General features: G+C 31.9%; 1 protein-coding gene across 1 annotated transcript; it reads right to left on the bottom strand.

The window, feature by feature from the left end:
* Nucleotides 1-13,233: 13,233 nt before the first annotated feature.
* On the bottom strand, nucleotides 13,234-71,358 carry LOC134686637 (tyrosine-protein phosphatase 10D-like). The gene is made up of 32 exons (XM_063546312.1): nucleotides 71,340-71,358; nucleotides 70,708-70,854; nucleotides 63,229-63,312; nucleotides 62,684-62,830; nucleotides 60,714-60,881; nucleotides 57,328-57,477; nucleotides 56,553-56,822; nucleotides 54,428-54,703; nucleotides 53,657-53,860; nucleotides 52,042-52,143; nucleotides 48,140-48,315; nucleotides 46,363-46,555; nucleotides 46,003-46,170; nucleotides 42,528-42,662; nucleotides 41,253-41,392; nucleotides 38,970-39,056; nucleotides 38,104-38,173; nucleotides 31,766-31,936; nucleotides 30,923-31,048; nucleotides 30,533-30,662; nucleotides 29,998-30,071; nucleotides 28,501-28,612; nucleotides 27,542-27,646; nucleotides 26,849-26,930; nucleotides 24,965-25,070; nucleotides 23,465-23,547; nucleotides 22,498-22,632; nucleotides 21,019-21,144; nucleotides 19,538-19,692; nucleotides 17,480-17,624; nucleotides 15,352-15,490; nucleotides 13,234-14,861 (listed from the first exon to the last, which is right to left on the bottom strand). The coding sequence occupies exons 1-32, from the start codon at nucleotides 71,356-71,358 to the stop codon at nucleotides 14,803-14,805; spliced, it is 4,284 nt and encodes a 1,427-aa protein (XP_063402382.1). The 3' UTR covers nucleotides 13,234-14,802.
* Between the last annotated feature and the right edge of the window lie 731 nt (nucleotides 71,359-72,089).

Here is a 72,089-nt window from a genome sequence, read left to right as displayed (position 1 = left end):
CAGATGAAAATACCAATTACTAAAATAAGGCTTAGGCATAGTTATATACTTTAATTCAGTCACGGACCCGCGATATCACGGGTGTGTACTTGTATATATATATTTATCCACAGAAAAACTTTTTCACAGCTATGAATATTGATGTAGGCGCGAATCAATTACATACAGCCATACACAAGCGTAAATTATACATTTATTTTAGTAAAAAATTTACTACTTTTTAGCACATTTTTACACTGACAGTGGCGTAGCTAGGTCATATTAACGTGTACGTCCATACCTCGGCGAGGGGTCTTAGGAACCCCTAAGTGGGTCCAGGTAAAAACAACGGCTAGTAGTGGGTTCGAGGGGGCGAAACCCCCAAAAACTAACGAGTTATCCAGAATGAGATACCATTCCGGTCTTTAAAAACTCAACAATAGTAACATACTTTAGAATGTAATTTTTATGCCCAACCTAGGGGCATTAGGTTTTTTCCGGTCTGTGCGTCCGTTCGTCCATCCGTCCGCCTGTCACACTTCAGGTTAAAGATTTTGGTCAGGGTAGTTTTTGCTAAAGTAGTGGTAGTGGGACATCTGTGTACTATCATGGACATATTCTTGTAAACAGAGCAATAAATTTAAAATGTTTCTCGGTGACATGAATTAAATAACAATGGTCTTTGACATTTGATTTCGCAATTTGATTAAGGCCTTTCCGATTGAATTTTCCTCGGAGTTCAGTATTTTTGTGATTTTACTTTTTGCTCTTTAGTTTTATAAACGTTCGTCCTTTAAGTGTAGATATCAAGATACATTAAGATTGCATCGTCATTCAATTTACGCAGCTGTATCTTGAAAAACGCTGTATTAATTCGCATTGTGTACTTTGAATACGACGGCCTTTATAAGGGAATATTGCTTCTTAATATTACACAACATGTCAAAACACGAAAATTATGAATGAAATCTCGATTTGAAAGAACAAAAACGTTAAAAACTAAATGTTACCTTTCAGACAGCAAAAGCAAACTAGGTGATATGGACGCACTGAGGACTGACATATAAAGAAGAAGCCGGTATATTAATGCTTATCAGCATTGAACTATATACCTATGCTGACACAGCACAGAATAAAGACACTCATTTTGAAAAAGTTTCTCAGCAAAAATTAAAAAAAACATAGCAAAACGCACAAATAGTTATCAAAGGTACCAGGATTACAATTAAGTACGCCAGACGCGCGTTTCGTCTTCATAATTCTCATCATTGACGCTCATATCAAAATATTTATAAAGCCAAACAAGTACAAAATTAAAGAGCATTGAGGATCCAAAATTCCAAAAAGTTGTGCCAAATACGGACAAGGTAATCTATGCATGGGATAAAAAAATTCTTAGTTTTTCGAAAAATCCAACAGAGTACATTGCGCGATCTATAAATGCTCTTCCTATTTCTTAACTTTTAAATTACAAATAAAAAAAAAATATTTCGTGTTGAACAATTTATGGCTTTCTGGGTTTCATAACTTATACACGTGAAGCAGGATCTGCTTACCCTTCCGGAGCACCTGATATCACGCCTAGTTTTTGGGTGGGATTCGTGTTGCTTATTCTTTAGTTTTCTATCTAGTGTCGTGTGTACTATTGTTTTTCTGTTTGTCTTTTTCATTTTTAGCCATGGCGTTGTCAGTTTATTTTCGATTTATGAGTTTGACTGTCCCTCTGGTATAGTTCGTCCCTCTTTTATATTGATATACAAGTATGTTCAGTCGTACTTGGACTTCTTAGGTAGACAACGCATTGGGATAAAACACGTTTTAAAAGCATCTCCATCATACTTCAATTTAAATGGAGTGACTTTCTGGCAAAGTATGACTAATAACGTCCAATTAAGGACAGTTTAGTTTAAACATATTTATTTATAGTGGATTGGGAAACAAGTTTTGCAACTTATATTAATCCCTTTCCACTTTGCGGGTGCGAGTGCTGCCTTGAAGCGGCATTAGCCTACTTTTTTTCGAAATCTACAAGGGTGTCTTTAACGTATAAGAGATATGGCTCTCTCTTAACACAGGTCAGCCATTTATCGTCCCCTTCCGACGGACTATCATCGTTTCCTCAAGATCATACTCGCAGATGGTGTCAAGGGAGAGCCGAAAATTGAGTTCCTGAAATTTTCATCCCAAACGGGAATCGAACCAGGAACCTTTGTGTTAGTAGTCCGATGCACTAAACACTACACCACGGCTCTCTTTCTTGTAAAAAAGCATGAATGATTTATAAAAAATCCAAATCAATTCATTTGACTTAATGTAGACTCGTACGGATATTATTGTGGATAAATTCACTTTATTCACAAATCGGAAGAAAAAAATACGCGTATGGTCCGAGTACACAGTTATCGTACCTTGATTACGAATATTGTCCCTAGTGTGGACAGTGTGTTACTTGCCAATTTGTTTTACCCCTTCCAAATTTATTTCTGCATTTTAATGCCTCAAATAGCAAGAAGGGGCAAAAAATTACAGTGTGAAAAAAATTGATTCATGAATTTTAAAGTTAAGTTGTGATTTTGGTACAGCTGAAGAAGGTTAAAAATTAGCATTCGGAAAGCTGTCAAAAGATTTCAAGACCCCCTTAAAATTGTCCATATTTTGAGTAACAGCCGATGAAGCTTTCTATAATTTTGATATAATTTGTTCCAGAAGTAGTACAACATCCTGTAACCAGATGCTCCAAAGGGCGCAGCTTTATACGACCGCAGTGGTTGAACCCTGAACGGTTGAGGCAAGTATAGACACAACATTCAAGCTGGATTCAGCTCTAAATTTGGATTGTGATTAAATAGTTGACACAGCATAGGTTTTTGACACAGAATGAATGTGGTCTAATGAACTTAAAATATTTTTTTTGCCTTTGAGCAATTTACTATGCTGTTGAATATTAATCCTCTCAAAAAAATGTTTGAAGAAATTTTCTTTTTATTTATGAAATCTGAAATGAGAAAAATTTAACCTCCCCCCTTTTGCCTTTTTCCAAAACTGATCTCAATTCAAATATTTCTAATGGAGTTTGCAACAATAACTACTCATTTAAATACATCATAAAATATTAAAATGTAACAAAAGGTGCTTGTTATCACTGAATGGTAAAGATTGTTTTAATTTATCAGTTGGTAGTAAAAGTGAATATACATTGTATATTGTATAAAACAATGATTTAAGTTGATTCAGCTACTATTTTGGACAAAGAAAGATAACTCCAATCAATTGAAAATTTCTTGCTATTGCACAATATTGTGCAATTAGATATTACTTGCTATTGCGCAATACTGTGCAATTGAAAATATTTGCTATTGCACAATACTGTGCAATTGAAAATTTCTTGCTATTGCACAATACTGTGCAATTGAAGATTTCTTGCTATTGCTGAATACTGTGCAATTGAAAATTTCTTTTTTTGCCCCTAATTCTTAAACTGTTTAGACCTTAACACACACAATCTATCTTATCCTTCATTTTGTGGTCGTAAACATTGTGTTTAAATTTCATTGATGTCTATTTACTTATACTAAAGTTATTGTGCGAAAACCAAGAATAATGCTTATTTGGGCCCTTTTTTGGCCCCTAATTCCTATACTGTTTATACTAAAACTCCCAAAATCAATCCCAACCTTACTTTTATGGTCATTAACCTTGTGTCAAAATTTCATAAATTTCTATTCACTTTTACTAAAGTTAAAGTGCCAAAACTAAAAGTATTCGGACGACGACGACGACGACGCCAACGTGCTACCAATATACGACCAAATTTTTTTTAATTTTTTCAGTCGTATAAAAATATTATTGAGAAAGCGCAGGTGAGATTTTTTATTTCTATTAATTGTCTAAAAGAAATGTACTTCGAAAAAACTGTGTACTCCGACCTTAGGTCTTTTTGTGTCTCTCCTTTAAATTCTGGAACTGAGTTAAAAACTTTTCGTGATAATAAGGTAAACAAAACGGTCATGTATCATATTTTATAAAACTGTTTTTTTCTCGGTCATTTGAATTAGATAATAATGTTGTGTACTTAAAGTTGACCCTGTATCCAGAGAGCGTCCTTCAAGTATACGTTTCAAGATATTTAAATAAATGAAATATTTATCAGATTCTATTCACCCCTACTTTTGAAAAAACAACATTAAACAATACTTTATAAATAAAGAACAATAAATTTTAAATGTTTCTCGGTGAGATGAATTAAATAACAAACATTGAATGTGTTTTGTCATTTGATTTTGCAATGTGATAAGGGACTTTCCGATTAAATTTTCTTCGGAGTTCAGTATTTTTGTGATATTACTTTTTGTTCTTTAGTTTTATAAACTGTTGTCCTTCAAGTGTTAATATTGCATTGTCATTCAATTAAACGCAGCTGTTTATCGAAAAACACTGTATTAATCCGCATTATTTACTTTGAATACGAAGATCTTTAAGGGAACATTGTTTCTTAATTGTAAGCACCATGTTAAAAAGGGGAAAATTATGAATGAAAGTAAGATGTGGAAGCACGAGAACTAAATGTTAAGAACTAAATGTTACCTTTCAGACAGCAAAAGCAAATTAGGTGAGCTCGAGCAACGCAACTTAACTACAGGCCTCTAAGTTCAGTATTTTTGTAATTTTACTTTTTACAGGTACCCGACTGAGGACTGAAATATAAAGAAGAAGCCGGGATATTCCGATGCTTATCAGCATTCAACTATAAACATATGCTGACACAGCACAATATACAGACCTTATTGTAAAAAATGATTTGGAAAAGGTTCTCTCATCAGCAAGAAATATAATCAAACCACATGTAACCATATATATAATAGCAATAGATATGGCTAGCTATTATATCTATGATGTAACAAAAAGAACAAAAACACAGAGTACATTGTGCGATCTATATGTGCTCTTCCAAATATTGTCTTAACTTTTCAGGATATCATTTTTTATTTAAATTTGGTAAATCATTTTGCGCTTACAAAAATAGTACACATCAAAACTAATTTTGAAAAGGCATTTATAAAAATTTATACATCTTATGCCATTTATTTTATACCAATCGTTTTATTTACATGTATTGACATTTTTTTTAAATATCGATATCAGTTGAAATTATAAAGCAGATTTTAGACCCAAGGTCTGCATCATTGCTTTATTAGTTTTTTACCTATTTCAATAGATTTAAATTACGCTCTAAATAACAGATCGTACAACAGAAAAGTGATTTTTTTCCAGATTCCAGAATACAAGTTTGATTTAAACAAATGAACAGTTCCTTAATTGAACAGTTCCTATACTTTGAAATAGTATTCCAGAGCGCACGTGTCTTATCAGAAAGTCTATGTCGTATTGACGCTTCTGGTACAAACAATTCACCAAAGTTTAATGCAAATTGGTAAAAGCATTTTTGAGTTATTGTCCGACTTTTTGACGATGGACGGACGGACAGACGGACGGACAATGATATATCATAAAAACAGTGTAGGGGAGTAAGTAATTGTCCATTAACCAGAAAACCCTTGTTTTGCCTCCTCTTTTGTCATAACCACCCAAATCCAATCCTAATCATCTTTTTGTTGTATTGAAACGTGTGATATAATTTCAGAGAGATCTATACACAGTTCCACAAGTTATTGGCGCAGTCTGGTAACTAGAAAAATGCTTATTTGGGCCCATTTTTCCTTAACTGTTGGGACCATTACCCCCTAAAACAATCTCAACCTTTCTTTTGTGGTTATAAACCATGTGTTTAAATTTCATATATTTCTATTCACTTATACTAAAGTTATTGTCTGGAAACCAAATGTCTTCAGACGATGCTGACAACGACGACGACTACCTGATACGAATATACCGATATATGACTGCAAAATATTTTTACGTTGTATAAAAATATGCTAAAAATAATCTTTACTATCATGTTAAATTATCATATTATCCTTTTTACAAGTCATTAGTGAATTTTTATTTGGACAAAGTTTTCATACCATTATAATTTGTACACAAAATTAACATATTAAAGAAAAAAAATCATTAACATTAATAATATCGGCATATATGTGGTTTAAATGAATGAAATTCTTACCCCATATTTTTTTTCGTAATTTCTCTCCGCTTTAGGGATATCCCTTCTTCTGTGACCACTGATACACAGAGATATCAGGACAATTAATAAAGGGGCCTCGGTGGAAGAGTGGTCTAAGCAGTTACTAATTGTTATCACTAGCCAGTCAACACTGAGGTTATTAAATCGAACCCGATTGTGCAGATGCACTTGACTCAAATCTAAATTGACTAGGATTGTCAGTTTTCCTATCTATTCACTCCCGCTTTCTCCACCAATAAAAACTGAAAACCACGATATAGCCTAAATGCAGTGCTTAAAAAGGGCGCTAAAACACCAAAAATCAAAATCCATCAATGAATGTTATATTATGTAATTGGTCAATATCATGAACTGAATTCTTACTGTGCTAGTTCACAATTTTATGTCTGTGGCAGACATTTCATGATCATGTAGTCTCACACTTATAATTCTGTCTTTGAGCTAAACTGACTGGTTTACATGCAAGGTATGTAGTTGAGAAATATCAAATATTATTTTCTAAGCATACAGGTTGACCAGGTTTAGAATAAAACCTATAATATCCTTCACTTAAGGTTAGTGAGCTTCCACATGACTTAGACTTAAAAGGTAACTACCATGCGAAGTACATCCTGATAAAAACAAAAAGTTGCTTTCAATGGTAACATGTAATGATCTGTCAACCTCATCATACAAATAAATCACATTTCATTTTTGTTATAAACAAAACAACCCCTAAATGATTTTGATTAAAAGTATTATAAAACAACAAATGCAAAATGAAGAGATTAAATTTTAAAAGAAGGCAAAACACCAAGGTACATGCGCTTTCTCAATAAATAAAGTGTGTATCCAATTATAGACAACTTCATCAGCTTTAACTAAAAATATGGACAATTTTATGTTAAGAGTGTCTTGAAATCATTTGACGGGTTCCGAAGTGCTAATTTTTAACCTTTTTCAGCTACACCAAATCACTACTTTACATTTAAATTCATGACCAAAATTATTTTAATTATCATTTCACCACCATACCGCTATGTGAAGCATGAAATATAGAGAAATAAATTTGGAAGGGGTATAAAACAAGAGGCTCTCAAGAGCCGGAATCGCTCACCTTAATTTTTTTGGTTAAATCTCTCATCAATGATTATTTTGGCTTTTCTTCTATGTTCTATTTTAGCCATAGGAGCTAAGTTTCTTGACATACAAGGAAATGAAATATAAAATTTATACTAGATACTCTGAAACTCATTTAGCTTAAGTTTGGCTGAAATTGATACAGCAGTTTCAAAGGAGAAGACTTTTAAAAGTAAGTCAACATGATGAACAAATTGTGAAAAAAAGTCTTTAAAGGGCAATAACTCCTTAAGGGGTCAATTGACAAACTTGGTCAAATTTACTTATTTGAAGATCTTACTTTGCTTAACATTATTGCTATTAACAGTTTATCTGTATCTATGATAATATTCAAGATAATAACCAAAAACTGCAAAATTTCTTAAAAATCATCAATTCAGGGGCATTATACCTGAAAAAAACAGTTACCCAAATCGTCTGAAAATTTCAGGACAGGTAGACCTTGACTTCATAAATACTTAAACTTCTTGTCTTATTTGCTCTAAATGCTGGCGTTTTTGAGATATAAGCCAAAAACTGCATTTTACCCTGTGTTCTATTTTTAGCCATGACAGCCATGCTGTTTGACGAAATAAAAAATAAAGCACAAACTTTATTTTATACACCCTACTGATCATTCAGTTGAAGTTTGGTTGAGTAGTTTTAGAGGAGAAGATTTTTTAAAGTTGGCAAATATGATGAACAAATTGTGAAAAATTGTCATTAAAGGACAATAACCCCTTAAGGGGTCAATTGACAATTTTGGTCATATTAACTTATTTGTAGATCCTACTTTGCTGATAATTTTTGCTGTTTACAGTTTATCTTTATCTATAATAATATTCAAGATAATAACCAAAAACTGCAAAATTTCCTTAAAATTACCAATTAAGTGGCAGCAACCCAACAATGGGTTGTTTGATTCATCTGAAAATTTCAGGGCTGATAGATATTGACCTAATGAACATTTTTACCCAATCTCAGATTTGCTCTAAATGCTTTCGTTTTTGAGATATAAGCCAAAAACTGCATTTGACCCCTATGTTCTATTTTAAGAAACGGCGGCCATGTTTTTTGACAAATCAAAAATCAAAGCACACACTTTGTGCAGGATAATCTAAGGAACAATCATGCTAAGTTTCATCAAAATCGATTCAGTAGTTTCAGAGGAGAAGATTTTTTAAAGTTAGCAAATATGATGAACAAATTGTGAAACATTGTCATTAAAGGACAATAACGCCTTAAGGGGTCAATTGACAATTTTGGTCATATAAAAACTTATTTATAGATCTTACTTTGCTGATCATTTCTGCTGTTTACAGTTTATCTTTATCTATAATAATATTCAAGATAATGACCAAAAACTGCAAAATTTCCTTAAAATTACCAATTAAGTGGCAGCAACCCAACAATGGGTTGTTTGATTCATCTGAAAATTTCAGGGCTGATAGATATTGACCTAATGAACATTTTTACCCCATGTCAGATTTGCTCTAAATGCTTTCGTTTTTGAGATATAAGCCAATAACTGCATTTGACTCCTATGTTCTATTTTAAGTAACGGCAGCCATGTTTTTTGACGATTAAAAATCAAAGTACACACTTTGTGCAGGATAATCTAAGGAACAATCATGCTAAGTTTCATTCAAATCCATTCAGTAGTTTCAGAGGAGAAGATGTTTGAAAAATTGTTAACGACGACAACAAGGAACGCCAAGTGGTGAGAAAAGCTCGCATGGCCTTTTAGGCCAGGTGAGCTAAAAAATTGGCACGTAACACACTGTCCACACTAGGGACTAACTTATATGCGTGTACAACATAAATCAAACCAACTAGGCCATTAGTTTTCTCATGTGACTTGTTTTACATGTCATTCTGGGTCATCAATAGCCGACTATGTGGTATGGGCTTTGCTTATTGTTGAGAGCATTTATGATTTAAAGTAGTCCATTTCTGTGTCCTCTGTTCTTTTGTGTAGAGTGGTTTCATTTGCAGTAATAGACCATACCTGTCAACCCTCCCGTTTTCAGTGGTCGACTCCCGCTCAAATGGCGAAATTCTTGAAATCTCACACTTGCCAGTACCATCCTGCACAGGAGTATAGGATCTCTCGCTTTTTGATATTTTAACCTTGAATGACAAGTCAACATGAATTACGTAAAAATAGCTGAGGGGGAGATCTCCCTCTTTGTAGGTTTCAGAGATTGGCAGGTATGACTCTCATACTCATCTTCTTTTTTTATTTTTTATAAATTCTTCATTTATTTGCAACTCAATGTAAATTAAGTAAATAAAGACTTCATCAATATGTTTGTAGAAAAATTTATTAGTGATTTACAAAAATATATGATTTAGTGAATAAATAATCATGTAAATACAAGTTGCATAATTTAGTAAATAGCACATGATAAACAGTTTTTAATGTAAAAATAGTTTTCAAACTCTGGTTAACAAAAGTCATATAAAATACAATTTACAGAAGTATAATATTTTAAATTCTCTCAATAAACACATATTTGGTTTTATTTATAAAAAAAAATGTGAGGCATAAGTGCAGCTATGAAGACACTTTAAACTCACTTAAAAATAAAAAATCACCCATGGTTAAGTCTGAATCTCTTCATATCAAAAACATTTTGCCATTCTTTTCAAATATGATATTTGTTTCCAAAAAATAAAAAATCTTTGGTTTTGAAGCTATTATTTGTGACTATAGGAGATAAAAGCTTTTCAAATGCAAGAAAACTAAAATATTCAATCTGAACGTATTTAAGAGATTCAGGGAATAAAGTAATTATCAAATGATGAAAGTTAAAAATAAAACAATATAATTTATCAAGAAAACAATGAGTTTAACTACAATGAATATGCTGTTATATAATTTCCAAATAAGATCAGAATAATTTTGTTTTCAGAATTCAGACATAATAGCATGCATTTATTATTGCGATTTTTTAAGAATGGACACCAATGTGATATTAATTACTGTTATTTCAGAAAAATCTGCATCAGAAAATCAGAATGTAAGTTCTTATAATTGCATCACCCAGTCACATTATTCACATTAATAAAAGCATAGCAATAATTTTGGAATTTACAGTATTCATTTTTGATTTTTGAAAATCATAATGTTAAGGACAGGCACAACCAAATTTCTATCAATAGTAGTAATTGTAGAAAGTAACACGTTGTTTCACTAAATCACTCTGATGCTTTGTCAAGATGTAATCACTGCATTTATCTTCAATCTACCACATTAAAAATAAAAATATAGGAATTGTTGACTGAAAGAAAAACACATCTGAAAAAATTCTTATGCAAATATATTTATCAAGAAAAGTCATATTGAGCATTTGAAAATTATAACCTGACAACAGAAAACATATTCATGTGTGAAGTGCCTTTAAACGATATTATTTAAGCTAATGGAAGAACATTGTTGCTTGAGACAGAAAAAATTAATGGGACTTTTCATTTATATCACACAAATATGTTTTTTAAAGAAAAGAAAAATGAAAAAGAAGGTTAATAGATTATGAGGCATGTTATACATGTATGATGATACATAAACATATTTACTTGCAAAATACCTCAATTTGTAACTGCTCCTGAAAAAAATTATGATTTTCAGAGAAAATATTTCGTGAATATTTTATTCTGGATTTTTGATGATCCAATTACAAATTAACCCATCCTTACTGTCATAGCTTATCAAATATACAATGAATTAAAGTCAATGCAATTAATGTAAGTTTCAAAACATTTATAAAATTTAATTTTAGAAAAGAACTTTATGCAATGTTCCTTCAAAAAAGATTGTCTATATTATCTTGAAATTACATAAAAACACCTATTAAGATTTAATAATAAAGCTGTTTAGATGAGAAAATGTTAGTACAGTACATTCCGGTTAATTGCATAGCCTATTTGTCAGACGAAATTATGCAATAAAGCGGAGTATGCTTATATCCGAAATGACAAATTACGGAGTCAAATGACATCGATAGTGCAGATCAGCAAAGAAGAAAGATGTACGTCCATAGTCCACTTACAACATAATGAATGCTTATTTATTCTAATAAAAGTTATTTGTCTACTGTCATACATTTTATTTCATTGTGTATTCTTTCAATAAAGTTTATAAACACATTTTGTTTTTGTTTATTTATGTACCGACTTTTCCTTTACCTGAGATACGATAATAAAATTGTTCTAAAAATAGATTTGTTTCAATGACCCGGATGTACAAATTAAATTGTTACGCTTTGTTTAAAACAAACTGTTTAACAATACTACACAGTTTATAATCATTGTAAACAATAATTGTGTAATGAACTGCCTTTGATATTCAGTATTTACCAATTACACAGTGATGTGACACTGTTACTTTAACACCGCTAGTTTCGTTTATGCAAAGCAGCAGGTGATGGGGCCATGCACGGGTTATTTGCTGGACACGAGTGTTGAAAGTGAGAAAATATGATAATCAGAAGTTAATTTTCTTTTAGAAAAATATTAAAAAGGAAAGATTGATGTATAAAATTCTTCAACCATATATAAATGCCCTGTAATATTTAACATAAATGTAGATCACCCAAGCTGAATTACGAAATTACACATTGGATAATGATCGATAATTAGCAGGCGTTAATGTTTTAAAAATTCACCCAAAATATAATCTATGAACAATGTTTGAAATCCAATCAATAATTAACACCTTTTGAGATAGAAGATCATAGAATGGTTGTGTTTTTACAACAATCAGCTGATTGACATTTTTATGACCTCGAGGCTTAAAATAGAATATTGGAAACTTTACCTGTGTACACATCGAGGCCTTTTCTATAATCATATAAACACGAAAGATACTGTTTTAAAACTTTATTTGAATAACACACAAGTAAATGTGAAATAATAATGAAAATTATGATGCATTCAAGAAAAATATACTTACCAAATTGCCGTTTCCGGTCAAAAATCTCGTCAGTTTTAACTGAGCATATCTAGCTGGCGATTATTTTCTATGCAATAAACCGAAATGCCACTTGTAAGGCTATGCATATAACCGGACTATTTAACATTAGGTGAATGGGAAATGGTTTTGTGCAGGAGAAAAGTATGCAATTAACCGAATTATGCTATTAAGCGGTATGCAATTAAGTGGAATCGACTGTACTACTAAAAATTGTTTAAAAAATCCAAAAGTGTATAAAATTTGGAAGAAAAACATTGAATCATCAACTACTATAAATAAGATGTGGTATGAGAGCTAATGAGAAAACTCTCTATCATAGTCAAAATGTGTAAAATGTAACCAATTATAATGTCAAAGTACTGTTTCAACATTAACCATAATCATGATAATTATGATTATGAAGCAAATAGTTGACGTTTTTTTTCTACTTCCCTTTTTTTTGTTTAAGGTGGTATGGGAGTCTAAAATAAAAATGATAGAATTTGTTCATACTTTGTCAAAATGTAGTATCTATTGATACATGATCAAAAATATTATAAAAATGATAGGTCACCGTGCATTTTCTCAAGCTACAGGTTGTGACAAAATGACAAATATTGTATGGATTATACAGGAAAAAACACCATTTTGTGAATAAAAACTAAACAAAATGATAGAATTGTAAAATAAATTAGGAAAAGATTGCTTTCAGACAATGCTTTGAGAATATCAAAAGAAAAGATAGGGTCACCGTACGTTTTTTCCATCTAAAAGACAAAATGGGAAAATTTCATGTAGAGTCCTTCAGAAAATGCACTGTTATAGAGTTACCTCCCCTTAAAATGCCAATTTTAAAAATATTCAAAAACAAACAAAATTAATCTACACTTGTAAAAATATTAATATTTCTAAGTTATATTCTTATAAAGTGGTTCTTCTAGATGAAAATTCACATTAAATTCTGCATTCCTGCATCAAATTTTGCTAATTTGATAGAAAATATTGACCTTAGATTGTCTGTTTTTTACAATCCAAGATGGCGAAAGACACCCATACCACCTTAAATCACAATAAAATGTGTTAAAGCTCATAGACATCTAAACATAGGGGTAAAGTGAACAATGTGTTCATTACTTAAAGTAAAATGTTACATCCACTGAACAAAAAGAAAATTATCATTTCCATACACTAAAATGAGTATGTAAGTAAAACATGATAAATAACTGCCCACAAACTTTGGATTGTAAAAAAAAATCAATTGACCCAAACAATATTATTTTTTTTTTTTTATCACATACCTATAAATTTAGTATAAAACAGAATTGTACCAGTAATATATGATACTAATTATACACATCAACAGATTAGAAAAATATAATTATATGATTCATTGTAAATATATCAAAAAAACTATTTGCAGATAAGTTATTCATAATATATATATATGTAAGCACATAATTAACATCTAAATAAACAATTTATACAAAAAAACAATAACAAATAACAAAGATGTTTATATAAAAATTTGCATATCACTAAACCAGGAAAAGAGAATAAAAATTGTATATAAGTTTCTAGGATAAATATATATATTATGTTTTTTTGAATGTATAAAATTTTGATTACATACTTGGAATGTTTTAGATAGAACTTGTGTATTTTGATTGCTTTAAATTGTTTAAGGATTCAAGACAAATGAAAAGTTCTGTTGATCCTACTGTCACCTATATATATATATATATACAATAACAACCTTTTCAAAATGAAGTTAAAAATTTAAAATAATATATTGTATAAACATTGGTTTAAACCAATAAAGAGCACCAAAGCTATCTTAGACTTATTTGCTACTAGAGATTGGCGATTTCATTTTAATGACTGTATAATATATCATAAAATATATTATACCTGTGTCTAAATATTTCGCAAACAAGTTTTTTTACAAACAGACCTAATTTTTCTTCTTTAAATTTTTCTAATCTTGAAATTTTTGCAAAATACAATTGATAAAAAAAGATCTGAGAAAAAATCATTCAAATTACTAATTTTTTAGTACAATAATGTCAAAAATTTACATCAATGTATTAAACATTCAGTGAATTAACAAAAAGAAAAATTGGTGTTGGTATGGTAAATATTTCCTTCTAATTTTTTCAAGTGCAAATATAATGTTATAAAACATTCAATTATAGAACGGAAAAAAATTGATAGTTTTCTAACCATCTGACTTATTATATTTTTTTGAAATGAGTAAATTCAGACAAGCTTTTTCAGAGCTAACTATTTGATAAGGGTAATGATAGTTTAATAATTACATAAGATCCTATAATGGTTTGAAAAGAAGCCATTAATGTTCAGTCTAAACATGTAAAAGTAGAATGTAACTACAGATAATTTATTATCTGCAGACTTTGGAATAAGCAGGAAAAATTCATGAAAATAAACTTATTTTCTCAGTCTATAAAAGTTTGAACCCAAAAAACAAATGAATCCCCAGTATACAAGACATATAAAATAACAATGTTTTTATTATAATAAAATAGATTTCTGAACAAATACAACCTACATTACTAAATTGCATAGATATAATATAATATCACAATTATTTTGGATTTTTGTAGAGATCACTTTATAATTCGGTCTTTGGTTGTCCAATTTCAAAATTCTGGTAAAGCTCTGGCTCAGGTTCTACAAGAGAAAGATGCATGATTGAATAATGCAATTGAACTTTCCTACTATCATATAAACTATTGAACTTTGCTAATAAAAGATAACACTGAATTGTTTCAAATAATTCACTAAACATGATTGATTGTATGTTGATAGTTGTGAAGATAAAGTTTTACTCAAATTATTACATAAACTTAACATCATCAACGATCCAATAAAATGAGGTTAAGGTCAGAAAAACCCAACCAGACAGACATGTACACTTTATAATGGTAACATACACCTAATATATATAGCAGACCTATTACTTGTAGTATACAAGAAACAGACCAAACCAAAAATAGTTACAGCAACACTACTGCCTTCAATGATAAGAAAAACCCATAACGTACGTATAATTGGCTATAAAAGGCCCCAACATGAAAAAATATGAAACCATACAATTAAGAAGCCTGATTTTAACTTGGCTTAATATTTGATTATGCTAATGAGTAATGATACAACATACCGAAAGCTTCGTTGCTGTAGATATTATGATCCTGATTATTGTCAACATTGCCGTAAAGACCATCCCCGTCCTCTAATTCTTTTTGTCTTTTCTTCTCTAGAATATCTTTGATACAATCATGGATAAAGATATACTGTTGCTGTAAGTTAAAAATCAACAGAATATTAATAAGAAGTCATTCTTTTAAAAGATTTATGGCACTTGTCGGTAGTTGGTTTTGGATACTGTAAATTCAGAAATAATGGCGTGCATTTATAATTGCAATTTTGTCAGTTTGAACTAAAATGCGATTTTAATTTTTGCAATATTGAGAAAAATCCTGTTTAATCCATATTAAAAACAAGAATGTGTCCAAAGTACATGGATGCCCCACTCGCACTATCCTTTACCATGTTCCATGGACCGTGAAATTGGGTAATAATCTAATTTGGCATTAAAATTAGAAAGATTATACTATAGGGAACATATGTACTAAGTTTCAAGTTGATTGGACTTCAATTTTATCAAAAACTACCTTGACCAAAAACTTTAATCTGAAACTCCCACTTTCATTTTCTATGTTCAGTGGACCGTGAAATTGGGGTCAAAAGTCTAATTTGGCTTTAAAATTAAAAAGACCATATCATAAGCAACAAGTTTACTAAGTTTCAAGTTGATTGGACTTCAGCTTTATCAAAAACTACCTTGACCAAAAACTTAAACCTGAAACTCCCACTTTCATTTTCTATGTTCAGTGGACCATGAAATTGGGGTCAAAAGTCTAATTTGGCTTTAACATTAGAAAGATCATATCATAAGCAACAAGTGTACTAAGTTTCAAGTTGATTGGACTTCAGCTTCATCGAAAACTACCTTGACCAAAAACTTTAACCTGAACGGACGAACGGAGCCACAGACCAGAAAACATAATGCCCCTCTACTATCTTAGGTGGGGCATAAAAATCAAAATGTGAGTTTGAATTATTACCATGTCTAATTTTTCGCAATAATTTCTGAATTTACATTAATGAAATATCTGTGTCACATGTTCCATATGTAATCCTTTTTTCTTCATTTCTGACATCAACAAATGACACTGATCACCAAACTTGTATTTCCAAAGAGCAACAATATGTGCTAATAGTAGAGCAGAATCAGTTAACCGTTCTAGAGCACTTGTAAATCCTCCTTATGTTTGGTGGGATTGATGTTGCTCAGCCTTTATACATTCCTGTTGATTATTCTTTAGTTTTCTATGTTGTGTCAGGGTAACACAAATTGATTTAAAGAAAGCAATTAGAGTTCATAAAGATCATTTTAAATTTAGTGTGTACATCGTACATGGCGGCCATTGTGATTTCCGTGGCCGCCATTGTTCGATGTACACACTAAATATAAAAGTTTTTAATGAACTTATCTGCTTTCTGCAAATCATTTGTAAGTTATAAAATACATCGATAATATGTTATTATTCAATAATCAATGTTTAAAAGTCACAAATATGTGCTAATATAATAGTGTTATTCGGTCATTACATGTGTTATTCAGATAATGACAGTGTTTTTCGGTCATTCGAGGTACCGGCTGTGTCATGTTTAATATTGTTTGTCTTTTTGTCTTTTTCATTTTTAGCCATGGCGTTGTTAGTTTGTTTTAGATTTATGAGTTTGACTGTCCCTTTGGTATCTTTCGTCCCTCTTTCTTTAGTTTCCCATGAAGACTTTTGCAAATTCATTTATTTGTCTTTCCATGTCTGGTGGATTTAAAAATAAAAAAAAATTATATAGATGCAAACGAACAAGACAATTGAAGATAATAAAAACCTGTTTTAACCCTTACCATTCTATGACCCTTATATTACAGCCTTCTTACATTCTTATGTATGGCCCCACAGTACAGAGCTAGGGAACTTCCAAAAACATTTTAACCTAAAAGAATATTACTAAAGACTACTTCCAATTGCCAGTCCATATGAAGCTAAAACTAAAAGAATTTAACTAAAAGCTACCTGGACTGGCAAACAACTGCAATATAAGTGGAGCCTACTGCCAACTTTACCATTTTGAAACAATTTGGAGCAATAAAAGTAACAATTAAAAGGTAACAATAGTAAGGAACTTGAGAGATTATTTTAAGATCAACTAATTACCTCAGTTTGTACCATGTACATTCTACATTCTCTCATCTTTACCACAAAATCAAAAATGTCAATGGTGGAATCGAAATCATGATCTCTGATAAACTGCATCATGTGGTCCAGGGCAATAAATGTACCAGTCCTTCCAACACCAGCACTGTAAATATAGAACATGATTTGGATAAAATAAGTTAAAATGGAAAAAATGGAAATGGGGAATGTGTCAAAGAGACAACAACTTGACCATAGAGCAGATAACATCCAAAGGCCACCAATGGATCTTCAATGCAGCAAAAAACTCCAGCACCCTGAGGCGTCCTTCTGTGAGCTGGCCCTTTCACAAATGTGTATACTAGTTCAGTGATAATGGACATCATACTAAACTCCGAATTATACACAAGAAACTAAAATTAACTAGAGGCTCTAAAGAGCCTGTGTTGCTCACCTTGGTCAATGTGAATATAAAACAAAGGAAACAGATGGATGCATGACAAAATTGTGTTTTGGTGATGGTGATGTATTTGTAAATCTTACTTTAATAAAACAGTCTTGCTGCTTACAATTATCTCTATCTATAATGAACTTGGCCCAGTAGTTTCAGTGGAAAATGTTAATAAAAATTAACAAATTTTATGAAAATTGTTAAAAATTGACTATAAAGGGCAATAACTCCTAAAGGGGTCAATTGACCATTTCAGTCATTTGACTTATTTGTAGACCTTACTTTGCTGAACATTATTGCTGCTTATAGTTTATCTCTATCTATAATAATATTCAAGATAATAACCAAAAACAGCAACATATCCTTAAAATTACAAATTCAGGGGCAGCAAACCAACAAAGGGTTGTCCGATTCGTATGAAAATTTCAGTGCAGATATATCTTGACCTAATAAACAATGAGATCCCATGTCAGATTTGCTCTAAATTTTCGTTTTTTGAGTTATAAACCAAAAAATGCATTTTACCCCTATGTTCTATTTTTAGCTGTGGCAGCCATCTTGGTTGGTTGACCGGGTCACGTCACACATTTATTAAACTAGATACCCCAAAGATGATTGTTTTCAAGTTTGGATTAATTTGGCCCTGTAGTTTCAGAGGAGAAGATTTTTGTAAAAGATAACTAAGATTTACGAAAAATGGTTAAAAATTGACTATAAAGGGCAATAACTCCTAAAGGGGTCAATTGACCATTTCAGTCATGTTGACTTATTTGTAAATCTTACTTTGCTGAACATTATAGTTGTTTACAGTTTATCTATATCTATAATAATATTCAAGATAATAACCAAAAACAGCAAAATTTCCTTAAAATTACAAATTCAGGGGCAGCAACCCAACAAAAGGTTGTCCGATTCGTTTGAAAATTTCAGGGTAGATAGATCTTGACCTGATCAACAAATGTAACCCGTCAGATTTGCTCTAAATTCTTTGGTTTTTGAGTTATAAGCCAAAAACGGCATTTTACCCCTATGTTCTATTTTTAGCTGTGGCAGCCATCTTGGTTGGTTGACCGGGTCACGCCACACATTTTTTAAACTGGATACCCTAATAATGATTGTGGCCAAGTTTGGTTTAATTTGGCCCAGCAGTTTCAGAGGAGAAGATTTTTGTAAAAGCTAACGACGACGGACGACAGACGACGACTCCGGACGGCAAGTGATTGGAAAAGCTCACTTGGCCCTTCGGGCCAAGTGAGCTCAAAAGGATACAAGACTAGCAAAGGCCAGAGGCTCCAGCTGTATTCATTTGTATATATATAAATATAGTCTGTGTCTCTGAAAAAATCAATTGTTTGTTCTATGGTCAGGTTGTTGTCTCTTTGACACATTCCCCATTTCCATTCATGGTTATGTATCAAATTAATATTATACACTACTTCAAAATGCTTGCAATAAAATAAAAAAAACTTTTGCATAAAAACCATGAACACAAAAACAAATGTGAGTGAGAAGTTGAGGGTTGAAATATCATTTCAGAATATTAATTGAACGCTCCATTTTGTAAATTTATTTGGGTGTAAAAGCCTTGAACGAAACATATTTTGTATGAAGCACAGAAGCATACAAACCTGCAGTGGACAATCATTGGTACTCTACTCTCTGGAATGGTCACATGACTTCGTACGTTGGAGATGAAGTCAACCATGACATCATTCTGTACATTGGCTGAGAAATCTTTCCAGTTTAGGAAATGAAAATGTTTTAAAGACCTGGATTTGTCTCCCTAAAGACAACAAAACATGTATAAATAATTATACTGAACTAGTTTTCTGTATTGTAAAAACTGAATTAAGATTTGGACAATTGCTTCATAATGTCGAGTCTCCTTTTTCCCTCAGCTGATGAGTGCCCAAAGAGAACATACGAATGTCTGCAGGAAAACTGACAATCCTAGTTTAATGAAGACTGGAGTCGAGAACAGGGTTTGAAATCTCATTGTTTATAAAGAGGCTAGTGACACACTAGTTGAACTTTAGACCATTTGGTCACAAAGGCCTTACAAACGTATGGAAAAGTCCAAATATGAATAATGCAATAAAAACTACACATTGAGAAATGTCTTGTATGCTTTCCTGACCATGACTGATTTAATGCTAAAGTTTCTTTAGTCATTCTATGATGTGAGATATTGATATATATACCCTTCGCATCACATTTTCCACGAAAATAGTCATCCCAAAAATTTCTACAGTACTTGTTTGTCTATCCTTTTTCTGGACAATTATTGGACTTAGGAATACCAGTAAGATCCTTTCAGTTAATTGTTATGTATCAACACAAGTCTAGACAGTTTTTGATCATATACCAGACTATAAACAAGAATGTGTCCATAGTACACCAATGCCCCACTCTCATCATCATTTTCTATGTTTAGTAGACCATGAAGTTGGGGTCAAAAATCTAATTTGGCACTTAAATTAGAAAGATCATATTATAAGGAACATGTATACCGAGTATCAAATTGAATCAACTTTAACTTCATCAAAAACTACCTTTATTAAAAACTTTAACCTAAAGCATGACAGATGGAGGAATAAACAGACAAAAGAACGGACGCACAAACATAATGCCCCTCTACTATCGTAGGTAGGGCATAAAAACAAGTCATAACACCAGTTCTCTTTATAATCTAAAAATACTGGCAAATTTTCTTTCCTGAATAGAAGGTTTATTATAAGAGTGGGTTCCTAACCTAACAACATTATCACAATCCATTAGTGAAATAATAAATGGAAGTTATGATCATGATGATCTCAATATATCTCTTACTGACATGATGACAGTTTATATGGGAACAGCAACACAACATGCTTAAGATATATCAACTTATTATGGATGATATTGCCTGGTCATAGATTTCTAGCAGGCCTCAGGTGGAGACACAAAAGAGTGATTAGTTATTTGAAATAGAATTTTGTGTAAATCGATTTATTTGCTGAATTTCTTTGTTATAATACTAGGCTGAGGCACAGAAAAATGTCATAAGATCAAACTATTCCAACATCCACATTGACACAGCCACTATATCAATACTTAAGGTAAGACCTACCAGTGTCATTTTAAATATTCTGAATTCATAGGTGTTGATTGTTGAGCAGGATTGCATCTCTACAACGATATCTCCAAACTGTTTGGCCTCTGACTGTTCTGTTGGCCAGTACATCTCACATTTTATCTGAAAGTATTAATATTAAATAAATATAAAGTTTCACATATCAAAATAAACAATATAAACTAGATACCATTGAGATGGGAGCCATCTCTGTGGGCCCCGCTGTAACAGCTGTCCTCTCAAAATATAGTGTGGATCAAATTTGTTAGTGATGGACAGACCAACAGACAGACCTTGGACCTAGGAAGTTGTACATACATCATGACACATCCTCTGGTGTTGGTTAAAATGGATGTCAAGTATAATATTTGAAATCATAACCGTTCTCAAGATATAGAGCGGACACGATCTTCACCACATGACACGTGGTTGTCAACTGAAACCAAAGTTTTTTTTACCTTGACCTTTGACCTAGGAAGTTGTACATACATCATGACACGCCCTCTGGTGGTGGTTAAAATGGATGTCAAGTATAAACTTTGAAATCATAACGGTTCTCAAAGTATAGAGCGGACACGATCTTCACCACAGGACACGGGACAACCGAAACCAAAGTTCTTTTTACCTTGACCTTTGACCTAGGAAGTTGTACATACATCATGACACGCCCTCTGGTGGTGGTTAAAATGGATGTCAAGTATAAACTTTGAAATCATAACGGTTCTCAAAGTATAGAGCGGACACGATCTTCACCACAGGACACGGGACAACCGAAACCAAAGTTCTTTTTACCTTGACCTTTGACCTAGGAAGTTGTACATACATCATGACACGCCCTCTGGTGGTGGTTAAAATGGATGTCAAGTATAAACTTTGAAATCATAACGGTTCTCAAGATATAGAGCGGACATTGTCTTCACCAAAGGACACAGGTTTGTCAACTGAAACCAAAGTTTTTGACCTTGACCTTTGACCTAGGAAGTTGTACATACATCATGACACACCCTCTGGTGTTGGTTAAAATGGATGTCAAGTATAAACTTTGAAATCATAACGGTTCTTTAGATATAGAGCGGACACAAAAATAAAGTGTTACGGACGGACGGACAGACTGATCACTATAGGGCGACCCGCCTTAGGCGAGGCCCTAATTAATTGTTTCAAAATCAAATATAAACGTTCTTTCACCAATAAAACATGATTGATCAATTGGTCTATTGTCAGGATGGTTTGTTCTTTAAATGGTTGGTTGAATCACTGACTAATTGATTGACTACTTGATTTATAAAAAGAAATAGTCAGCACTGCTACTGGTAAAAAAAATTGAAAATAATACTACAATCCTAAGGTTTTTTTTTGGAAAGGGTGGGGTGATGAAAATTAATCAACTTATTTCAATTGGCCATACTTCCCAGTCATAGACAGGTTGATTGTAGGATTCAAATACAATTATTCAATTTATTGTTTGGTACCTACCCTGCCATCCTCTTTAGCTAATGTCAACATGACAATAATAGAAACACTCTGTTCCCAAACCATTCTCCAGAAATCATCAATCGTACTAGGAATAGGTCCTTGTGAGGCTATGTACTCTCTCTGGGATTTGTAGCCCTGCAAACAATGCATGTTAAATTAAAAACACATCAACTATAGGAGTACAGATTTTACAAACCATATATCGCAGGCTGTAGGTTTTCCTCTTTAAATTGTTTAATTATGTCATGCCAAGCCTTTGAAAGCTTACTTTATGATATAATTTTGCTCATTGTTGAATGCTGTACTATTACCTTTTTCTTTCTGTCCTTTGATTTTTATTAGATAGTTGGTAATATCATATCAAATCTCCATATTTTTAAGGTAATGTTTATGAAAGTCTACAGGTCTTTCCATGTATATAAAAAAAATATTATTTTTATTTTTTTTATAATTTTATTGCATTTAGTATTCTCTTATTTCATCACAAACCAAATCTCAAGGCAGTTAAAGAAATTAAATATTCAATATTTTCAATACAAATGGTTGATTGCTGGTTGCTAAATGTTCCTCATTAAATATGTCAGCAAATTCGGGACAAAATTAATGCTAACAACATATCTTTATCAAAGAAATGTGTAGAAAAGATGTGTTGGATAAAAATGACTTGAAAAAAAATAAGAATCATTCTGGAAAGTGTTTATGAATATCATTCTTCCAAAACATATTTTTCTTTGAGAAGACATGATTTATGTACTGTAAATTTAGAAATTATTGCTACGTTTTTATTAATGTGAATAATGTAACTGATTAATTAAAACTAACATTTTAATATCTGATAGTGATACATCTGTACTCAGATTTTTCTGAAAAAGCAATGTTGCATTCTTGCCCATTCAACAAATTTTATTAAAAGTGCAATTATAAATTGAATGCAATCAATTCTGAATTACCATGATATATTACTTACAGGAATGTAGTTTGCATTGATGAATGTTGATGCTTGTTCATCATCATCTTCTAGTGGCAATAGTTTGACAATGGTGTGGTCATCTGAAAAGATATTTAATTTGAGTTTTGAATATTTTATACATTTGAATGTTCTACAGAAACACTTCATTGGCTGATTTCTAAAAAGAAATCAATTTTGTACAGTTAACTGTGATAAGCAAATTAATGAAACTCATTGATGTATATGAATATCTATTAACGAAAATATAGCTTAAAAACAGGCTGGAAAATTTCCTGAATAATGATTTACATCAAATATCTTAAACTCACTGACCGAGGGAAATAATAGGTATAGTATGTTATAGGTACTACCTTTACATATAGATGGAGGTAAAATAATTCTGTCTATCCCAGTCTGTATAATCCCTTTATGCCTATTACGTATATTTTTTCTATGATTTTATTGTGAAAATTTCTCACATCATGATCTACTCACTAGAGATAGAAAATGATCATCAAAAACTAAGATTGAATGTGACATTGTCAATGTAAACATCAACTACACCAAGAGAGCCGTGGTGTAGTGGTTAGTGCATCGGACTACTAACACAAAGATTCCTGGTTCGATTCCCTTTTGGGATGAAAATTTCAGGAACTCAATTTTCGACTCTCCCTTGACACCATTTGCGAGTATGGTCTTGAGGAAACGATGATAGTCCTTCGGAAGGGGACGATAAATGGCTGACCCGTGTTAAGAGAGAGTCATATCTCTTGCACGTTAAAGACACCCTTGTAGATTTCGAAAAAGAGTAGGCTAATGCCGCTACAAGGTAGCACTCGCACCCGCAAAGTGGAAAGGGATTAATATAAGTTGCAAAACTTGTTTCCCAATCCACTCTAAATAAATATGTTTAAACTAAACTACATCTTGTTAACTGAATTTTAATGTGCGTATTGTTATGGGTTTACTTTTCTACATTGGCTAGAGGTATAGGGGGAGGGTTGAGATCTCATAAACATGTTTAACCCCGCCGTAATTTTGCGCCTGTCCCAAGTCAGGAGCCTCTGGCCTTTGTTAGTCTTGTATGATTTTTAATTTTAGTTTCTTGTGTATAATTTGGAGTTTAGTATGACACCCATTATTACTGTACTAGTTTACATATTTTGTAGAGGCCAGCTGAAGAACACCTACGAGTACGGGAATTCTTGCTACATTAACGACCCATTAGTGGCCTTCGGCTGTTGTCTGCTCTATGGTCAGGTTGTTGTCGTTTTGACATGTTCCCCATTTCCTTTCTCAATTTTAATATAAGTTTCTTGTGTATTATGCGACGTTAAGTATGATTTCCATTATCACTGAACTAGTATATATTTTTGTATAGGGGCAAAATCTCTATGTTGCCCGTTGATGAGAATGTAGCTGAGGAATACCCTTTCATTTGAAAAACCAGCGATAATCTATAAATACAATAATGATGAGCTTCCACCATGTACTATGATAATCTATGTCTATACTTACAAGGCAGAATGTTGACGTATCTGTTTTTCAGTTTATTTTCCTCAGTTTCTGCCAGAGAAGTGCTGACATTTTTCAATGTTTTTGGATCTGTCAAAGTTTTCACCTCCTGTTGAAAGAAAATTAGCACTTTTCAATTTTCAGAGTAAGAAGATTCAGCTGCTTTTGTATGAGGATCTTTTAGCTCTCAGAGCTCCAGATAAGAATTCACAAATTGGGGTTTTTACCCACCATTTCCTTATGTAATTGGGTGATACAGATTTTTAATTGCATTATCAATTCCAATTCACCCCTCGTGTTAATATCAAATTGGGTTTTTCACCACCAAGCTCCTTAATGTATTGGTTTTTTTCATCAAAATACTTTTTAATATTTAGGCAATATCAACCCCGGATGTTTTTCCATTTTAAATATGTTTCTTTCTTTGAATAATATATGTGCTATAGCTACATGTATTTTATTTTCTTAATTCACTGACGAGCAATTGTAGGTTTAATTTGTGTCCCGTTTCAAACCTTCTGCCAGTTTTGTATTTTCTCACAACTTATGTAAACTGTAAATAACGGATATGTGTATTCCCAGGCACTCGCCTCAGATCTATTTTTCTCTATATACCTTTATATAAAAATTCTGAGAGGAATGCCTGTGTGTGTATTTACTCATTAACCGTAAAACGAAAAAAAAAGTATATAAACTCTAATTATACTTGAATGTTTTTTTTTTATTTAATTAACATAAATCTGGGTTAAGTTATCCCTTATTAGAACTTTTGGTTTCCAATTACATATCATTTCATAATTGATTTGGCCTTTCACATTCTCTAACCAGATCTGGCAACTGATTCAGTTTTTGACGAAGTCTCATGTTTATTAGCAATGTTCTCGTTAAGGTACGCAAACACGCCATTGGTTTTGACGGACGCTTCCTAAAAACACTGGCTGAATGTTGTTATCATCATATCTTTCCCTCAGTTATTCAAAGGAAGCTGAAAACATGCTTCTATTCAATATTTTTTCGGACATTCACTTTCATTTTAATACAATGTATGTAATGATAAATCTCGAGCAATTCGAAAAAAATATGACAACATGACACACGCTAATTGGATAAACGCCGAGAAAATCGAAATGATTTCAAAAACATGTGTACCTTTTGAGCAAGGGAAAATTCCAACAGGGACCCATTTCAGCTACTTGATGCAGGGAACTATTTTTAGAACGAAAGGACATTTCCAATTATAAACACAATCAAAAGAGATTTACGTATACGCAACAAGTGAAAACAGATATGGGGTAAATAACGCAAACGGTAGCCAACAAAGGGGTTGAGAACTCATGGTTTTGGCATATAATTGGGTTTTCCTTTGAATTAATTGGGTTATTGAACCCTGCAATGGGCAATTGCATTGGGTTTTCTATTATTTGTATTGCGTGATCACGCAAATATGCAGCTTATCTGGAGCTCTGGCTCTGCAACTATTTTGCTTGTCCTTCAACCAGATGTTCTAGGTATGCATTTTTCATTTGTACTTTTACAATTTTGTATAAAGTAATAATTCATAAAGGCTTGGACTTATTCAAATTCTTGACCCTTAATTGCTATTTGAGTAAAGTTATAGTTTTCTGTTGACTGGAAGAAAGAGTTCAGCAGAGCATAATTGAAGTTTGGTACAAACAGACGTACAATTTACCATGTAAACTATGAGACGATTGCTTGGTACACAGACATGGAGAGATTTAGCAGTTGCAAGATGTGTTTAGAATCATAGATACATTTTTTATCATTGTCCACCAGAATTAGTTTCATCCATTACATAAGTTGTTGTTTCTCTTTGAAAGAGACTTGGTCTTTATACTTTTTTCTACTGACATTAGACTACAATTTTACCTCATACTCGTGTGCAAATTTAAGATTACTATCTTTATGAAGCTCTGCAACTTTGTCCTCAAAATCTTTCAGTTTAATAGGTCTGGAATGAGAAAGGATAAAAGATATTATTTAGGGAACATGGAAGTCATCTTTGACCCCCAAATTACAGCAAACCATTAGTCAAGATGAGATAATCAAAATTCCATGCAGGAATGCAATTCATTTTGGACACTTTTCACTTATATAAAGGAAATATCAAATTTCATCTTAGTTTAACAAATGCTTCAACTAGATATAAATTATTTTCATTGATACAAAATATGTTAAGCTTTGGTTTATAATTATAAGGGGAGATAACTCATTTGATACTTTGCAAATGTCATGAAACAATGGCCATCTTGAAATATTTTCTTTCAAGCTTTTGCCAGTTTTATCCTTCAAAACAGATTCAATTTTCACATCCTATGTAAACTCATTTTAACTCGATAAAAGCATCATCAAAAGAAAGAAAATAAATTAATAAACTCACATTAAGTTATACTGATCATTTGAAAGCTTATTATTAGGTATAAGTTTTGCTCATTGTTGAAGGCTGATCTGGGCCTTTATGGAATCTTTGGTCTCTGGTGGATAGTTGTCTCATTGGCAATAATATCACATCTCCTATATTTTTACACAAACCTTGTTGAATCTAGTGTTTATATTATTTACCTTTTCTTTCTTATATTCTTTCTCTCAACAGATGGTGTCTCCAACCCGTGAGGGTTCAAATTAGTAAAATCATTAATTTTTTCATCCTCTACTATGCGGTCATGACTGAAACAAAGAAAAATTACTAATTTGAATTAAGAACCAGGTGCTCCACAGCGTGCAGCTTTATACAACCCCAGAGGTCGAACCCTGAACAGTTGGGAAAGAGTGGACAGAACATTCAAGCTTGATACAGCTCTGAATTTGGGTTGTGATCAAATTTTTGACATATTATAAGTTTCTAACACAAAACAAATGTCAAGATCTTACAAATCTATTGCGCAATATTGTGCAATTAAAGATTTCTCCTTCAAACTGTTAACAAATGTTGAATTTGAGAAAGGACTAGGTCCAGTAAGATCCCTTTTTGGCCCCAAAATATAGCAGTTTTACAAAATTGTTAAAATGTAAAATTTTAGTTATATATTGGATAGAAGAATGGTTCTGCTACATAAATATGGGCTGTTTTTGACAATACAATGCACATATATTGGGTACTAGCACCATTAAGTCATGTTAAATTACTGAAATCTTCACAATTCCAGCATTTTAGTTAAATTTTAAGATGGTTTTTGTGTGAAACGAAAGTGGCCGCATTCGTGTTCATCCAATCTATTGAAATAGAAGTTGTATTTGATGATAATACATAACATATATAAAGATTGAGGTTGAACACGGATGCGGCCACTTTCATTGATGTATCATCAAAACGTAAAATCAAAAATTCATAAAAACCGAAAGGGAGTTCATTATAATTAATGTTAACAAATTGAGTAAATGTCCAACATGTTGATGACACACAACGGTATACCATAATATATCCCGTAAAAGGGCGTATATAAAACTGAAAATATAAGTAAAATTTGACATTAAAGGGCAATAACTCATATAAAAAATATTCTTAGGCAAACCCAACTTACCTTCTTGATCTTTTTTGTTTCTTGATCACAACAATAATTATAATAACAATGAGGAAGACCACCACAGCAGACACAGCCCCAGCTATAATGGCTATAGGTAGACCTTCTGGTTCTGTAATGAAAATAATAGTATTATTAGTCTATCTGTCAGACATCTGATGATAATGATAAATGGTAGAAATGATTGCTAGAACATAATGTCTGACAGATTTAATTTATTCTGCATACTATGTTTCAGGTAACTATCTATATAATACTGTAAACTCAGAAATTATTATGATGTTCTTATTAATATTAATTCTACAAATTTCAACCAGATGGTCGTTGTAGAAATATCATTTTGATAGCATTATATGTATGAAGCATTCCCGAAAAAAAACAATTTTCCAACTACCTTTGTGTTAATTGTTAAAAAATGGCAACTTAAATGCCCACATGTATGTAATATTGTCTTAAACAGCAGTTTTAAATGATGGGTCTATTGACAGAATAAAAATACTAACTTTTTCGTTTAGATAACAGTCAGAGGCAGGTTGGAAAGTAATATTTTGGAAGATTGATATGTACAACAACATAATAAACAAAAAACCTATGTGTTGCAATCTAGGCTATTCTAATTTAAGGATATAAACAATGCCTAAAAGGTATATAACTAGAAGCAAAAGCCCTGTGATTTAATTAAAATCAACGTCTAACAAAGCTGAAGGGAATCACAAAGGATTTCATTAGTAATGTTGTTGATATTCGAACAACAATCTATAAAAAAAAACTTCAGCTCTCGCTTAGAAATACCGAAAAGCAGATTTACCAAATGTAACATAAATTGTTTTTAATGAAAGATCAAATGGATAAAATTTTAGACCAGAATTCAATGATTGGTATAAGCAAAATTTTAAATACAATTACATTTTTAAATTAAGTTCACACGAACTTTGAAAACAGATGATGCAATGTTTAAAAACATTTTTTTTTTAAACTGTTGAAGAGAAAATTCTAATCATTATCCTCAACATTTAATTTTGAATGCTAAAGAAATCCTTCATTTGTAAATTGAGAAAATGGCCAAGGAAACTACTTAAATTGAAACACAAAAGTAGTATGTATATAACAGTTGTTCTAATATAAAATCAAATTACAAATAAATTAAACTTCAGAATAACAATGATTTTATTTATGACTGCATGTTGATCAGATTTAAGAAAGCCATCTTTATTCTTGACATCCTGTTCAATAATTTGATTTTTGAGATTTTTAATTGAGTAAAGTAAAACTATGTTTCAAAATATCTACAAAAAATAATTAATGATTCTTCATCAATGCTTTGCATTTTTCCTAATAGCACACTTCATCTATCATATATGTTCAGGCCTAACCACTATACTATATACAGCCTGCAAAAGATTTTCACAGACATGTATCTAGCAATTTAACTAGTACTCCCTTTAACATATACTTTCCCAAATTACTATTTCAACAAGTTTCCCAATTTTTACTAACCAGGTTGTGTTTTATAAGGTCCAAACTGTTTGGATTCTGTACAGCCTCCACTGGTACACACAAATGCTATCACTCTACAAAAAATATATCTAATTAGTAGGAATTTACTGATGAGACAAGTTATTCAAAGTACTGATTGAATAACAGATATGGTGTCAAAACCCATTATAGCTACAAAACAAAACGAACTTAAATTCGTAAAATCTTTTCTAATTTTACTGATTTAAATAGATTTGGGTTGACCTTCTAGTTGATTGGTTGATTGATTTTTGAAAATTGCCACGTGACTCCTGACGTAATGCAAATAAATTTTCTCTCTGAACCTGCAAATTCCTATAAAGAACTTATGATCATATTTGTTTTGTAACAGAATGGAAGTGAAAAAGGTTAGTTCTGCATTTTCTTGATGAATTTTTTAAATGTCTATTTTAACTTTAACTGTTTTACATGTCTTCCTACATGTACTAAAATTTCTTTTTGCAGAAAGTACAATAACAGTTGAATCCTTAATGTTCTAATAATTAAATGTTCTTACAGGATTCTAATGTCAGCAGGTAGTGGTCCATTACAGTACACGTCATCTGCCAGCTTATCACAACCACTTTCTTCTCCTATTGTTAATTCAACTTCCTGGTTACTTCTCTTACGTCTACTTGTCGTGTTTCCTATGAAAAATGATTTACAAAAGTTAGGAAAAAATTCAAAGAAAAATAGTGAGTGAAATCTTTCAGTTTCTAAAAAGATTTTTAAAATGTTTTTAATGATTTTTTTTGACCGACTTATATGAGGGTCAGACACTTAAATCCCTAAAAATTTGAAGCTGAACATGGCAAATAACTTATAGTCAAATCAACTTTTACTTGAGTTTTGTTTGTTGAAAGAACTTTTCTGTATTTATTTCACTAAAATCTGAAAATACACTTACGATTATCTTCTATCCAAGTTCTGCTTGTTACTCTATAAGGTATAGTAAAACCTATTGCTTTGGATTCCTTCCATGTTGACAAAGTTGTTGTAAAATGTGCAGGTGATTTCATATCACTGGATACTCCTGTTATAAAAAAAAATCTGAAATACACTGCATGTATAACTGATTAACGTTTGTTCATATCTGCCATATTTGATTTTGGTAAATTGTTTTGATACAAATTTGGTCATTAGTTTTCTCAATTGAATGATTTCATATTTATATATGTCTGAGCTTTTTAAAGCTGACCATATGGTATGGTTGCCTATATTTGCTTTCATCCACTTCATTTGAACTTTGATGGATAGTTGTCTTATTGGCAACACACCACATCTCCTTATTTTTTGAGTTATTTAAACTGCAATCTATTCATTGATTTTGATTAAGGAATGCATCTAATCCTGAAAAATTAAGTTGAATACTCATTGTTAGAAATGAAGTAAAAGCAAGAATTGGTCCGTAGTACATGGATGCCACACACACACTATCATTTTCTATGTTCAGTGGAACATAAAAACTCTAATTTAGCATAAAATTAGAAAGATCATATCACAGGGAACATGTGTACTAAGTTTCAAGTTGATCGGACTTCAACTTCATCAAAAACTACCTTGACCAAAAACTTTAACCTTAGGTGGGACAGACAGACAAACAAAGAGATGCACAGACCAGAAACAATATTGCCCCTGTACTATTGTAGGTGGGGCATATTAAAAATGCAATATAAAACGATTCAAGCAAGACACTATGTTGTGACTATTTGGCCCTCTCAGCTTAAATATAGCATGTCTATAATATTACCATAGTTATCACAACTGGATGCTGGACAGACTATTATACCCCCATCAGTACGTTCTCCATTGTCTGTATTGAGGAACCAGTCTAAACTAAATTTAACTTTTATAGTGGTCTGTGTAGATGGTGGAGAAGCTATTTCTTCTACTAAAGCTGGAATGGCTGGAACATTTGGGGCTGAAAGAGTACAGGGTATACATAAAATAATTTATTAAAAGACATACATTGTAACATGTTAATCCTATAAGAAACTTTACTCATAAACCTTTTGCTCCTAATTTCACAATTTGCACAAAAAAATGACATTTCCATAGATTATTAAAAATCTGTGAAACTATCATTAAAGGTGTTGTAATGTTTCTATGTAGCTGGTTCTTTAAATGAAAGTGTATAAGGTATATATATGTTTCCATTTTATTAAACATAAAATTATAAAAAAAAAACTTTCACATTGGTAGCTATATTTTTTATGATCTCTAAAAAAAGATTAAACAAAGGGTTAATTGTTTAGCAACATGCTTGAAATTTTATTGCGCATAATATTTAGCTTTCAGCTCATTATTTACCACACTTTTTTTTTGCATATTGGCAAAATGATCCCTTTTTCCATACTCTGATTATTTTCTTTAACAGCCACCAAATTTTTAGCATTTTCAAAATGAAAAAAAAAGTTTACCCTTGTCATATCTAAAACATTTTCATGTCTGGGCCTTTTAAAGCTGATTAAACAGTATTGGGTTTTCTCATTGTTGAAGGTTTTATGGTTTCCTATAATTGCTAACTTCCATTTCATTTAAACTTTGGTGGATAGTCTTCTCATTGACGATCATGCTACATCTCCTTATTTCTATATGTATTGTTTTCCAGGGAAATATTCATTCGATATTTGACAACTTAACTATAATATTTAAAGCCAAATAAATGCATAATGCTGACAAACTCATACATTCACCAAAGCACTACAACATTATGCAAGATCTAATAATGCAGATGAGACCAAACAGTTTGAACTGACTGAAATTTTCTCAGAAATTATTAAATTATACTTTTTCAGATAATGAATTAAAAAATCTGCAAATAATGTGTCAGCTTTAAAGTGTCTTCTAAGAAAGGAGGTTTTAAAAGTGAATGATATACAACAAGAATGTGTCCCAAGTACATGGATGCCCCACTCGCACTATTTTCTATGTTCAATGAACATGAAATTGGGGTCAAAACTCTAATTTGGCATTAAAATTAGAAAGATCATATCATAGGGAACATATGTACATGTACTAAGCTTCAAGTTGACTTGACTTCAAATTCATCAATCAAAGAGCTGATAGCTCTGAGGTGGAAAAAGGTGAATAAAAGGTTACTTGAATTATTATAAACGCAGCCCCACTAACCCAGCCTGCTTTGTTCCATTATCGTTATGACATATTTTTTTCCTTCAAACAAGAATGTGTCATAAGTACATGGATTTCCCATCCGTACAAGCGTTTTCTATGTTCAAAGGACTGTGAAAATTAGGTAAAATCTTTAATTTTGCAGTAAAATTAGATAGATCATATTATACATTTGTATCACAAGGAACACATGTGTACTATGTTTCAAGATGATTGGATTTCAACTTCATCAAACAGTACCTCGACCATTAACTTTAACCTGAAGCAGGACAGACTGACAGACCAGAAAATATAATATAGTAAGACTTGTTACATACCTGCCAACTTTTGAAAGTTCCCATGTTTTTTTTTAGGCACAACAACAATTTTAAAGGTTACACAATCTGGATTGTCTAGAAAAAGTGTCATATTTGTATGATGAGCTTACATGCCTTTTTCTTAAGTCTGTTTGCATGATTCTAGTTATTAAATCAGTAGAAAAGATGAACATGTAGCTAGCAGACCAGGGTTTATTTTCTTGTGTAAGAATATATATGATGCTTGTTGAAATTTCCAATTTGAATTATGCACAAAAATGGACCTTTTACAGGTTGGGAACAACACTCCAAATGAGGGGTAACACTCATTGGAAGAACATAACAACCCACTGTAAAAAATTAGCACCTTTATATTCATATTATTTGATGAAACTTTCCCCAAGAACTATGCATCTATCTAGTATTTAAAAATGGTAAAAACATGTCAAAAGAATTTTGTGATGTTTCTAAACTTATATCTTCTTTATTAATTTGACCCCTCATTTGGAAAAATTGTTCCAAATATAATGAATTTTCCCACTTTTGAGTTAAAAATCTTAAAAATTTTCTTTCTTTTTTTTCAACGGTAAAATGACCCCTTGTTTTAGGGACAGTCCTTCATTTAAGGGACACCACTCATAATGGGGTGTGGGGGTGTGGGGGGGGGGAAGTTCCCAATCTGTTTGTTGGTCTTTGTGAAAAAACGAATAGTACATTGTGCTTTAATTGAATACGAAAATAACATATAATGTCAATATATTAGTGAAACAAGAGTGCACACACTGAAATGTCTCACCTTCTTTATTAATCATTGATATTATGTTGATAGACATTAAGATAAAGCTTTATTACAACTGTCACATAAACTCAACATTAACCAAGAAAACAGAACATTTATCAATGAACCATGAAAACGAGGTCAAGGTCAGATGACCCATGCCAGGCAGACATGTACAGCTAACAATTCTTCAATACAGCAAATATAGTTGACTTATTGCTTATTACTTAAGAAAAACGACCAAAACACAAACACTTAACACTGAGCAATGGACCGTGAAAATGAGGTCAAGGTCAAATAAAACCTGCGTAACAGACATATAGATCATAAAATATTTCCATACACCAAATATATTTGACCGAATGCATAAAGTATTAGAAAAATAGACCAAAACTCAAAAACTTTTAACTTTGACCACTGAACCATGAAAATGAGGTCAAGGTCAGTGACAATTGTCAGCTAGACATGTACACCTTACAATCATTCCATACACCAAATATAGTAGACTTATTGCATATAGTATAAGAAAAACAGACCAAAACACAAAAAATTAACTATAACCACTGAACCATGAAAATGAGGTTAAGGTCAGTGACACTTGTCAGCTAGACATGTACACCTTACAATCATTCCATACACCAAATATAGTAGACTTATTGCATATAGTATTTAAGAAAAACAGACCAAAACACAAAAAATTAACTATAACCACTGAACCAGGAAAATAAGGTCAAGGTCAGATGACACCTGCCAATTGGACATGTACACCTTACAGTCCTTCCATACACCGAATATACTAGACCTATTGCTCATAGTATCTGAGATATGGACTTAACCACCAAAACTTAACCTTGTTCAGTGATCCATGAAATGAGGTCGAGGTCAAGTGAAAACTATCTGACGGGCATGAGAACCTTGCAAGGTACGCACATACCAAATATAGTTATCCTATTACTTATAATAAGAGAGAATTTAACATTACAAAAAATATTAACTTTTTGTTCAAGTAGTCAGCCTTGCTTTTATCCGTAAGCTGTGTAAGAACCCTTTTTGCAGATGAAAATTCACCTGCGACAGTGCAATGTTCACGATTCTTTACAACAAGGTGTAACACCACTAATTTGGGCCCGGCCAGAAAGCACATATCAGAAAGTAGTACATATTTAACACAAAATAGTTCCTACACATGAGTGTAACATTCAAAATATGTAGGATATTTAGGTATTTTTGGCATCAAATGAAAGCTGAAGGACTGGTGATCATTGTAGAACACTTTTGGACTTTTAATTTTAAATATTAAAAAAACTGCACCAAATTTTAAAAAGAGGGTATATTTTGTCTGTTTGTCAGATCTGAAGTACCTGTTGAACCAGTTCTTTCTTATATGCCATTAAAGGTATGCTGATTTTTTCAGTACAAGACACCATTACGTGTTGCTTTTACATGCAATAATTGCCACTTTATTTAAACTTAAAATGAAAGAGGTGTGCCTGCTTGAAATAGAGGAAATTTAACATAGAAAGTAATGGGACCATGAATTAGTGGTGTACTTCCACAAGATGAAAACAACAAATTTCAAAATCTAGCATGTTAGAATAATCTTCAGAGAAAACGTTTTTGATTGGCTTATTAATTTGATCATAAGAAACACAGAATTTGATTGGCTGAACACGATTGTTTTACCTTGGAACAAAATAAGGAACAGTTGATTTTCCCTAAATTTGTGTTTTAGAAGTTTTTTAACAATACCTTAATATTAATTTTTTTTAAATAAATACAAGGACGTATTATAAAACGTCCTTGATATGAGTGAAGAGAATAAACACAGGGCGAACGTACTACATGGTCGAAATAACTCAGGACGAACAGACCAAGGGCGAACATGTAAACAGACTGAGTGGACCCAATACCAAATTCACGCATGCGTACTACAAATTTCTACATTAAAAACATCCAGTTACAAGTAAACAAACAACATTCATGTAGATGAGATGAAATCTAATAATTTACATACATAAAAGGCTACATATTTACGATAGTGTTTGTTTTTCAATCCTAACTTACAAACTAAATGATTCAGATGCATAATCATGTGTAAAATTTGGTGTCAAGAATTGGAAATTGTTATGAAATTGTAATAACAGAAACGGATGCAGCATACAGAAGTTCAATGATTTAAAGTCAGCACCATAGGTCTTCAGAAGACTTGGAAGTCTTCTTCCACCAAAAACTACCTTGACCAATAACTTTAACCTGAATGGACGGACTAATGAACGGACCCACAGACCAGAAAACATAATGCCTTCTACTTTCATAGGTGGGGCATAAAAACACATATTCATAAGGCCTAAGCATCTATTTTTCCATAAGTGTGAAGGCATTGATTGATACGAGCCGACACATTTGTGCATGCAGTGACATGCATATTAAATTGTGCAGTGATGTGTATTTGAACTGTCGTTAGTCTCAGTCAAACATCACGATGAATATGATGAAACAGAACATGAAATAAATGAATGAAATCAATGAAATAAATATCCAAATCTCTAAATATACTTATACGAACAGGGGAAGAAAATAAATCATAAATGTTCAAGGATTTCTCTATAAGGACATTCAACTTGTTTAAAGTAATGGTATCAAATGATGTAGATGCAGGTACCATATGCACTGTTTGACTGAGGGTTACCTTTGACTGTAAGATATTCTTTTCTATTAATTACTTCACTCTCCAAATAACTAAGGGGGGGGGGGGGGGGGGGGGGGGGGGGGCGGGGGGGGGTTTGGTCACAGGTATAATTTTTTTTTGTAATATAGGATTTCACTATGTTTTTTTTTATAAATGAACTTTATCATATACTTAATACAAAAATGAAATAAAAAAATGGGGTCACCATTCATTTAAGCTCACAATCTGCCTCTGAAAAAAGCATATATTTTTGTTAATATCCTCTTTTACTGTTGAACTAATAGAAGTAGAGGTAATATTGAAATAAAAAAAAGAACTTAATTGCAGAAATCGCTTAAATTTTCCAATCATTTAGTTTATGTACAGCTTATTTGAAAACAATAATTCAAAAAATATAGGTCACTGATGAGTTAAAACAGATATTTCAATTTTGATGCCAAAAAATGGAATTTTTGCACCAAAGGCAGATAATTTGGAGCTTTTTCAATGATATAAACATTTTAAAGTCATCTGGGAACAAACTGAATCGATTTATTTGGTTGGTTTTTGTACCATATCATAAAATAATAACTATTATTCCATATTGGTATTATTTTATTAGGTTTCTCTATATGAATTGGATTTTGAATAAAAAAGCATATTCACCTTAGAAAGTGTTATTCACTGCGCTAAACGTCACACGCTTTTACATGCAACATTATGGTAAAATGTTTCATGTACATTTTTGTTTTGGTATATGTTTGACATTAAATACATTTTCTTCTCTTGGAATATGGAATAAAACAATTACTGTCTTTTGTTTCGGTAAATATGGGGTTTAATTGACTTTTGAAAAACTGATATTCACTTCGGCCGTCAGCCTCAGTGAATATCATTTGTTCAAAAGTCAATAAAACCGCATATTTACCTCATCAAAAGACAGTTATTGTATAATATTGTAATAAATAAAATTTGTAATGACAAAAACAAATGTTTATTTTTTTGCTGAAATTTTTGTTTTTGAAAGTAACGAAATATTTCACTCAAATAGTCCTGCCTCTAACAAAGGCTTCTTAGAGTATGCATATAATTCTTACTTGAACATAGATTTACTAAAGGGAAGTAATATGAATAAAAAAAAAATACTACCATACATCATAAATTTCATGATTTATAAAATTCGTATAATATCAATGATTGTCTAGTATACTTACGTCCTGGTAAAGCATCATATGACATTACAACCTCCTCTCCCTTTGTCCCTTCGGTGTTTACTGCATACACCTAAATACATAAATTGTTATAATCACCAATACTAGCATAATATGTCAAAAATACTCTGTTTCTACTAAATTCAAGTGTCTGAATGTAAATGTAATCACTTCAACACTGAGGTTGTGAGTTCGAACCCTCCTATTGTGAGTGCACTTGACTGCAATCTTATTTGACTAGGGTTGTCATTGTTCCTATCAAATATTGGTAGTTTTCTCCTACGATTTCCTCCATCAATAAAAACCAGCCACCACCAAATAGCCAAAAATTGGCCCGTAAAAATGGTGTTGAAACTCCGACAATCAATCAATGAATCATTAATCATTACATAGATTGTTTTCCAACTATTGTTTCTTTTTCATTTCTTCTAGCTTTCTGTGTTTCCATGTCTCATATTTTATATCCTGTTCATTGTAAATTCACATGGTACTTTCACATAATAGGTTAATGTAACTACTGGATCAGGGAATAACTATTTTTTTGTTTAATCATACATGTATGCAATCAATATCATATCAAATCATTATTCATTCTTATTTTTGAAGTTGTGTTAAGCTACGCAAAATATTCAATGATAAAATTCAAAAACTATCCTTAATAACATATGAAAAACAGATGTTTAATTTGTGATAACTAAAAATTACATTCGTTTATGTCATTTTTTGTTTTTCTAACACAATGAAATAATCAAATCTGACTGTGATTAATCTTCCATTTTAACCTTTTTTTTATCAAACTAAATTCCTTCTCCACTAAAGATCAATGCTATAATTAATATTGATACTATACCAGTTGTATAATCTGATACCTTAATGTTATAACTTCTCTCTGGTGTAATTTCAAATATCTTTTCTAAATTGTCCATGGTTGCATTTACAGTAGTTGACGTGATTATCTAAAAGAAAAAAAAGTACATAAAGTGAATCAGGGATATGATCTAGCTAGCTAGCTAGCATACTTGTTGATTTCTGAAACTGATAATGCAGGTAAAAAAATGTCAGGCCAGTACATGTACAAACATTTTTTCAGTTGAATTTTAGTAAATACTATGGATTCATTTATTTTTGTGGGTATCAACTTTCGTGGATTGCTGAAAACTTGAATATATATAACTAGTATATATTTGTTAAGGGGCCAGCTGAAGGACGCCTCCGGGTTGTGGAAATTTCTCGCTACATTGAAGACCTGTTCGTGACCTTCTGCTGTTGTTTTATTATTTGGTTGGGTTGTTGTCTCTTTGACACATTCCCCATTTCCATTCTCAATTTTACTTGGATATATGATTTTGTGGTTTTGCCATTCTCAGTATATAAAGCTAATTGGGAAAATGTTACTCATTGAATATTTGAATTCGTTGTTCAATACTGACATTTTCCCATTAAACCCATGAAAATTGGTATCCAACAAATAATAATGAATTCACAGTATATAACATATACACGTAACACTGAGTTTCCTACAAATATTCACTTTTGAATTTTGTTAATTAAGAAAAAATTGTTGCAAGCTATACTTTATTTTAGTTTTAACATGGACAGGAAATATATTGGTGATTATTTTCTCCAGAGCAATAGTGAGGGCTAAAATACCACAAATAGAATGCCTACCCATGTTAAAACTTCACTAAAGTAGATATGTCAATGAACATAAACCCTTTCAACGCTATACACGGCATATGCCGCGATGACGTACGCCGTTCCCCACTGCTATTCATGGCATATGCCGCGATGACAAAGGACTTTTCATAAGGACTCTTAAACGATTCGGTTTTCATTTGGGTTCTCTCTTATTTTTCCTCTTTTGAATCATGGATACACAAGGTCTCATTTGCGCTTGAAATCCCTGCAATTTTTATTGTAAAATCATGCAGTAGAAGGAAAATAAAAACAAATATTTTGACAAATGTAAATGGCGAAAATTGGAAACAAAGCTGTAAGAATGGAAATATTTCAGCATTTTTATGGCGAAACTAACCACAAGAATTAGTTAAAAGGTTTCTTGTTATCTCAATGTGTTCATAAAATTGAATTAGTGTGGGAAATATGAGTTAATCAATCATTACCAGACATAGCAAAAGGGGGAAACAGAGCAACCTCTGTTTCCCCCCCTTTTGCTATGTCTGGTAATGATCGATTAACTCATATTTTTTTTAGGACAGAGTCATTTATTTGTGCCATGATTACATAAACATTGTGTATGGTGCAATACGCAAAAGAATCTAGCAACTTTACTATATGGCAGATAAAACAACAAAATAAATGAAGACTAAAAGTAGTTTTTATTCAAAATTCAATATAAATGTAATAAATTTCACCTTTTGCCTGTAAATTACCTGAAAATGCAGGTAACCTGATAAAAGTTTCATTAAAATAATTGCCCAACATTACAGTTCATGCTCTCCTGAGCATTTTTCTTGCATAACTTTCTCTGTATCTCATATAATAAACAAGAATGTGACCAAAGTACACGAATGCCCCACTAATCATTTTCCATGTTCAATGGACCGTGAAATTGGATAAAAAAAAAATTAGGCATTAAAATTAGAAAGATAATATCATATGGAACATGTGTACTAAGTTTCAAGTTGATTGGACTTCAACTTCATAAAAAACTACCTTGACCAAAAACTTTAACCTGAAACATGCACTTTCATTTTCTATGTTCAGTGGACCGTGAAATTGGGGTCAAACGTTAAATTTGGCTTTAAAATTAGAAAGATCATATCATAAGGAACATGTGCACTAAGTTTCAAGTTGATTGGACTTCAACTTCATCAAAAACTATCTTGACCAAAAACTTTAACCTGAAGCAGGACAGACGGACAAACGGACGGACGGTACGACAGACGGACAGACAGACAAACGAATGGACACACAGACCAGAAAACATAATGCCCCACTACTACCGTAGGTGGGGCATAAAAAGATACAGCAGTCTGAAAAGGCATATACTGTTCTATAATGAATGAACATGTAGCGTTGAAAGGGTTAAAAGTGATGCCACTCAATTTCCAAGACGACAATTCTATGAGTATTTTTGTGGAGATGTCTCATTAATTTTCATACATATAAAAAAAACTATAGATACTTACTCCTGTAACATTGTGTTCAATAGTATACTTGTTTATCACACCATTTCTATCCCTTAGTAATGGTATACTCCATGAGACATTCATTTGTGTGAAACTGTTGGTTGGTTTTCCAACTTTAAGCTTAAGCACTGCACCAGGAGCTAGAATTCAAATTTGTTTGTTTTATTCTTTCTTCCATTCATTAAGATGTGAAAAACAAAAGTACTAGAAAAATCTAAACTTCATTTGAATAAGCTCAGAAATTCAAGTGTAAAGACATAACTAGATATAGGAAGATGTGGTGTGAGTGCCAATGAGACAACTCTCCATCCAAATCTACATTTAATAATACAGCTTTCAATACTAGGGAATTCAATAATTTTACTAACTGTGATTTTAACAAAACTTCAATATATGAATGGAGGATGTTTTTGAAATCCCTCCCATCCATATGTCTGTGCTCAAAATCCTAAATACTCTCAATAGTGATTCATGATTAAATAGTCTGCCATTACTACCAAAATCTTTACAAAAATAAAGGAAATATTATATGTGAATGAAATAGCAACCCCCAGTATAAAAATTAAATCATCAAATCTAATGCAGTTTTTAAATATTTCAAATATTGGAATTCATTAAACTTGCATTTCAGCTTGAGTGGAACTTCACCAAATACAGTTTTCAAAGATTTATACTCCTGCTTTCCATAGCAAGTCACTACATATGTAAATAATTTAGCAAAAATGCACTTCCTACTATCTATTGTAAGACTGTTTCTCCAATTTCTCTAATAAATATTTAAAATTGATATGGTTGTATATATATATATATATATTGACTCTTTATATTCAAGAGTCTATCCTAAATTGAGGTAAATTATATGGCCTTTCAAATACCGTTTCAATCAACTAACATCACTAAAGAGAGATTTATTGTCGAAATCCAGATATGGTGTCGAATTTTTGCACCTCATTTGTGGTATAACATCTTTTCTGCAAATTTATTGTTTTCTGTTTAATATTAAATGAATATTAAGATCCATTTTGTTACATCTTGTGTTCAATTTATTTGGCAATCTCCAATGACAGTCAGCAGGGTTTAAGACCTGTTAGTCAAATGTATTTAGTTAAAATATACTTTTTCACTTTTTTAGTCCTGTGGAAAATGTTGTTTGTGCTGTATTTAGACCCTTCTATAACGATTTTTTTTACATGCACACATATAAAAATTGCGGTTTTTATCTAACGCAATTATAGGTTTTTTTAAATCTACAAGTTAAGTCAAATATGTTCATACCATCTTGGAGTGTTGTCGCAGTACCAGACTTTTCAGACTGCTCACTATTGCCTTTGTCTGTAGCAGCTACTACAGAAAATGTATAGTTCCAATATGCTTCTAATCCTGAAAATGTTGTGGTCTGTGGGCTAAAACCTAAAAAAGAATTAAAACAGATACAGTGTAACCTTGGGGATCAGAAACAAGAGGCTCTCAAGAGCCTGAATCGCTCACCTGAATTTTTTTGGTTTAATGTCTCATCAATGATTATTTTGGCTTTTCAATTTATTTAAATGTTCTTTGAATCGTCCTATTTTCTTCAAAAGCAAAAAAAAAATCATTTTCTCCTATGTTCTATTTTAGCCATAGGAGCTATGTTTCTTGACATACAAGGAAATGAAATATAAAATGTATACTAGATACTCTGAAACTCTGAAACTCATTTAGCCTAAGTTTGGCTGAAATTGATACAGCAGTTTCAAAGGAGAAGATTTTTTTAAGTAAGTCAACATGATGAACAAATTGTGAAAAAAGTCTTTAAAGGGCAATAACTCCTTTAGAGGTTAATTGACAATTTTGGTCAAATTGACTTATTTGCAGATCTTACTTTGCTTAACATTTTTGCTATTAACAGTTTAATTGTATCTATAATAATATTCAAGATAATGACCAAAAACTGCAAAATTTCCTTTAAATTACCAATTAAGTGGCAGCAACCCAACAATGGGTTGTTTGATTCATCTGATAATTTCAGGGCTGATAGATATTGACCTAATGAACATTTTTACTCCATGTCAGATTCGCTCTAAATGCTTTCGTTTTTGAGATATAAGCCAAAAACTGCATTTGACCCCTATGTTCTATTTTAAGTAACGGCGGCCATGTTTTTTGACGGATCAAAAATCAAAGCACACACTTTGTGCAGGATAATCTAAGGAACAATCATGCTAAGTTTCATCCAAATCCATTCAATAGTTTCAGAGGAGAAGATTTTTTAAAGTTAGCAAATATGATGAACAAATTGTGAAAAATTGTCATTAAAGGACAATAACCCCTTAAGGGGTCAATTGACAATTTTGGTCATATTAACTTATTTGTAGATCTTACTTTGCTGATCATTTTTGCTGTTTACAGTTTATCTCTATCTATAATAATATTCAAGATAATATCAAAAAACGGCAAAATTTCCTTTCAGGGGCAGCACTCTAACAACCAGTTGTCCAATTCATCTGAAAACTTTAGAGCAGATAGATGACCAGATCATCAGTATCAAACCTCAATCAGATTTGCTCTAAATGCTTTGGTTTTTGAGTTATAAGCCAAAACTGCATTTTACCCCTATGTTCTATTTTTAGCCATGGCGGCCATCTTGGTTGGTTGGCCGGGTCACCGGACACAATTTTTAAACTAGATACCCTAATGATGATTGAGGCCAAGTTTGATTTTATTTGGCCAAGTAGTTTGCAGAGCAGAAGATTTTTGTAAAAGTTAACGACGACAGACGACGGACGACAGACCACGACGGACGCTAAGTGATGAGAAAAGCTCACTTGGCCCTTTGGGCCAGGTGAGCTAATAAACAGCTGCCTAATAAGTGCATGATAGGTCAATCACATTTTCAAAAAATAAAGTTCAATTACTTCTCAATGTCATATTTGAAATTTTGGAAAATCTAACTGAAGCTTACATCAATAGATATAAACAATTCAACAAAGTTTCATGAGAACTGCTGAAAGCTATTTCTAGATAATTAGAAAATCAACCTTTTTTATGAATAATCAAAGCCCGAAATGTTTGATTCATCTGAAAATTTCAGGGCTGATAGATCTTGACCTAATGAACATTTTAACTCCATGTCAGATTCGCTCTAAATGCTTTCATTTTTTGAGATATAAGCCAAAAACTGCATTTGACCCCTATGTTCTATATTAAGTAAGGCGGCCATGTTTTTTGACGGATCAAAAATCGAAGCACACACTTTGTGCAGGATAATCTAAGGAACAATCATGCTAAGTTTCATTCAAATCCATTCAGTAGTTTCAGAGAAGAAGATGTTTGAAAAATTGTTAACGACGACAGACGACGACGACAACGACGACGACGATGACGTCGACGACGACGGACGCCAAGTGATGAGATTTAGGCCAGGTGAGCTAAAAAATATAGGATTCAGCAGGGTGTCAGAATACTCAGGTCTTTTCTGCAAGGATATGCCTTCTTTGAGATCAAGAAAATATGTCGGTTAAATCAGGATGTTTGAATACTCAGGTGTTGGATTAGACAGGTTACATACACTGTACTATCAATTACACTGGTTTAAAGGTAAACAACAGGGGCGCACTACGTTTGCGCGCAGCTTTTGATTACATTTGCGCGCATTTATTTTACAGGTAATCTCAGGTAAAAATATAAATAAAAATTAATTTAAGTTATAAATAACTACTTTTTTTTGTATTTTTATATTAATCAATTATTAATTTAAAAAATAGTTTGTTTATTAGTCAAATTATATACTGTTCATATTGAATTTAAAAAGCAAGTAAAAACTTCGTTATAAGTTAAGGTCAAGTTACAATATAGGAATGGGTTATGCGGTTTAAATCTAAAGGAAGGGGTACTGATACTTGTAAATAATTGAACAAATTAATAGATAAATAAGCATTATTATCTGTATTTTCCCTAAAAAATTACTGATCTAATACTTTCAAAATATGTGCCTTATGATAACATTAAGAATGGAAATGGGGAATGTGTCAAAGAGACAACATACTAAGACTAACGGAAGGGGTACCGATACTTATAAATAATTGAACAAATTAATAGATAAATAAGCATCATTACCTGTATTTTACCTGAGTTTACCTGCCAAAAAAATGCGCGCAAATGTAAAGGAAAGCTGCGCGCAAACGTAATGATTTTTGCGCGCAAATGTAATGGCAATGCGTGCAAACGTAATGCACCGAACAACAGAACATAGAGAAAAGAAAAATTGGTTAATGTAGTAATTATCTAAAGGTAGTTTCTATCATGTCACTACTCAAATCAATTTTATAAATACAAAACAATCAAAATTTTAATGCTTATTAAGTTGATTTACTTATAATTACATTACATATATATTTCATTTTAATACAATTTATTATTATTGTTGGTTAACAACAATCTTGCATCATTCTGAAATTAACCTGTATTAAACAATAAAATGTAACTTTCATGATGACTCATGTTTCCACAATGAAGTGCACATGTAAATAAAAGATAAAAGTTTAAAAAAATAGTAATTTCATGGTCTTTGCAAAAAAAAATGTAATTATAAGTACATTTATTGAATGCTTCTTTCAATATTTCATAGTGCAGTAAAAGAGTTGACTGTGCCTTTTTGCTCTTTATTCAAAATGTACTTTGGTCAAAGCTTTTACACCCCAATAAATTTAACAAAAGAAACATTCAATTCTTAAATTATTTTAAGTAAAGATACATGTATCAATATACCAACCAGTTAAATTTGAAAATTTAACAAATTTTGGATCAGCATTTAGAACCACCTCATAAGCTTCAATATAATATTTTGTAACTCCTGGTCTTGGTAGACTCTGATTCCATGTTACTGTTATTTCACTTGAACCCATGACTAAGGCAACTACACTCAAAGGCTTCTGTGGAACTGTAATAAAAAAAATTATAAAAAAACAAGTTTAAATTGCTCATCAAAATTCTAAATATAAGAGAAAAATCAAAAGATAGTAAAAATAGAATGCTTCGCTGATCACTGCCTGATACAACCTAAGAGGTTGATTCTGAACAGTTAAGGCAAGTTTGGAAACAATATTCATATACTCCATATTGTCTGATTTACCTTCTGAATCAGTTTGAACTGATGTTTCAGTCCTGTCTCCATCACCAGCGGCATTTATAGCATTTATCCACACTTCATAATCTGTATAGGGTAATAACTTGTCTATTACATAGGCCATAGATGTCATCAGCTCTGTACTATTTCTGTCTTCTTGTATCAATCTTTTGTCTGATGGACAAATACGTGTTATCCCCTGAAATTAAATTTCTACCAATTAAGTCAACTTTAGAATTGAAATTTTGATACTTCAGAATTTTCTGCAAAAATGAGTTATAATTTTAGGTTACAAGAAACATTGATCTATAAATTCTTATATTAGTGAATGCATTGATAACTGTAAATTTCAAAACAATCAGCAGTCTTAAAAGGGTAGTTCCTGAAAATGTTGAGGTAGAACTGTCATCAAAACATCTTTGTATCAAGAAAACAAATTTATAAGTATAAACTTTCCAAATATCATGAAGCTCTTGTTTGAAGTTGTTGACAAAAATTAAACTAAAATTTCTTATCAATGTATTTATGAACACTTTTGGCTATTTTGTGGTTGTAAGTTTTTATAGGTTGAAGAAACCAGAGTGTATGGAGAGAACCATGACCTTTGGCACGAAAACTTTAAATTCAAGTAAATTAAGATTTAATCCAGTACATCTGCCATATGATGGGCTTGATGTGAAATAGTCTTGACAGGCTTAGGATACACTATAAGGACTTCTGAGACCACTTCGTCACCTATATTAATTTCAATAACATAATACATATTTGCATCAACCTGAATTATATATAACAGATCTGAAAATGAAAGAACAAATAGCATGGCTTACCAATATGAAGCTAGGTACCAAATATCAAGTAGCTTTGATTTACAGTTGTAGATGTAAAAAGATAATATAAATATGTTTGTCAGATACAAAAGAGACAAATGAAGGCAACAGTAGTATACAGGCATTTGAAATTCATAAATCGATTGAAAAAAAAAAAAATCTGCGTTAAAAACTAAAACTGAAGGAAACACATCAAATATAAGAGGAGAACAACGACACAACAGAAACACAACATTAAAATGTAACACACACAGAAACGAACTGTAATATAACAATGGCCATTTTCCTGACTTGGTACATACACATTTTAAGAAAAACAAGAATGTGTCCACAGTACACGGATGCCCCACTCACACTATCATTTTCGATGTTTACTGGACCGTGAAATTGGAATAAATTCTCTAATTTATCATCAAAATTAGAATGATCTTATCAAAGGGAACATGTATACTAAGTTTCAAATTGATTGGACTTAAACTTCATAAAAAACTACCTTGACCAAAAATCTTAACCTGAAGTGTAACAGACGGACAAACGAACAGACGGGCAGACAGACGGACGGACGGACAGACGGAACGGAGGAACGAACGGACGCACAGACCAGAAAACGTTATGCCCCTCTACTATCGTAGGTGGGGCATAAAAATAGTGGATTGAACCTGGTTTTGTGGCATGCCAAACCTCCCGCTTTTATGGCAATGTTAAATATAACGTTATAATGACATCATTTCATGACAGGACTACAATACAAATAAATCAGAGAAACACACAAATAATAGCTAACAAAAATTTACCAGGTTTAAAATTTTATAGGCCAGATATGTGTTTCATCCACACAAGACTAACCAGTGATGCTCAGATGAAAAAAGTTCGAAAGCAGTATTCTCCTAATTCAAGAGAGGGACATATGTTTTCGTTAGATCTATATAAAACATTGTTACAGGTAAAAAACATACCATAGGGGTACAGCCAGTACTACACTTCAATATAACTTCCACCACACAACCATCACTTGATCGGACTCTGAGACGGTATCCAGTTAAGTCCCCTTTAGTATTATTTGGTTTACTCCAGGATATTGTAATACTTCTGCTTGTTGTACTGTGCATGACACTTGTTGGAACTGTTGACACTGTAAAAAAAAACCAATGTCCTAAGGGTGAACAAGTATTGAAAGTTATCTTGAGATCTTCTTGACGACATTATCACTCAGATTCATAAACATGATAAAACTCTCCTTATGTACGAAGCTGGAGTAATTATTACTTATTGATCATGTTGATTGTAGTTTACTTCAAGCCCAGAGGCATTTATTTTATGCAAGTTCATGATGAGTAAAATACAATCTGGGACTATTAAACTAACGGGACTGGAAACTGTTACACCAATCAGTGTTATAATATTACTCACATCATGGTCGTTAAAACGAGACTTTACCTGCACTATTTATATCGATACACCATAATGACAGCATACCTTGGTCTTATTTTTTTTTATTTGATAGTTATTATAAATAATAATCCTTAATATAAACATGATTACTTTAATAATAAAACATATACACGTATTGATCTTTGAAAGATGTTTGTAATCACCAAAACCTATCTTCAAATGTAAAAAATGACAAATAAAGATTGAAATTTTCAGGATGATAATAGTGTGGGATCAATGATGAAAACAGTATATGATTCATAAAATGTCTTATAACTGTTGATTGAAAAGAGATACGCGAGTTCTGTTTGTTGAAAAATCATATTTATAGGTTTAAGTTTATATTTGCTTATTTTTATGGTCAATTTTTAAAGTGAAAAGCGGAATTTTAACTTTCTTTCTCATTTTAACGGGAACCCACATGGATGTCTCAAATAAATTATACTGTTCCTATAAAATTGTCTACTCCTTTTTGTGTGTGCAATATTTTTATCAAAATCAGGAATAATTTTGCTTAGTTATGGTCTTCAGGTGGTATTAGCATATGACTTCGTGAAAATATGTACACTCAGGTTCCACAATCAGAACTGCAAAAGTAGGCCTGTTTACAGCCATATTGAAATTTTGGTGTTAACACAAAGTTCATAAAGTTCAAAACAATGGCACTATATTTCAATGAGTCCCAGGTAACTTTTGTTATGTGAAATAATAAAGAATTGAAATTGTCAACATTGTTTTTATTGTACACTTATTGTTTTTATTAGGATACATATGATCTGTTAACCTTTGACATGTTGTTTTCTTAGCGGTCAAGTGTAGGCATTTCAAAAAAATCTGTTTTATTTTCAACACTAATACATTGACATCTTATTTATGTTTTTTTCGTTAATGATATATAATTTTTGTATTGAAACAAATTAATCTAATAATGTTTTTTTTAAATTTCAAATCCACCAATTTAAACAGTGTACATTTATATGCTGACTTGTTTGCCGAAATCTTTTGTTCAAAGTCATGTTCGGAATGCTAATTTACCATGTGACACAATAAGCTGTAAATCGAAACAAAAAAAACCAATAATCCTCTATCAGGACAATAAAATCTCAACATCAATCAGCTTCCAGTCCAATTAGTTTAATAGTCCAAGATACAATAGGCTAGTCCTGTAGTAGGTGTAGATTTGAATGACAGAAGAAGAAAAATCTGACACACTGTAAAGAGTTTCTTTGGCTACTTGTGGTATCTATTTAGATTTTCAATCAAGAGCTTTATTAGGCCAGTATTCATGCCAAATAGGACTGTATCAGTTGTGTCCAAGTTCGTCAGATTGATTTTTTGGCTGGTTTCATTTGCTACCTCTATTCCAATCTAACAACATTTAGAGATAAGATATGCCTCTGATATATACATATATATTACTCTGATAAGAAAATTATTGAAAGATAATAACGGTTTCAATGCATCACTTTTTAACTTACGTATTTATTACTCTGATATATACATATATATAAGGGATGTCAACAAGTACTTGAGTATTGCTCGAGTATTGCTCGAGTATCGCTCGGATGGGCTGAGTATCAAATACCAATTGAGGAATCTGACCCTTCTTGTAATCTTCAACATATTGAAGTTAAGAAGTATTATGTAGATGTGGATGAAATGTCCTCGTCTCAGAAAAATGTTTAGATCACAACACGTTTAAATAAAAGCAAGTTCGTTGACACCATAATCAACCCTCAGAGAATTATTAAAAACTGATGTAAGTTCTAACAAGAGGCTCTCAAGAGCCTGAATCTCTCACCTTAATTCTTTTGGTTAAATCTCTCATCAATGATTATTTTGGCTTTTCAATTTATTTAAATGTTTTTTGGATCGTCCTATTTTCTTCAAAAGCCAAAAAAAAAAATCATTTTCTCCTATGTTCTATTTTAGCCATAGAAGCTATGTTTCTCGACATACAAGGAAATAAAATATAAAATTTATACTAAATACTCTGAAACTCATTTAGCCTAAGTTTGGCTGAAATTGATACAGTAGTTTCAAAGGAGAAGATTTTTTAAAGTAAGTCAACATGATGAACAAATTGCGAAAAAAGTCCTTAAAGGGCAATAACTCCTTAAGGGGTCAATTGACAATTTTGGTCAAATTGACTTAATTGAAGATCTTACTTTGCTGAACATCATTGCTGTTTACAGTTTAATTCTATCTATAATTATATTCAAGATAATAAACAAAAACAGCAAAATTTCCTTAAAATTATCAATTCAGGGGCAGCAACCCAACAACAGGTTGTCTGATTCATCTGAAAATTTCAGGGCAGATAGATCTTGACCTGATAAACAATATTACCACCATGTCAGATTTGCTCTAAATGCTTTGTTTTTTTAGTTATAAGCCAAAAACTGCATTTGACCCCTATGATCTATTTTTAGCAATGGCGACCATGTTTGTTGATAGATCAAAACTTCGGATACAATTTATAAATTAGATACCCTAAGGAACATTCAGTTAAAGTTTGAAAGTATTTGGCCCAGTAGTTTCAGAGGAGAAGATTCTTGAAATAGTTTACGACGACAGACGACGACGGACGACAGACGACAGAAGACAGACGACGGACGACGACGGACGCCAAGTGATGGCATAAGCTCACTTGTCCCTTCGGGACAGGTGAGCTAATAAAAACCCTTCGTTGATTTTAAATGTGGTTTTACGGTTCTGAAATACTGTTGTTTGAGTTATCATTTTTCTATAATTACTAATTAATTACTTAATTAGATTATAAGCAGTTTGTATAATAAGTACATGTAGTAAATGAACTATTAATTAGACTATAAAACATCTAGTCTTAGGTAACAAGGTTGAGGTTTATGTTCATTAGACAATCCACAATACATAAAATGGGTATGATTTGTGTTTCATTTTGTAGATTTTTCACAGAGCGAGTACTCAGTATCTCTGGGTAAATCCAATGAGTACTTGATTAGTAAATATTCACCGAGTTGACATCCCTAGTATATATAATTATTATCTGCAAATTACAAACTCATAAACATTATTGTGTGACTAGGACTTAAGGTCACAAGTTTCTGTGATATATATATATATATAAATAAAAGTGATAAATCAAGTAATGTACAAATTAGATTTGTAAATTCATAAAAAAAGAGAGACAAAAATCAGGTAAGAACATAATAAAATATTTGCCTATTCTGTAATTATGAATATTTTCGAGTTTAAAGTTTTCCACATAAGCTAACTTGTTGCTTTTATAGTTGATGTTTGGAACAATCAGCACAGTCTTCTCATCAATCAGAGATTTGTAGAATTGGGGCATACATATGAATTTTTTTTCATGACTGCTAAAGTTTTAAAAATATCCCATGGAAAATTATTCTAAAAAATTTCATGTCTAATCTAATGCACTTACATCCTGCCCTTGTGTAGCAACATTGTTGAGAGCTAGGGACACTGGTACGGATATTATCTGGACCGTCATTTACTGTTTTAACTGTAAAACAGTACTGCTTTGCTGCAAGAGAAAAATTAGGTTAAGGAAATAGATTTGTTTCATTTTTTTGTTAGGCAAAAGACTAATATTTGTTTTTACTCTTAATTTGTTTTCTTCTTTTTGGCATTGAATTAAATTCTTTTTTTGTCGACCTAAATTGTTAATTGCAGCAAAATGTTAAAATAATACACTTTTCAAATTGACAGGAAAACAGATTTTCTGTATTTTAAAGGTACTTTCATGCCAATTTCTGTATAAAATTAAGGAGATGTGGTAGGATTACCAATTAAACAACTATCCAACTTCAACTGAAGTGGATATAGTGGTATAATATTGTTACTAAAATTATTCATCCCTTATTTTATTGATTTTGTATTTACATTGTATCATAGATCAAATTTATGGGTTCAGTGTATGTTCACTTGTGTTAATATGCATGCTTTTTATTGAGTTAATTAGCCATTTAAATTGATTTTTTATAGAATGTCTTTCTATGTTGTAATGCTTCACTATTGTTTCAGATAAGGGTGAAGGTTTGGTACCATTAAAATGTTTAACTCGCTGCAATTGATGGCTCCAGTCCTAAGTCGGAATATGATGTTCATAAAGTAGTAGTCATTTGTTGATGTGATTCATAAGTGTTTCTCCTTTCTCATTTTATATACAAATTAGACTGTTGGTTTTCCCATTCTAATGGTTTTAAACTATAAATTTTTGGGGCCCTTTATAGATTGCTGTTCGATGTGAGCCAAGGCTGCTTGTTGAAAACCACACTTTGACCTATAATGAATATTTTTTATAAATTATGACTTGGATGGAGAGTTGTCTCATTGGCACTCATACCACATTTTCTTATAATTATATATAAGCAAATTTTATTAAATGATATAATTATATAAATAAATGAAATATCAAGAAACTTAGTTCCGACTCCTTCAGGCAGTTTGACTTATAGCTCCTCATGTATTCAGTTATATATACATCCTTGTCTTTAAATTATTTGGCCTTAAGTGTTCTTATAAGAAAAGAAAATCCAGTACAGTGCTCTCAACACACATGCTTTAATGATTGTTACTTGTATTTGAGGGCCCTCATGGGGTTTTTGATTATGTGATTACTTGGCCGTTTTTTTAATGATTATTTGATTATTAAGCCAAATATTTCATGATTATTTGATTACCTAGGACTGTATTTTTAGTTTATGATTATTTGATTACTAAAGATAAGCAAATATTTAATGATTATGTGATTATATTGGCAAAAAAATGGTGATTATGTGATTACTAGGACCCCCCCATGAGGGGCCTCGTATTTTAATCATCACAGGAAATTTTTATAATTATCAAACAGAATAGAATTTTATCTTTTGCAAGCGTTTTTTTTTAACACTACAAAATTGCAACCTAACCATAAGTTATATGATTATTATAAGAACATGTGTCGGTAATACCAGCTATGCAAAAAATAAGTACTTGCGCAAAAAAGTACATAATGCAGAAGATTTCAATTATTTAAATTACTTGATTGTATGTACCTTCTTGTAAAGGTTCAACTTTTTGATCTAACACTTTAGTTGAGGTATTAAACTGTGGTACTATTGTAGGCCCAGACACTGTATCTACCAGGTAGTATAGTATATCTCCATTAGGGAAGGTAGGTGCCTGCCATCTCACATAGATAGATGTAGATTTAGGATCATCATCTAGGCAGGTTGATCGAACAGTAGGTGGTTGTGGCTCTGTTGAAAATGAAGTCAATTTTATTTTATTAATCAAAGTTTATATAACTTTCACAGCCAATTCACTTGTGCACTTACAAAATAACTTATATTCTGTTTTACCTGTCCATATTTAAGTCATGAATGTTCCTTTTATTAAGTTAAAGCAAAGTAAATGACAGAGAAAATAGTTCGGTTCCTGAATCAAAAACTAACTTATGAAAACATGTTAAATTTCTGAAACATGAATAACTTTACATTTCTTGTTTTCAAAGTTGATATTCGACATATTAAAAAAAGAATATAGTTTAGTATTTTATTTATTGGTTCTTCTGCAAAACCCCAGGTCTCCTGGTCTGAAATATTAACAACTATTTTAAGCTAGTCAAATTAAATATCTTCATTATAATATGATATAAAAGATGAATGGACATTATAAGCCAGTTTACTAGAATGGATAATTTCTGACAAGAACTTTATAACAGGTATTTGTTTTTGTTTCTGAACTAAAATAGGCAAAACAGGAAGAACATATACACATGTGGCAAGATATATTATTTAAACATGATACTAATTGATCCCTCTTACGTGTAATCACAGTTCGAAACACCTCTGTATATTCAGCACTCTCTAGACTGTTACTATGGGCTTTTACTGTAAGTGTGTATCTGTATCCATTTTTAGCTACATAACCACCAATCACTTGGTAAGGAACATATACTTTAGTTGGAGTTGTAACCAGTTCACTAATAGTTACAGTATAAGACATAACTGTTCCTGTAGATTTCCATTTGATTGTTATTTGTCCATCTGAAGCTATGATATCACTATTGGCCAGATCTAAAGGTCCTGGTACCGCAGGCACTATAAAGTAAAGAAAGTACTTCAGACTACTATCTAAGCTAAAATTTTCTTTTATTTTTAATGAAAATTAGACATGTATTTTGATCTGTTTTTTTTTTTTAACTAGAAGATCCTAGGTTCTACAAGTCCTCCCTTGGCAAAACCACCCCAAAACTACTAAAGAAAAGATAACTTCTGACAATTTAAGCTTCAACGGATTTGTTTTCACTAATCCCTTTTTTTAGCTTACTGCAATGGAATGAGTTATGTTAAATTTATAAGCTTAAAGGACCCCACATAAAATGTAAGTTAAAAATACAACAAATTGCTTCAGATTTAAAAAAAAACACAAGAAAAACTAAGTTTGAGCTCACTCATATCCATTTTCTATGAGTTCACATTTTTCTAATGAGAAACATCCAAAACAATGCTGATGAACAAATTTGGTAATTGACAACTGATCAATACTTACATTTATTTAAGGGTCTGTTTAAATCAATACTTAAAATTGCCTGAGAGATTCTTGAAATCAAGTCATTTAATTCAGGAAAAATGAAAATTTAAACAGGTGACAAATAACAAATTTGCATAACATAAAGTTTTTACAGACTGTGAAGTCTGTTCAAAATCATGTTATGATATCATTGAAAATCATCTAGTTGGCATGTTAAGAATGGAAATGAAAACTACTGTAAAATAAGAATTTTTTGAGATTTTCTTATAGCAATTTCCTGATAAACACATAATTAAATATACAAAAATTAAAAACAATAAAACAGTAAAATGAAAAAACCTGGAATGTCATTTGAAATCAAACCTCACAACTTTCTTTTAAAAAATACAAGTTTACTAAACCTCTGTCTATTACAAAATATATATTCATGGCTGTTCAAATTGGCTGGTTTATTCCACACAAACAGATGTGCTTTAAAAATTAACCCTTACAAAACCAAGGAGGTTATAATGAGAAGGAGAGAGGACGAAAGACAATAATTACACATTAAATGATACCGAATTTTCTGTAAGTTGGTGTTAAATAGTTGAGACCGACTCTCTCACAGAGGGAGATTTTGTCCTTATTACATACCTGAGTAAGAACGGAAATACCCGAGGTGTCATAAACTGACCGGATATACAATTATTGACATCAAGGATTTGTATAGTTAACTATCCCAATCCTTGTAGACATGTTTAAATAAGATTTTGTGTGATACTTTTTATTTAGTAATAAAAAATAAAAATTTCATGTTAAAAGTAAACTTATTATAGAAATGAAATGAATATCTGTCTCATTGTTGTAAATGTTAATATCAACAGAAAGCACTTTTACGTTGTTTGCGATTAATTTCTGTATGTTTCAATTGCAAATATTCCTTCCGGTTTTTGCCGGTCACCATAACTAAAGTTCTTTGCATATTTGTATATTTTCTATAATTAGTACCTGCCAATCCATCAACAGAAATTAAAAAGTGACGCGAAAATCTTTGTTTAAAGCAATGTAGTGTTGCCTTGAAAAAAAATTGCACACTAAATTTCCTTTAAACCCTCATAACTTTGTAATTTCTTTAACTTTTTTCACCGTAGACAGACAATTGATTTTGAAATTGCGCGTACAATCTTTTTCCATTTCATAAACCAATATACACTGCATTGTTACCAAAAATACACCTGAACTTTAACGACCCAGTCACTGATAACAATTACGTTACATATGCGATTTTTCTAATAGCCCAAACTGCTCGCTATAATAGCCGGTTTCTTTATATTCTAATCATTTTTCTTTGATCAAACTGCTATCCTGGGGATGCTAATTTCGTATAAATCAGAGTGTTCACTCTCCTTCTCATATAACTTCCTTGCAAATACTTACTCGTTGCAAAACTAATTTCAACATAAGTTGTCTGAGTAGTTGGTCCACTGTTTGTATCCACAGAGATAATTCTTATTGTGTACAAGCTACCAGGAGTCAATCCAGTAACATTAGCTGTTGTTTCCTGGTTGACAGATATTGCAATTCCTGAGCCTACTTGATATTGGAATTCTTCTACAGCACCTGAAGCTGTTGGTGCTGTCCATTCTATTTCTAAATAAGTTTCTGATCTCAAAGTCAAAGTTGGAATCCCAACTTTCAACTCATTTACTGCAAACAATTCAATTTTGTATTTATTATAAGTTGACAAAAATAGGCCTAAAGTTATTGTGAGAAAACCAAATATCTTTGTCAATGACGAACCAATATACAACCGCAAAATTTTTGGGGGTCTTATAAAAACTTATTTTAAGCATTAATTGTTAAATCATAAAAAATTATCTATAAACTATAATGTGGCAATTTACAACAAGAAACTGACATTAGATATATATCTTATATTTTAAGAAGTGACTTTCTTTTTATTGATTTAATTATTTCAGTTTGACATAGGAAACTAAAGAACAATTTACGACAAAAGGGACAATTTGTCCCCCTCTTTTTGATTGTGGTGTTCCTTTGGCTACTCCTAACAGTGTGTATATATCTCCTAACTGCTTGGATATGCTTGTGTCTTTAGCAAAGTTTTGCATATTAATTTAATGAACATAAAATATGTATTATTCTGAATTTATTTTTATATTAATATTTAGATATATTCTTATAGTAAACTTACATGCAATGCAGGTTCCTTCAATGTTAACATTGTTGTTGTCATAGAATCCTAATTTACAATAGCAGACAGATTTTGCAGACCAAATTCCACATTCAGAATTCAAATCCAAACATTGTACATTATTTGTGCATTCAGCTCCTAATTCCTTTTCTGTAAAAACAGACAAAATCAATGTATTTGAGCAAATTATAATGTTTGAAGGATATGAAGCGAAAACATAACACATGTGTCAGTATGAAACATCAAAAAGAAAGAAATACCTGATTACTTTTGGTAGTGTATACAATGTTATGCTTAAATAAGCTGTTTTAACTTTTAAGCTTTTTTTGTTCTGATAAATTCAAGAAGCTTCCAGTCTATCTTGCGCAGTGAAAAAAAATAAATTGTAAAGAGGCATTTAATTTTGATATTTATCAGTTTCTAATTCAATTTTGAATATAAATTGTTATCACAATGATATGTCTAGCCTTATTGTAATTTTTAGTATACAAATGTTGAAATTAAAATAGTAATACTTTTACATGTAAGACAAGTTATGCAAATATTCAAAGTCAATGAACCATGACTGAAGTAAATGGCTAAACAATATCTTCATGTAAATGTGCCAATCTTAAAATGCTAATAAAACTGTGTATCAAATACCATTGACTTATTATAAGTCATTCTCTTTTAACAAACCTAATCACAAACACTTACTTGTAAACTATGTAAAAATTTCACAAAGTCAAAGAGGGGGTGGACCTATATAATCTCTATATATGGAATCGATACTTGCAAATGCCAATAAATTTGAGTACCAAATATCATTGACCTAGCATTAGCAGTTCATCTTAAACTAATATAATCATAAACATAACTCTTACGTGTAAACTAAGCAAAACTAGTAAAGTCAATAGACCATGACTGAAGGGGAGGGCTAAATATTTCCATGGAAATGACATGTCCTTATGCTTACTTATACAACTGAATACCAATCAACATTGGCCTACTACTAATTGTTCCCCTTGAACCGATCTAATAAACAAACTAAAACATGTAAATTAAGAATTAGTTTCAAAGTCAATAGACCATGACTGAGGGGGCAGGGCCAACTAATCTCAATTAAAATGAGATTTTTCAAACTAAACCATTGTCTCGCCAGCAATTTCCAAAAATCACTTTTTATGCCCCATTTATGGACATTATGATTTCTGGTCTGTCATGTCTGTGGTACCGTTCATCCTTCTGTCCATTAGTCTGTCTGTCCCATTCAGGTTAACGTTTTTGGTCAAGGAAGTTTTGGATGAAGTTGCAGTCCAATCAACTTGAAATTTAGTACACATGTTCCCTATGGTATAATCTTTCTAATTTCAATGCCAAATCAGTTTTTACTCCTTTTTCACGGTCCACTGAATATAGAAAATGGTAGTGCGGATGGGGCATCCGTGTACTTTGGACACATTCCTGTTTTATATAACTATGCTTCCAAATCTAAAGACTGTTTGCATGTTCACCTGATAAATGTATAACCGAAGAAAGCTACAAGTCAAACTTATATACAAGGGTAAATAATAAGGCTCCGTGTTGAAGGCCGTACTTTAACCTATAATGGTTTAATTTTTAAATTGTTAATTGGATGGAGAGTTGTCTCATTGGCACTCACACCACATCTTCCTATATCTATTGATAGTGTACACTAAAAATTTCACCCCTTTACATCTAGAATGGTAAAAGTGACGCCAACAAAATTCAAACTTGACTTGTGTTTTGTGGTTATAAGCATTGCGTATAAGTTTCATAAAATTTGGTTCAGGCAACCTAAAGTAAGAGAACAGAAATCAATTTTGGGATGTTTGAACATACGTACAAGTAAGGGACGTAATACTTAAAGAAAAAACAAGGATAAAACTCAATATGGTGGGGGCATAACAATAGTAGTATGACCTCAAGAATAAAAAGTTTATATTCACTAGATTCATATAATGTTGATCTGAGGTGCTTATAACCCTGTAACTCATTTAAGTTGCTGCTGTGTAATTACCATTGAGGCAATGACATTTGAGATTTTTGTTTTAAGCCATGTATTTGATATACTAGTAATCATTGCCACTGTGTTAGGACGACACATTGTTAATTATAGGTCAAACTTAAAGAATCATACTGCACCAGGAATAAAGTGTGAGGATAAAAAGTTCTGGATCCGCCACTGCATTGTTAAGCACCAAGAAAGTCATTTTGCTAGAACATGGACAAATGTTATTAAATCATTTTAGTAATTTCTACACCACTTGTCTTTAGCTTGATCTTGGTCTTGATACACTGAACTGTAATATTCTATGTAGTAGATGATGACTCGGTTGCTTTTAAATTATACAGATGCTATGATACTTGTTGTCATTAGGACGATGTTTTTCTGTTGTCAGTTTGATCCACTTGAATGAGCATACTGAACATTGGAATGTGAAACAGTTAGTATTTAAATAACGGAATTAAAAGTTTTCAAAAGATTTTTGGCATCAAAATCTCAGATCGATGTCAGTTTGAAAAAAACAATTCACTTTTCTATTAAAGCCGGTATTTACCTTAAAATCGTCCTTGATGTAAGACATTAGCCATATAATTATCGATTATTTTATATTCTATCACCTGTGTATTGTTAAAATATATCAAACCATTATCACGTGTCAATTGTCCGACAACTTGGGCAAATATCAACTTGTCCTCGCATATCTGACTCTTTCGATACACTCAGGCTTTTACTTATTCAATAATAAACAGTTGTAAATATCGTTCATAGTAAAAAATAGTGGGGGGAAATGTTCATTCATGAAATATTCATGAATAAAACCCTGTCTCGCGTAGATTTCTTTAGTTTTTCTCTTCAGCCAATGGCTAATCCTCAAAATAGTGTTTGTGATACTTATTTTCGAAATGAAGTTAAATTCATCTGAATTGTAGGTGAACATTCATTCCTTTTTTATTCAAGCTGTAATCTTTTCAAAAGTCAAGAGTAGCAACTCAAAATATCAAAGAATCAGAATACTAGCATCGACAGACTAGTACTACATTATCTTGGAGCAAAACATTGCGATAGTCTGTCTCATGAGAAGTTGAGGCAGAAGCCTAAGGAAAGTAGCTATTATTAGCAAGCTATAGCAAACTTTCCAAAAACTATATTAAAATGAATTCAGTAAAATCATAAGTTTTGAAAATGATTAGAGTGCTTTCAACAATTTTAATAACAAACATTGATGAACGTAAAGCCAGGTGAAAGCAACTTATTTCTTGCTTATAGTACTGTATAGTCTGCATCCCTATCTGTGAAGTTCAATTTCGGTAAATAGAACTGCGGACTAAACAAGCCTGTATTTGGTAACAAATAACTGATATATAGTCTATAATCTTACTTCGTGTACAAGTTCCTCCTATATTACTGTTGTCTAGATCGCTATCATAGTAGTTGGCTGTACATCTACATTTACTTTCTCCTCCATTCTCTGTTGTACATGACGAGAAACTGTCAGAACATTCTGTTGTTGTTCCTGGTGCAGTACATTTATCTCCTACACCTTTTTCTGTAAGTAGAAGTTATGCAACCTTGTATAAATATCAGTACATTTATATATAAATACACTTATTCAGGATTCTGATAATTGTTTTAAAAAATTAACTGTCAACATCTGTATTAATGAAAATTGATCTTTTGATTTATTGGGTATTCTTATTTGCATCATTATTTTGGTATTTTAAACTACAATTTGAATCTTTTAAGAGATTTGCACAGAAAGATTTGCACAGAAAGAAAGTTTACTGTTCAGGAAAGCAGTGGGGCCACATCTACTCTTATTGTTAGATCTATTTCTATTGGTATCAAACTGATTTTTATAGTTTGTTCTTTATAATGTTTATAATATTACACAACTGTTCATGGTAAAGGGGAGGGTTGAGTGCCTGCATAGAGTTCCAGAAAAAAAATCACAAATTGGGGTTTTCACCCCTCAATTTTTTATTTAATTGAATGAAATAGTTTTTCAATTGCATTATTAATTCCAAGTCACCCCTCAAGCAAATATCAAATTGGGGTTTTCACCACCAAGCTCCTTCATGTATTGGGTTTTTTCATTAACACATTTAAGTGAATGTGTGTTCACTCATTAACTAAATTGAGATGTATACTATATATACTCTTGAACTAAAAATAAACAATGTTTTTGTCTTATCTTATTTACACAAATCTGGATTTACTTGTCCCTTTTTAGAACTTTTTGTTTCTGATGCTGACTTCATATAAGTGATTTGGCCTTTCATGTTCCAAATGATTTAGTTTTGACGAGTTCTAACCCTGTTATATACATGTATCGTTAAGGCACGAAAACACGCCTAGACGGGCCATTGCATGACCCCTTGTGTTCAAGAGACGCGTCCTGACAACACTAGCTGAGTCATCATCATGTTCCACTCAAAAGGAAACTAAAACATGCTTCTATTCAATAATTTTACGGGAAATTTACTTTTGTTTTAATTCATTGCTAAGTGTTATGCTAAATCCTGAGAAGTAGGAAAAGAATTATGACGACATGGTTACCCCTAAATGGATAAAGACAGCTTAGATCAAAATGTTTTCCTCACCACATGTACCTTCAGGCAACGAAATATTTCAAGAGGGACCCTTTCAACGATCTATTTTTAGAACAAAAGGACATTTCCAATTTTTAATATTACAATAATAGATTTACACGAAAACTACATAATAGATAAGGGTAATTTAAATAACCCACAAAGACTAAAAGCTTTAAGAACTCATGATTTTAACAAATTATTGGGTTTTTCTTTGCATGAATTGGGTTTTAGAACTCTGCAATGGGCAATTGCAATTGCATTGGGTTTTCAATTATTTTTATTGAGTGATTACACAAATATGCAGCTTATCTGGAGCTCTGCCTGCTGATATGTTTAACCATGTCAAATTCTAAATGTGACTGTCCAAAGTCATGAGTCTGTAATTCAGTGGTTGTGGTTTGTTGTTTTGTAACATATATTTGCTTTTCATTTAATATTTTGAACATAAATTAGGTGGTTAGTCCTGTTTGAATTGTTTTATATTTCAGGGCCTTTAATAGTTGGCTCATTTTTGAAGGCAGAACAGTGACCTACAGATGTTAATTTCGTTGTCATTTGGTCTCTTGTGAACTGTTGTCTCATTGGAAATCATACCACATCTAATTTTAGTATTAAGCTGTAGTTTGTGGTCATAAGCATTGAGTATAATTTTCATAACATTTGGTTGAGGAAAATTAAAGATAAGAGAATAGAAACTAATTTTAGGACATAGTATGCAGAGGGCAAAAGGAATACAAAATGTAATGACAAATCTTACTTAGAGTACAAACTCCTCCCACTCCAGAATCTGTCAAATCATTATCATAAAAATTGTCTTTACATCTACACATGTTTTCAGTACTGCTACATTCAGCATTAGCTACACACTGGACATCTTGACTACAACCTCCTCCAGGTGCAAGCTCTGCCCAAAAAATATGAATGCAGCATTAATTTTAACAGCATATATATTAATAACATTCTTTGTTTAATAACTGGGACCATTAGGAATTGTAAGGTTAAGAACTTTTAGAAGTAAATTTTGTAAATACTTTGTAATACACCTTTGTTTAGGCAATAACAAAATCTAATTTTCCTGTTTGAATTGGTTTTTACATTTGTCATTTCTGAGACTTTTATAGCTGACTATGTACTGTGACCCATAGGTGTTAATTTCTGAATCATTTGGCCTCTTGTGGAGAGTTGTCTCATTAGCAATCTTGCAATTTTTTGTTGGTTATAAATTTACTTAGTGTACAAGTTCCCCAACATTATTGATGTTTAGATCACTATCAAAGTAGTAAGCTGTACATCTACATTTACTGCCACCAGTTTCTGTTGAACATACAAAGTTTTTGTCTGAACATTCTGTTGCTGTTCCCACTCCTGCACATGATCCTCCTACACCTTTCTGTATAAATACAGTTATGAGTTAATACAAGTTATACCAATAGTTTAAATTAAAGCCTTTCAATGTCCCATGTTATTAAACACATTTCATCTGTCGAAGGGCAATAATTAAATATATAATGCTCCGCTGAGCGAAGCTTGATACAAACCCTGAACAGATAGTGCAAGTATGGACACTTCATTCCAGCTTGATACAGCTCTGAATTTGGATTGTGATTAAAAATTTGACATAATATGGGTTTCTAACAGAGAGTGAATTTGTGGTAAAAAACCTGATAAATTTAAAATTGGACTTTTACCTATCATGGCCCAATTTTAAAATCTAAATACATTGTTAGATTGATGCTGTTAAAGAATCCCAAAAATACTGTGGATTCATTATTATTCGTTGGATAGCAATTTTCGTGGATTTCGTGGGAACAGTTGAACCACGAAATTAAATGTACAACGAATGACAAACTTTCTTATGGCTTGTATGCAGACTTTGGCAAAACCATGAAATCAAATATCCACGAACATGTAAGTTTTCCTCAATCCACAAAAATTAGTATCCACAAAATAAATGAATCAACAGTAGTGTTTTTTTGAAAATTTGAAAAAATAAAATCCCCTATTCTATAGTGAACCCCTCCCTTCTTCAGACCCCTCCAAATACCCCTACATAGACCCCAATGAACACACAAAAGATTTATGGCTATGCTAGACATGTTAGTCTAACATTTTATCAAACCCTAAGTAAATCTGACAAATGGTCAAAGTTGTCAACTTAAACGGTTCGAGTGGTTTCAATCCGACTTGTCTGGAACGAGTTGTCCACATTACTTAAGACATCCCATCAACGTCTGTTTCTGGATCTGTTTCATGACCTCGTTTCATTCATAAAATAACAACAACCTTATTTGGCAAGAGAAGTTAAAATTACCGCCAACTTAGATATATAACTTTATTTCCTCTCTAATAAAGAGTAAAATCACAAAAATACTGAACTCAGAGGAAAATCCAATCGGAAAGTCCTTAATCACATTGCAAAATCAAATGACAAAACACATCAAAAACTAATGGACAAGAACTGTCATATTCCTGACTTGGTACAGGCATTTTCAAATGTAGAAAATGGTGGATTAAACCTGGATTTGTAGCGCTAAACCTCTCCCTTTGATGACAGTCTTATCACATTCCATTATATTTACAATGATGCGTGAACTAAACAGGCATAATAAATTAAATAGTCAAAATATGTGTACATCAGTCATCATTGTGTAACAATTCTAAAAGGAACACAAACACATCTATCTACAAACACATTCATTGATTTGCGTGTCTGCCGTCAGAAAATTGTATACGTCACATTTATTTGTCATTCAATGTATATACAAACAATTCAAAAATTTGCCATGGGCAATATTGGCATACAGGGTTAAACAAGGATGTGTCCAAAGTACACGGATGCCCCACTTGCATCATCATTTTCTTTGTTCAATGGACCGTGAAATTTGGTAAAAAATCTACTTTGGCCTTAAAAGTAAAAAGATCAACCAATTAGGGAACATGTGTACTAAGTTTAAAGTTGATTGGACTTTAACTTCATCAAAAACTACCTTCACCAAAAACTTTAACCTGAAACTCACACTTTTAATTTCTATGTTCAGTGGACCATGAAAGTTGGGTCAAAAGTATTATTTTGTTTTAAAATAAGAAAGATCATATCATAAGGAACATGTGTACTTAAAGTTTCAAGTTGATTGGGCTTCAGCTTCATCAAAAACTACCTTGACCAAAAACTTTAACCTGAAGTGGGACGAACAGACAGACAGACAAACGAAAGAACGGACAGACAAACTTACAGACAGAAGGACTCACGGACCAGAAAACATACTGCCCCTCTACTATCATAGGTGGGGCATAAAAATCAAAAGTATGTAAGAACTAATTTCAGAAATAGACCGTTATTTAAAATAGTCTAAAATTTATATAATAGAATTTATAAGAATCCACAAACAGTTCATTCCACTACGCAATTGAATAATTTTGACGTTTGTGGTGCAATGTAGTTTCTAATTCATAATAGAAATTTATCATGCCATATAATAAAACAATATCATACTGACTGGATCTTTTAAAGTACAGAGTTAAGTTATAAGAACCAAAGAAACACAAAAAGTGGTATATACAAAAGTAACAAAACACACCAGCAAAAAATGAAAGATAATACAAACACATTACATTGACGGGATGTTTAAGTACCGAGCCACATTAAATGGATACCATATAAAACAATCCAACAGTAAAAGTAATATTAATAATAGAACAAAGACAAATGAAAGAACAATATAACACATTGTTAAGATGATAAACAACATCAGTACACAGAATCTATACATCAAGACCATCATGTATTATTTGTGAAGTTGATACGGAATATTTATCAACAAGGTCTTTGTACCTTCGATGAACTTTTTTAGAAAAAGGACGAGACATTCTTTGACATACCCCTGGTTCATCAACTTTCTACTCAGACACTGATGACATTTTGCAAAGTCTGAATATGAGCTGCAAGCTCTTGAATATTGAATAAGTTGGGAAATATATATCCCATATACAGGTGAAGTTGGTAAATTGCTACTAAGGTGGGGCAAATTTATAATTTCAAAATTGAAATCGTCTCCTCTGTCATAAACTCTGGTACTGAGATGACTGTGCAAGTCAAATTCGAGATATAAGTCTAAAAATGAGAACCCAATCAGAAATTTCGGATTGTTTTTTGAAAGAACATCATCAATATATCTGAAAGTGAAATTAAATAATCTGGCTTCTTTGATCTTCTTGTATTTGACAAGTGTCTGCAGGAAATCTGATTCATATGAAAATAAGAAGAGGTCGGCAAGAAGAGGCTCATAGTTTGTTCCCATAGGAATGCCGATAATTTGTTTGACAAGTCTACCTCCAAACTCAACGAATATGTTGTCGATAAGAAACTCCAGCATCCAGATTATTTCTTATAGGCGATTTTTCAATTTCACATGGGGAATGGTGGTATACAGGACTGAAAAATCGAAAGTTTTGATAAAACTAATTTCAGAAAAAGACGGAGATTTAAAATTGTCTAGAAGTTCTTTAGAATTTTTAAGAATCCACATATGGTTATACCACTACCTGAGTAAACAGTTTCACAGTATTTCTGAAGACCCTCTTTCACTGGGGACAGAATTTTAGTCAATCTAATGGACAATTCTTTAGTGGAACATGAAGATGAGCCAGCAAAATACCGTTGTTTGTACGGAATTTTAGAAGCTTTGGTATCCAATACAAACAAGGTAAGTCCACCTATTTGGTGTTCAATGTAATGTTAATTGAAGCCATGAAAGATTTGTTGTACATGAACAATATCTATTGAGCACTACTTCCTATGTGCAACTTCAAAAGTTTTGGGTAGTTCGATAATCATTTAAGGTTTTTCTGGTCATATTTTTTGTATTCCAGAAATAAAAGAAAATGTCTAATTAGTCATAAATAACATAATTATACCAGCTAGATAACAATGGAACGTTTTCAGTATTATTGGGTAGAGCACAAATCTAGGGTGCTTGCTTAATGCAGCTTAACTGCCTTATAACTGAATGAAAAAATCACGCGAAAATAAATCTGACACAGACCCCCCTTTTAGTAGTTTAGTGGTTGCTCCTTTATGAAAGCCATTTTGATGATTAATACAGTAGTTTAAAGATACTACAGATATCTTGATTACGCTTTCAAAAACATGCTGCAGCAGTGTGCTTACAGACGAAGAAAAAGGATTGAGATGTTAAGGATCACTACATTTCTATCTTATTTATTTGTTTCAAATGGTATTTTTTCTCCAAGGAGCATTTGGCAAAAGGAGGGGTAAATGATTTTTGTTATGCCCAACCTACGATAGAAGAGGGGCATAATCTTTTCTTGTCTGTGAGTCTGTTCGTCTGTTTGTTTGTCTGTTCGTTTTCTGTTCGTTCGTCCATCTGTCCAGCTTCAGGTTAAAGTTTTTGGTCAATGTAATGTATGACGAAATTGAAGTCTGAACAACTTGTAACTTAGTACACATGTTCCCTATCCTATGATCTTTCTAATTTTAATGCCAAATAAGAGATTTTTTCACAATTTCAGGGTCAACTGAACATAGAAAATGATAGTGTGAGTGGGGCATCGATGTAATATGGACACATTCTTGTTTATTTCTAAGTGTAATTAAACAGATCTGAGACACTAGACAAATAAAACAATTTTTTACCTCACACTTTTACAGTAATAAATTCATGAGTGAATCGTTGTTTGTGTAAATACCAGTGGCAAATGTTTCTGTGTACATGGTGTATGTTCAGTTGATTTGGGAGGACATTTTCAAATAATCTCCATACTTATACAACTGCATACCAAATATCTTTTTACTTACCACTATAGTGATTCACCATAAACTAGACCTAATCACAAGCTAATACATTATTGACGCCACCTCCAATTCAGTAATTTTTCCATTTGTAAAGGGGCATACTTCTAGAACAGTGAAAGCCACCCTAATTCAAAATTAATCTAATGCTTTGTGGTAATAAACCTCGTGTATAAGATTCATAGCATTTGATTGTGGCAAGCTAGTTAAAGAACAGAACTAGATTTTGGGATAATAAATGTACATATTGACATAACCAGATGCTCCGCGGGGCGCAGCTTTATACGACCGCAGAGGTTGAACCCTGAACGGTTGGGGCAAGTATGGACACAACATTCAAGCTGGATTCAGCTCTAGATTTGGATTGTGATTAAATAGTTGACACAGCATAGGTTTCTGACACAGAATGAATGTGGTCTAATGAACTTATTTTTTTTGTTTTCTCTTAGAGCAATTCACTATGCTGTTGAATATTAATCCTCTCAAAAAAATGTTTGAAGAAATTTTCTTTTTATTTATGAAATCTGAAATGAGAAAAATGGAACCCCACCCCCCCCCCCCACCCCCAATTTTTTTTTCACATCCCCCTTTCCCTTATTCCAAAAATGATCTCAATTCAAATTTCTAATGGAGTTTGCAATAATAACTACTCATTTAAATACATCATAAAATACTAAAATGTAAAAAAGTGCTTGTTATCACTGAATGGTAAAGATTGTTTTAATTTATCAGTTGGTAGTAAAAGTGAATATACATTGTATATTGTATAAAACAATGATTTAAGTTGATTCAACTACTATTCTGGACAAAGAAAGATAACTCCAATTGAAAATTTCTTGCTATTACGCAATATTGTGCAATTAGATATTTCTTGCTATTGTCCAATACTGTGCAATTGCAAATACTTGCTATTGCACAATACTGTGCAATTGAAGATTTCTTGCTATTGCGCAATATTGTGCAATTGAAAATTTCTTGCTATTGCACAATACTGTGTAATTGAAGATTTCTTGCTATTGCTGAATAATGTGCAATTAAAAATTTCTTGCTATTGCTCAATACTTAATATAATAATTTTGGATCCTGATTTTGACCAACTTGAAAACTGGGACCATAATCAAAAATCTAAGTACATGTTTAGATTCAGCATATCAAAGAAGCCCAAGAATTCAATTTTTGTTAAAATCAAACTTAGTTTAATTTTGGACCCTTTGGACTTTAATGTAGACCAATTTGAAAACGGGACCAAAAAATAAGAATCTACATACACAGTTAGATTCGGCATATCAAAGAACCCCAATTATTCAATTTTTTATGAAATCAAACAAAGTTTAATTTTGGACCCCGATTTGGACCAAGTTGAAAACTGGGCCAATAATAAAAAATCTAAGTACATTTTAAGATTCAGCATATCAAAGAACCCCAAGGATTCAATTTTTGTTAAAATCAAACTAAGTTTAATTTTGGACCCTTTGGACCTTAATGTAGACCATTTTGAAAACTGAACCAACAATTAAGAATCTACATACACAGTTAGATTCAGCATATCAAAGAACCCCAATTATTCAATTTTTGATGAAATCAAACAAAAAAAGTTTAATTTTGGACCCTTTGGGCCCCTTATTCCTAAACTGTTGGGACCAAAACTCCCCAAATCAATCCCAACCTTTATTTTATGGTCATAAACCTTGTGTTTAAATTTCATAGATTTCATATACTTATACTAAAGTTAACGTGCGAAAACCAAGAAAAATGCTTATTTGGGCCCCTTTTTGGCCACTAATTCCTAAACTGTTGGGACCTCAACTCCCAAAATCAATCCCAACCTTCCTTTTGTGGTCATAAACCTGGTGTTTAAATTTCATTGTTTTCTATTTACTTATACTAAAGTTATTGTGCCAAAACCAAGAATAATGCTTATTTGGGCCCTTTTTTGGCCCCTTATTCCTAAACTGTTGAAACCAAAACTCCAAAAATCAATCCCAACCTTCCTTTTGTGGTCATAAACCTTGTGTCAAAATTTCATAGATTTCTATGTACTTAAACTTAAGTTATAGTGCGAAAACCAAGAAAATGCTTATTTGGGCCCTTTTTGGCCCCTTATTCCTAAACTGTTGGGACCAAAACTCCCAAAATCAATCCCAACCTTTCTTTTGTGGTCATGCATGAACCTTGTGTTAAAATTTCATAGATTTCTATTTACTTATACTAAAGTTATAGTGCCAAAACCAAATGTCTTCGGACGACGACGACGACGCCAACGTGATACCAATATATGACCAAAATATTTTAAATTTTTGCGGTCGTATACAAATGGATAAGGGTAACACTTAATCCAGTAGAGTATCAGATTTGTCCTCTCTATTTTAGCAATTAGATTTTGCCTGGTCATTAATTATGCATATTCATGATATTGGTACACAGGTAATTTTTATCTATAAATAGTCGAATCTTCTGGAGTTTTGTAAACAACAACGTTAAACGATGTATACTACTTCATAACATGTGACCTCAGGTGTGTGGTAAAATTTGTTGATTGATATGCACGTGGCTATTTTAAATGAATTAATCTACAAAGCGAGAACACTTTCCATTTTCATCAGCTAAGAGACGGCTAGCCTTTTTTAAAGGCTAATACTTGTACCTCTCCTGCTATCAACTTTAAAAATTAGCATTTCAAACGTGTCAATGCAACATCCATAACAAAAGGTTGTGCCTTTATTTGGAATATCTGTTGACATGTATTTAACAAAACATCTATCTGATTATCATTAATCACAAAACTCAAGCTCTGAAAAGTTGAAGTTTCATCTGATATATTTTAAATATGTAAATATGATAGGTCATTATGTTACACTCTATATGATCCTAGCCCATAATGAAATTTAATCAATATTGAAATCTCTTTATCCTGAGACTCTTGTTTTCTATCAATTTTTTTGTTTTAATAAATAGGAATAAATTCCACCAACCTGCTACACATGTTCCAGCAGCAGTTCCAAAATTATTGTCATAAAATCCAGAATTACAACTACAGGCATTACTCTGACATATGCCTTGTGCATCTTTACATTCTAATGATTGTCCATTCTTTGTACAGGCTTCTCCTAATTCCTTCACTGAAATTATTCTTAATGTTACATCATTTCACTTTAATCATCAATTTTCTTAATTATAGTGTAACAAAATGAACTAGAGGCTCTAAAGAGCCTGTGTCACTCACCTTGGTCTATGTGAATATTCAACAAAGGACACAGATGGATTCATGACAAAATTGTGTTTTGGTGATGGTGTTGTGTTTGTAGATCTTACTTTACTGAACATTCTTGCTGCGTACAAATATCTCTAACTATAATGATTGGCCCAATAGTTTCAGTTGAAAATGTTAGTAAAAATTTACAAATTTAATGAAAATTGTTAAAAATTTACTATAAAGGGCAATAACTCCTTAGAGGGTCAAATTGACCATTTTGGTCATGTTGACTTATTTCTAGGTCTTACTTTGATGTAAATTATTGCTGTTTACAGTTTATCTCTATCTATAATAATATTCAAGATAATATCAAAAAACGGCAAAATTTCCTTTCAGGGGCAGCACTCTAACAACCAGTTGTCCAATTCATCTGAAAACTTTAGAGCAGATAGATGACCAGATCATCAGTATCAAACCTCAATCAGATTTGCTCTAAATGCTTTGGTTTTTGAGTTATAAGCCAAAAACTGCATTTTACCCCTATGTTCTATTTTTAGCCATGGCGGCCATCTTGGTTGGTTGGCCGGGTCACCAGACACAATTTTTAAACTAGATACCCTAATGATGATTGAGGCCAAGTTTGATTTTATTTGGCCAAGTAGTTTGCAGAGCAGAAGATTTTTGTAAAAGTTAACGACGACAGACGACGGACGACAGACCACGACGGACGCTAAGTGATGAGAAAAGCTCACTTGGCCCTTTGGGCCAGGTGAGCTAATAAACAGCTGCCTAATAAGTGCATGATAGGTCAATCACATTTTCAAAAAATAAAGTTCAATTACTTCTCAATGTCATATTTGAAATTTTGGAAAATCTAACTGAAGCTTACATCAATAGATATAAACAATTCAACAAAGTTTCATGAGAACTGCTGAAAGCTATTTCTAGATAATTAGAAAATCAACCTTTTTTATGAATAATCAAAGCGCGAAAGCGCTGTAAAGGCAGTTAATTACAGGTTGTGTGTATTTCTAGTCCAGTTATACCATTATCTTCCATAGAACAGAGGTGGTTTGTAGAATTTAAGATTCAGAGTTCTTTTGTACCTAGTTCACCTATATCTATAGTCTATGTTTACAGTATATTTTATGTGCCTCCCAT

Source organism: Mytilus trossulus, chromosome 10 (assembly GCF_036588685.1).
Source record: "Mytilus trossulus isolate FHL-02 chromosome 10, PNRI_Mtr1.1.1.hap1, whole genome shotgun sequence".
Classification (NCBI taxonomy): Eukaryota; Metazoa; Mollusca; class Bivalvia; order Mytilida; family Mytilidae; genus Mytilus; species Mytilus trossulus.
Note: the sequence above shows the minus strand (reverse complement) of the source record. Positions and strands in the feature narration are given on the sequence as shown.

Bases quoted from the DNA above. Each gene is read 5' to 3' on its own strand.
- LOC134686637 (XM_063546312.1), bottom strand. The intron at 46,556-48,139 runs GTATGTTTTTTA...ATTTAATTTCAG, and splicing joins GTACTGGCTGTACCCCTATG to GGGATAACACGTATTTGTCC. The intron at 38,174-38,969 runs GTATCAGATTAT...TTATGTATTTAG, and splicing joins AGAGAAGTTATAACATTAAG to GTGTATGCAGTAAACACCGA.